This window comes from Bombyx mori, chromosome 9 (assembly GCF_030269925.1).
Source record: "Bombyx mori chromosome 9, ASM3026992v2".
Lineage (NCBI taxonomy): Eukaryota > Metazoa > Arthropoda > Insecta > Lepidoptera > Bombycidae > Bombyx > Bombyx mori.
The window spans coordinates 7,427,200-7,499,288 of record NC_085115.1 but is presented as its reverse complement, the minus strand read 5'-3'; the positions used below and the strand labels follow the sequence as shown (position 1 = coordinate 7,499,288).

At 35.8% G+C, this 72,089-nt stretch overlaps 1 protein-coding gene across 5 annotated transcripts; it reads left to right on the top strand.

Moving 5' to 3' along the window:
* The first annotated feature begins 12,646 nt into the window (after positions 1 to 12,646).
* LOC101738295 (zinc finger and BTB domain-containing protein 17) lies at positions 12,647 to 70,465 on the top strand. 5 transcript variants are annotated; one of them, XM_021346602.3, is made up of 8 exons: positions 32,250 to 32,465; positions 44,586 to 44,746; positions 51,313 to 51,504; positions 51,605 to 52,229; positions 56,722 to 56,915; positions 57,734 to 57,823; positions 58,911 to 59,340; positions 59,510 to 64,057. In XM_021346602.3, exons 1-8 carry the CDS (start codon positions 32,435 to 32,437, stop codon positions 59,659 to 59,661), a joined length of 1,875 nt encoding a protein of 624 aa, XP_021202277.3. In that variant the 5' UTR covers positions 32,250 to 32,434; the 3' UTR covers positions 59,662 to 64,057. The 5 variants fall into 5 exon arrangements, with proteins under 5 accessions (XP_021202276.3, XP_062526065.1, XP_021202275.3 ...); XM_021346601.3 differs by lacking the exons at positions 32,250 to 32,465; positions 58,911 to 59,340; positions 59,510 to 64,057 and adding exons at positions 12,647 to 13,481; positions 64,208 to 70,465; XM_021346600.3 differs by lacking the exons at positions 58,911 to 59,340; positions 59,510 to 64,057 and adding an exon at positions 64,208 to 70,465 and having other exon boundaries at positions 32,244 to 32,465.
* Positions 70,466 to 72,089: the final 1,624 nt, after the last annotated feature.

Below are 72,089 nucleotides of genomic sequence, written 5' to 3'. Positions count from 1 at the left end.
AGTAAGAGCCTCGCCCTTACTCTCCAAGGCTTCAGCCCATCTGTGCGTAAGGTATACAAATACACAAAAATAGTTAATTTTCAGATTTATTTTTGAATCATTTTGTCGACAGGAGTTTTGAGGCATAAAGTTTATTTATTAGACGTTGATATGAAGACTTCAGGCTGAAAAAGTAACATTTAGTGTGAATTCTCTAAATGCTAATGCGCCACATGCAGATTTACAGAGATATTGCTAATTATATCTTTCGAGTTTATCGCATGTTGCATGTGTGCGCTAGGCGTAAAATATTTTTAATGTCAGTCGAGGTCACGACGCGACTGGCTTGTAGAAAAAAGGATGCCTAACGTACTTTTTGTGCTATAAAAAGTAGACACGACGCAAAAAAGTGATTCAGACGTCGGCGACGGCGATGCAGCGATGGTCTGGAGACCGCATACGGCCGGCCATACGTATACATTTGAGAATTAAGATCTTTATTATTTATCGTTAGGCATTTTATTTTAAGCAATCGCTTAGAAATATCAATTTAGATTCGGATTTTGAATATGGTAAAAAGAGAAAGGACAATATTTTCGCGTCGCAAAGTAATTATTATAGTACAAACGATTTCTTCAACAATGAATTTAAATTCAATGTGGGTGTATTCTTGCTCCTTAAATATTAACACGAGGTCGTTAAGCCAATAGAACTGACAAACTCCTTTTTCACTAGGATTGCAGATTTTATTTTATTTTGGTAGCATAATTTTCATTATGTTAGAGTAATATGTCGTACTACAATTCAATCTGTTGAATTGCAATAAAGCATCATTGGTGGGCACTGACCCGACTTTGTCTCTTGCACTGCTGACGGGTATGAGCGACTGTAATCACTCATTACTAGGTGGACTGTATGCTTGTTTGCCTACAAACGCAATAAAAAAATAAACTTATCGCACAGTTCTTGTTTTTACACTGTGTATGGGCCCCGTAAATTATTTTCAGAACTTAGGTACCTTAGGAACCTTAGGTATTCTTTTGAGGACCTATCGTCCAAAAATTAGGAGAGCTCTTGTCGTTACTCTTAATTCATTTTATAATTTTAACGATTTTTTTAAAAATACGTATTTGAATATATATTTTTTCAAAATCTGTTATATTTATCTTTATATTCTTAGTCTGGCTATAAATACTGTTACAATTAAAAATAAACAAAATATTACATTTGAATTTGGAATCTGTCATTTTTATATGATTGCTCATTGATTTTCTCATTTTGGCGCCAATACCTACATTGTACAATATTTTGCGATATTAAAATGGAGTGGGGTGATAAAGAGAACGGAATCGCTGGGATTGCATTACACAAAGTAGGTATGGAGCCAAATGCAATTTTTAAAACTCTCCACACGCTTGTTAGTAGTAAAATGTTTGTGTACCGGGCTATTAATAGGTGCAATGGGACTCTGTTTGTGACAGAAAAAGATCTGGCCGTCCACGTAGTGTTCGTACGAAAAAGGTGGTCAAAGCAGTAAGGGAAAGAATTCGAAGAAATCCTGTCCGAAAGCAAAAGGTTATCTCGGGAGATGAAGATAGCACCTAGAACCATGTCGCGTATTTTAAAAGATGACTTAGGACTTGCAGCATATAAGAGACGTACTGGTAATTTCTTAACAGATAATTTAAAAGAGAATAGGGTGGTAAAATCGAAACAAGTAAGCTTCAGTAAGCGGTACGCAAAGGGAGGTCATAGAAATTTTTTGTTTACGGATGAGAATTTTTTTACAATTGAGCAACATTTTAACAAACAAAATGACCGTATTTATGCTCAAAGCTCTAAGAAAGCTTCCCAATTACTCGATAGAGTGCAACGTGGGCACTATCCGACTTCAGTGATGGTTTGGTGGGGTATTAGCTATGAAGGAGTGACTGAGCCATACTTTTGTGAAAAAGGTATCAAAACATCGGCACAAGTGTATCAAGATACCATTGTTGAGAAGGTAGTGAAGCCCCTTAACAACACCATGTTCAATAATCAAGAATGGTCCTTCCAGCAAGACTCGGCGCCAGGTCATAAAGCTCGGTCTACGCAGTCTTGGTTGGAAACAAGCTGAAAACTGGCCTTCGTCTAGTCCCGATCTTAATCCGCTGGATTATGATTTATGGTAGTATTATATTTAGAGTACGGCTTGCTCTAAACGCTATGATAATTTGGAGTCCCTAAAACAATCCGTACGATTGGCAGTGAAAAATTTTCCCATGGAGTCGTAAATATCAAATAAATATGATAGATACTTCATGAGAAGTAGGGCTATTTTATCACAATTTCATCACGTGTCAGTCATATGTTAGTTGCTTGTTGTGAATATACTATAATTATCTTACATCTTAAAAGATGTTTCTCCAAAAGAATGGTTTAACAAAACGCTTCTTGAATACTTACAAATGATTTTTTCATTTAAATAAACATAAACGTAGAAACGACCTCATCGTGGCCTCAAAACATTGTACATTTTTGATTTCTCTGAAGCTTAGTTCATCGCCTCACTTTCAAGGACGTTTAATCGGATAGCAGCGGCCTCTCGCCATTTCTATTTATTTTAAATATCGACAATTTACATGGGACTTCATTTGCACAATTCATTGTTTTAACAGACTTTAAATATAATTCTTTGAATAAATATAAACTCTGGTTGAATTTCTCTAATGATTTACATACAATAACCTAAAAATTTTGTTATACGGCTTAATCAGATTTATTCTTGTCAATCAATAATTTTTACATAAAAATTATGATTTGTCATGGTTTGTTAAACATTCACCAAAGATTTTTTCTACATAGTAACAAGTTTACTCGGTATAATTAAATAATATGAACTTAAAGTTGAGCCCAACTACTCTAACAAATATTAATATTTAATATTTTTATAAATTCGAAACTCGAATGAATGGAATTAATTTTAAATTTTATGAACTCGGAATGAAAATAAATCAAATTTTAATTAAACCTCTTTAATAAGCGACTCCGTATTATTGGAGTGATTTTAGATTGTATTTTAATGTTAAAGTTCTAATTTTATAATTGTAATACCCATTGGGGTTATATTTTGATGTTAAATTTTTTTTCAGTCCTGACCAACCTATATACTTAATCTGTTTACTTAGTATAGATGTCATCCTTCAAAATGAGTTGTAGCCAAAATTATTTTTCGGCTATTAATTCGCTGTTAACTCTATTTGATTTATAGCAAAAAAAAATATATAACCGATCCATTTAACGATGTGAATGTACCGTTAAACTTTAATAGAAAAAGTCAAAATTGAACCTAACGATGCAAAAATTAAAAACGGTGCTAAAATATAATTTATTTCATTTATACAAGACAAAAATGATTTCGTATTTATAGCTATGAATATCTTAAAGCAGTGATTATCAAACTTATTTCTTTTACCGCCCCCTTTGAAAATCAATTATTTTTCAGCGCCCCCCATTTTTTATACACCCCTAAAACTTTAAAACCACAATTTTATTAATTTAATTAATAAATGTTGTATTAATTTTAGTAAATGTAGTACCACGTAGTACATATATATTTGTAGATGCTATTATTGTTTCTTCATATTATTATATGTCCGTACATTGCTACAGAGCCTGTATTTACAAATTTGCAAAGTAAAAATGAATTCTTCTCATCAATATGTTTGTTTAAATTCAGAATTACCAAAATAAATTGCTAGTTCACTGTACTATTACTATGCTAATTTATTAGAACGAAACTATTTTTGTTGATTATCTTTCTCATTAATATAAGATTCTCATCATAAGATAATTAAAAATTTATATTTCGACTAGTAAATAATACTACTAACAATAATAACTTATTAAACTACGAATAAGCTAAACCTGGAAGTCGTAGAGGATTTCATTTATCTGGGCTCCGTCATAGCTAGTAATGGATCCTCCGAAAAGGACCTCAGAAGGCGAATCAGTATGGCAAAGAGAGCTATGGTCCCAAATGGACAGTGTTTGGGTGGAATTTTTCTCTACAGCGCAGAGACTTGGACCCTCAAGAAAGCCGACCGCCAACGCATCGACGCGTTCGAGATGTGGTGCTGGAGGAAAATACTCGGGATTCGTTGGACAGAACACAGAACGAATCCATTCTTGCCGAGCTCAAGAATCCAATGCACCTCCGCACTACATGCGCGCGGAGGAGTTTCGAGATCTTTGGACATATCGCCAGAAAGAGAGGTGACAATCTGGAAAAGCTGCTGGTAACAGGCAAGGTATGCGGGAGAAGGCACAGAGGCAGAAATCCAATGCGCTGGTCGGACCAAATACGCTCCATTCTCAATACCTCAGTCCACGTTGTTATCCACACAGCCGAGGACAGGCAGGAATGGCGCAAGATGATGCAGGAGAAAGTTATTAGAGGAGGCCACGACCCTCAGCACTGAGGATTATCGACGCAAGAAGGAAGAAAACTACTAAAAATAAATTAATATCATTTCGTATTATAGATAAATATGGGTAATTTTTCATAGAATTTTAGTTTATAATTTAGAACTGATTCAAATTAAAACCGCCGCCTAAGTCAGCGTTTTTATTATTTGTAATAATTAATATCTATACTAATATTATAAAGAGGAAAGATTTGTTTGTTTGTATTCAATAGGCTCCGAAACTACTAAACCGATTTGAAAAATTCTTTCACTATTTGGAAGCTTCACTATTCCCGAGTGACATAGGCTATATTCTTTTTTAAAAAAAATTAGGTATCCTTACTTAAACTCCAATAACCTAAGGTGTACAAAAAATTTACCTAAAATATTATTTACGTCGCGTGCCCTACGAAAACTATTGATGATAGAATAAAATAATGTACTACGACTTTGTAAAAAACATTCATTATTTACAAAAAGTGTCGCGACAGCATATGTCTAACTATTATGCCGCAATAAGTGTTCTTTTATTTAAAAAATGTTCCTGGTAAGACATAGAGTGCCCCACTACCTTCGCCGACTGGTGGCTTCCTACTTGGAGGACAGATCGGTCACGTGTACTGAGCACGGTGGGATCGTGCACAGGTTCCCGGTCGTGCGCGGTGTTCCACAGGGGTTGGTGCTCGGCCCCCTTTTGTGGAATATCGAGTATGACTGGGTACTGAGAGGTGCCCTCCTCCTGGGCCTAAGCGTAATCTGTTACGCAGACGACACGCTGGTCATGTCCCGGGAGGGAGTTTTGCTGAGTTTGCTCGTCTTGCCACCGCTGGGGTGGCGCATGTCATCGGCAAAATCAGGAGATTAGGCCTCGACGTGACACTCAGTAAAACCGAGGCCATGTGGTTCCACAGGCCGCGGAGAGTGCCACCTGTCGATGCCCATATCGTGGTTGGAGGCGTCCGTATCGGGTCGGGGTGCAGTTGAAGTACCTCGGCCTCATTCTGGACAGTCGTTAGACCTTCCGTGTTCACTTTCAGAACCTGGTCCCTCGTTTGTTGGGGGTGGCCGGCGTGTTAAGCCGTCTTCTTCCCAACATCGGAGGGCCTGACCAGGTGATGCGCCTTGTACGAGGCGCCCGCGTGGGGCCAGTCACTGGCTGTGGGGGTAGCGAAGTTGCTGCAACGGCCGCAACGCACCATCGCGGTCAGGATCATCTGTGGTTATCGCACCATCTCTTTCGAGGCGGCGTGTGTACTGGCTGGGACGCCGCCTTGGGTCCTGGAGGCGGAGGCGCCCGCCGCTGACTATCAGTGGCGGGCTAACCTTCGTGCCCGGGGCGTGGCGCGTCCCAGCCCCAGTGTGGTCAGAGCGCGGAGGGCCCAATCTCGGCGGTCCGTGCTAGAGTCATGGTCCAGGCGGCTGGTCGATCCTTCGGCTGGTCGTAGGACCGTCGAGGCGATTCGCCCAGTTCTTGTGAATTGGGTGAATCGTGACAGAAGACGCCTCACTTTCCGGCTCACGCAGGTACTCACTGGGCATGGTTGCTTCGGTGAGTTCCTGCACCGGATCGGAGCCGAGCCGACGGCAGAGTGTCACCATTGTGGTTGCGACTTGGACACGGCAGAGCATACGCTCGTCGCCTGCCCCGCATGGGAGGGGTGGCGGCGTGTCCTCGTCGCAAAAATAGGAAACGACTTGTCGTTGCCGAGTGTTCTGACATCGATGCTCGGTAACGACGAGTCGTGAAAGGCGATGCTCGACTTCTGCGAGTGCACCATCTCGGCGGCGGCGGGGCGCGTGAGAGATGCACAGGCCCGCCGCCATCGAGCGGGGTCCAGGGAGGCGAATCTCGCCCAAGCCCTGGCCCTCTAAGTGCTTCGGACCTCACTCACATGTCGGCTTGGGAACCGGCAAAGGGGGCCTAAGAAGACGACGTGCAAGCTGATCTGCACACGTTTTACGCATGAGCATCCGGGTGATGGAAGGCCGGCTATCCTCAACCCACGCTGGTTCTGACCCGCGGGGTATTCCGTAGGATAGACCATTCTAACCGGCGCCATCTAGGCAGGCTTCGGACAGCCTGCCGACCGAGAGGGCTGGTGGTCGTGGCGCCGACGACCACCAGTCCGGCGTCCCGAGGGGGAGGGTGATGGGAGAGATGTGCTCCGCACTAAACGCTTCACTTTCCCCCCTTTGCCTTTTCATGAGCTCTGTCTCATGCGAGGTTTGGATGCTGGTTGTTGAGCGACAAGAGGTTTTAGTCAGTTCGACTCCGACATGCCCCGCCCTCCATCGCCAGTGAAGGGCGGAGTCCGGCGATTTCCTCTTGACAAAAAAAAAACGTGTGGCACTCGGGAACTGCGGCGGTAAAGCTATTGCATAGCATTTTTAATCAACTTATGACATTATAATTAGACAATGATAATTTAATATTAAAACAATAATAAAACAAGACCACGCTATATTAAACCTTAATAAAGGCAAAACCTTAACTGTCCCCTTCATACTCATAAGCTAAACCGCGCGAGAGAGAGATGGGCAGACTTTTTATGATGCGCATGCAGTGTGACGTCACGCCACGCGCTTATTCACAAACACTACACAAGCGTAACGTGTGAATGTGTTGAACGCGAGCTACATGGTAGACGGAGTGAGGTATGTTAGGTTTTTTTCGTTACGGAATTTCATGATTCGGTCGCCGCGCTCAAGGCCCGCGATAAAAGCTATGCAATAGCTTAAAAATATATGAACTTGTAATAAAATCTCCTTGGCTATACTATTTGTATCTGGCTGGTTTTGGTATCATTAAAAGTTTAAGTTCGAAAGAAGATAATTCCAAATTAAAATTAGGAAGATGTGTGATTTTATTTATTTTTCGTACTATCAAGATGAGTGAATCTCATGAAGATATTCGATACATTTTAAAATTTTACTACAAAAAGGGTAAAAAAGCAACGCCAGCTGTGAAAAAATATTGCGATGTTTATGGACCTAGTGCAGTGTCTGTGAGAGTAGCACAAATTTGGTTTAAGCGTTCTCAATCCGAAAATTTTGATGTCAAAAATGCACGTCGCTCTGGTCGCCCTATTACGGATAAAATCGATGCCATTTTTGAAAAAGTGGGGCAAGATCGGCATATCAGTAGTTACGACGTAACTGAAGAACTGGGAATTGACCACAAAATAGTTATGGCGCATTTGAAAAAAACTGGGTACACAAAAAAGCTCACTGAAAGAAACCTAATGAACCGTGTACTCATTTGTGATTCTTTATTACGACGTAATGAAACCGAACCATTTTTGGAGAAGCTGATAACTGGTGATGAAAAGTGGATCACGTACGATAAGAACGTACGAAAAAGGTTGTGGTCAAAGGCCGGTCAGGCTTCACTGACTCTGGCAAAACCCGGGTTAACTTGCAACAAGGTGATGCTGTGTGTGTGGTGGGATTGGAAGGGCATTATACATTATGAGCTGTTACCACCAGGCAGGACCATCGATTCTGAACTCTACTGCGAACAACTGATGAGATTAAAGCAAGAGGTTGAGAGAAAGCGGCCGGAATTAATCAACAGAAGGGGTGTGGTTTTTCATCACGATAACGCTAGACCTCACACATCTTTAGCCACTCAGCAAAAATTAAGAGAGCTTGGCTGGGAGGTGTTAATGCATCCGCCGTATAGTCCTGACCTTGCACCTTCAGATTTCTACCTGTTTCGGTCTCTTCAGAATTCTTTAGGCAGTGTCAGGTTAACATCACGAGAGGACTGCCAAAACCAATTGTCGCGGTATTTTGATCAGAAGCCCCAAATTTTCTATAGCAATGGAATCATGTCCCTACCTACAAGATGGCAAAAAGTTATCGAACAAAATGGTACCGACATACTTTAGTTAAATGCGAATAAACTATATTAAAAAATGTTGTGAATGTTCTTAAAAAATGCGAAGTAACTTTTTCCCCAACCTATTATTATGTAGAAATAAAATAGTAAACAATGTTTACAATAAGTGAGCTGTTTAGGCTTACTATACTATTTGACATTGGACGGTAATGGGTAAATTAAGTAAATGAAATTACAAATTTGACAGCGCCCCCCTAACCCACATCAACGCCCCCCATTTTTTCCTGGGCCCCTTAGCGCCCCCCTCTAGGTTTCAAACGCCCCCCAGGGGGCGTTATCGCCCACTTTGAGAAAGACTGTCTTAAAGGAATCGTGACTTTGAATATCTGGTTAATATTTTGGGGATCCAAATCTAATAAACATGATATTATATTTGTTTTTTATTTTATTGCATTGTTATAAAGTGGTTTTAAATTTTTCTGGTGCTTTTCCGTAAATGTGTTGAAGCATGTTTCACATTTGATCTGTAGAAGCTACGCAATGCGTGAATAGATGCTACGAAACTTTTTTAGCAATGATTTTGTTTGTATTTATATTTTTGTATTCGTATCGATTTGTAAATCAAATATCCAAAATCGAGCAAGTAGTAGACATCTTGACATCAAACCCTGTATCTATTTAGCACATTAATAACCTTCTCTACGTTCTTATGATATATGGAAAATCACAGAAACTGTTTCAAAGATTCGAGCCCTTTTTTAATGTAAAGGAATCGTAAGAATAAGCTTAGTCTGCGATAGTTAACAGTTGAGGAAAACACGGAAGCATTAGCACTGTGTCTAATGTTCAAGGCACCTTTTAATGGTAATGGTTTAAGAAGTCGTCGTGGCCTAAATGATAAGACGCCCAGTTCATTTGTGTTGAGAGATGCACCGGTGTTCGAATCTGTACTTAACAAATGTTCACGATTGACTTCCACGATGAAGGAATAGCATCGTGTAATAAAAATCAAACTCGCAAAATTATAATTTGCATAATTACTGGTGGTAGGACTTCTTGTGAGTCCGTACGGCTAGGTACCACTACTTTGCCTATTTCTGCCGTGAAGCAGTAATGCGTTTCTGTTTGACCGCTGGAGCAGCCGTTGTAACTATACTGAGACCTTAGAACTCGTATCTCATGGTGGGTGGTGGCATTTATGTTGTAGATGTCTATGGCCTCTGGTAGCCACTTAACACCAGGTAGGGCTGTGACCTCATCCACCATCTATGCAGTACTAAAAAAAAGCAATCCCCCTACAAAATACGACGTTCGAAGAAGAAAGAAGTTTCAAAGTATGTAAGTAGATATCTAGTTTATCATTAGTTTGGAGTATCTCTGTGAAATTATATTTGTCAAAGCCTTTGATTCTATTGTTGTCAGTTCTATTGTACTAAAAGTCTTAACGCCTAAAGCATTCCAATTACAATTTCTTTATTAATATTACGGTAAAAAATATTACGGCACAAAATTAAGCACCGTGTCGCCATCCAACTCTCACGTTTGTGGTTCGTGGAATCAAACGTGCTGAGTTTGCGTTGATTCTGGTATCCATTGGAAAGGCACGCCTCTGCCCCACTATACCCACCTATCATAATACGTAATTATGCATTATACAAAATTACCATATATGTGTTTAGAGTTGATAAACAGTATATTTATTGACAAAAAACTGGTAATCTTAAGCAACGATGTAAGTATTTAATGAAAGAAATCAATCATTTATCAATATTTCATATAATTTCATATTTAGACTATTTAATTAATACTAAATTTATTGAAGTCAAAAAAAAGTGTTTTTCATTTGAACTAAATAAACACATTCCATTGTAACACATTTCATATCTAATTTACTTATATTGAGCTGTGTTTCATTTGCATTAGTTCATTTATAGATTTTTGTTATTTAAACAAAAACGAGTTCCAATGATTAATTCCAATAAATTGTGGAATAATTCCATTAACATAGAATTCCAAAATATTGTTAAAAATGCTGATATTCTATTAATAGTAAGGTTTCTGCTCATCACTAAATCTTTGAGCTTACAGCCAATAGATACACGTTTAGCTTTGTATGTATAATAATACTACATTGGTGAAAAGTAGCGAAACCTATATTAATTTTGATCGATTTCAAATAGATTAAAAATTAAAATAAAGCTTTGATAGCAAACCGAAATTATATACTTTTGTTTTGTTTGGGGTATTAGGTAAAAAAAGTAATATAATGTGTGCAAATTTTCAAGCTAATTGGACGACCTGAACTTTTTGAAAATTACATTGAAAGACTTCATTAGATAAATAAGTGGGTACATGTCATGCTAATAATAGAACTGCAACTGGTGGTAGGACCACTTGTGAGTCCGCGCGGGTAGGTACCACCGCCCTGCCTATTTCTGCCGTGAAGCAGTAATGCGTTTCAGTTTGAAGGGTAGGGCAGCCGTTGTAACTATACTGAGATCTTAGAACTTATATCTCAAGGTAGGTGACGCAGAAATAGGCAGGGTGGTGGTACCTACCCGCGCGGACTCACAAGAGGTCCTACCACCAGTAAAGTAGTTTGTAGTTAGTATAAAACTATCACTATCTTCAAGAAACTTGTGACATATCTAATTGTCGATATAAGCATACAGTGTGTCGATTTTAGTTATCAAAATAAAATAACGTACGTGATTGACCATTGTCCTAGTTTAAATGTAATTTGTAAAATCACTATCAGTAAACAAGAAATAATACACCGATGAACTGTTGTAATTTTCCCAGAATTTAATTACTGCTTGCCTTATAAACTTACCAATAAGTACCTAAATTTTTTCAACGTCATCCGTTATTTAAAACGAAAAATTACTTACAATTCAATTAATGCTACTGAATTTAATGCATTATAGTCTATAGTTTAAGTTTATTGTATTATCAATTTAAGGTAACCTACCTATAAATATGAGTTGAGTATATTTTTTTAAAATAAAAAATAGTGGGTTTCATACTTTTTTGACTACACAATCGGTACAGAATACTGTTATTTTAAATCCTCACGTCTACTACGTATATCATAAAAGTTTCACTATTTTAATTGCACAACTAATTACATTAATTCGTATTCAAAATTCATTATGTCAAATCAACTCTCTGTTTATAGTCTTCTCAAAAAACTATGAGGTAGTAAATTTGATCGTAAAATACATAGCTATGTTTTCGATACAATTATGTTTTCATGCTATAACTATATTATGTTAATTAAATACTTCATTAGTGTATTTCAAATTACAGATCTTTATAGACGTTCCTATTTCCAAGTGCTCGATATTAAAAGTAGACATGTTAGTGTTATACATATAAATGAGATGATAATTTTATCTACGGTTGGGTCATAAAATAAAACAAAAACTACGATTAAACTATTATTTGATTTAAATTTCGGGTTAATCTGGCATTTATTCGTGTTACAATAAAACAATAAACGATGTTTCTAATACGTATATAGTTATAGTATTCGTAGAATTTAAAGTTATGAAAGTGAGTTCAGTTGTGGCTTTGCGGCCATTAATGTGCTAATGCTCATACAGTATGTTTCGTCTTTAACGAACAACACTAGACATACATCTATAAAATTAATATCAACACAAAAAACTAAACAATCAATTGTAATGTATTTGTGCAAGGTCCTAGCAGCTACAAGCGTGAACCCTGACTGTGACTTTTAAACGTGGAAACAAAGTAAGAGAAATGAGGTAAGTAAGGTATAGACGTACCTTTATGGCTTAGATATCACGTCTATATTTTTGTTTTAGTTTTTGATACCTATAGTAGGTGTTGAGGCATAGATATATGTATTTATTTGTGTGTAATTAAGAAGCAAACGGCAGGTAGTGATTATCAGGGTATACAGTTATACAATATTTTTTTAAATATTCTATTGATATACTGATCTTGTAACTTTGTTAAAGTGTGATGAAGTTAAGAAAAGAGATGCTGATCAGACATTTCAATGCAAAACAAAAACGAAATACAAGTTCAAGTTCCAAAAGAGTTAAAAAAGTAATGAAAATCCTGGCAAAATTTTAGTCAGTAACAGTTACATTAGGTATAATCTATCTTATTTATGCTTGAACTAAAATATAATTAAAAAATAACGTATTTCAATTCACATTTTGTGGTTATTTATCGAAAAGCTTTTTAGCTTAAGTAATAAAATATGTAAAGTGAAATAATTTGGTTTTATTATTGTTTTATTTTCCTTTCGCAAAAAACCTGCCTATAAAAATATTTATCGACAATTTCTTTACGAAATATTTTGCTTTTAGTCACTTTTTTACTTAAGATTATTTTTGAGCCCGGAAACTAAATAAATTACTTCTTTTTTTAAATTATGATACTAAGAGTATTAAAAAGTAAGGTACATACTCTTCTTGAGTATCTAAAGAGTTCCTTAACATTACGTGTCAAGTAGACTTCCGCGGTAAAGTGAAAGATAATGCGCTTGACCATCTTGGTTTTCGCTGGTTAGTGTCCGCTCGGTAGCGGCGCCGTAGACGTCGAGAACGCAAGGGCGCCGTGCGTCTTGCCGAAATTATTCGGGGCTCGCTGCACAATCGATTTTTCCCGCCCGATGCGGAAAATTCTTCGGGGCGGGGCGGGTGTAGATCGGTGGGAGAAGGGGGAGCGAGCCCCCCTACATTCGCATCGCCAGGGGGGCAGGTGGAGTGCAGCGGGGCGGTGCAACGCGCGCCGCCGTCCGGGCCGTCGGGCAGACAGTAGGACGGCGACGCCACTGAGAGTCGGTGACCACGGCGCGAAGAGCGCGTTCGCCGCACAGTGACATGTAGCGCGGCCGCCGCGCCGCAGCCCTGCGAAATACAGCCGGTGGCGGCGCGCCGATGCGCCTGCCGTCCGGCTTGACGCCGACGCCCGCGCCGAGATACCTTCACGCGCAATTTCCACATTTAACCCATCATCGGTGTCACTCATACCGTGACGCCTGAAGCAAGCCCTTCAGCCCGTCTGTGTCGACGACAGTCGTCGGATGGAACCCGGAGTGCGCCGATTCGCATCAAGGTTAGACGAAATTTGAATGTGAGTGTTAGTGCGCCGCCCGCCGAACAATCAGTGCGGAGTTCGCCCTAGCGCAACCCTGTACAACAGCCGTACCTACGCACTTTAGGCAACGATTGCTATAGGTAGGTCTAAAACACGTGAGAAGGTACTCGACAATGACTCATGTAAAATTCCACGACTTCAACACGCAAGTTTATGTAATTTCCCTATAAGAAAATCTTAAGGTAGCTCTAGAGATGATCATAGTATGAATTGTTGTGGTGGGCTTAATTTCCCGCCCTACATGAATCACAACGTCATCAAGCCTTGTTTGACTTTTTCTTTGTGAATTCTAGTGTTTTGTCTTTTTAAAACAGGGAAACATAATATAAAAGCCAGTTGTATAATTGTACTAATGTGCTAATACAAGAAATAACTCTATTGAAACCGTTGTGCTGTTGTCGTTCTTGACGAGGTACGTTAAAAATGTTCACGTGTTTAAAATTTTTAACGTAACTTAGCAATTCACAGAACTCTATATAAACATTTTGAACAAATTGCTATGTCGTAGACTGTACATCGAATTTTATATAATTTATAGTTTTGACGTTATTTAAGATGTAATAAATAGTTTGCACTAAATATCGCAGCTAGTAAAATTCATATTTTTCTTTTACTAAATCTATAATGCGTAATTATTACATAAATTGATATATTCTTGTTAAAAGTATTGAAAACCCCTTTTTTCAATAAAAAAGGGATCACGACCTATTTAAGTAAATTACTTAAGTTCTACTAATGTAATTCTAGCTAAGAATAAATTCTTAGAGTTAACTGTTATCCCTACTATTGATAAGAATAAAGTTATGATTGATAATTTTTTCTCAGATGACTAGAAAAAATCCTAAGTTATAATTCAATATCATTCTATTGTAATAAACTACTTAGGTTCCGTGGTTTCAGTATCGCTAATTCTGGAAAAAACGATAAATTAGCTTGAAGTGGGATGAAATATATAGTAATTGTGAAAATATTTATTTTATACCAGACGCACGCTATCTTTCTTTGAGAAATATATTAGTTGAACCAAATTAGTTCTGTAGTTAAAGCGCGTTGCTATAACGAACAAACAATACAAGAAACAGACAAAAGTATCTACAGTTCATTTTTTAACTTCAGTTACTAAGCCCCTATTATTTTGTAATTATATATTTTTATTTTGTTTTTGTGTTTCATATAATTATTATTAGGTAGACTTTGGTAGAATAAAATCATGCCGTAGGTTTTCATATTACAGTCATACAGAAGGTAGTTTCATAAAAACATTTGACATACACGCTAGTTACATTTTTTACAATTTATTGTATGCCTACAAAAAATTGCAAAAATTGATAAAAACACATACAGAGGCGAACTTATAATAATACTATAGAATATATTTAAATTGAAGTTTATGATTTTTTTATTATTATTTTAAAGTACGGGATAGCATTTTGATAAATATTTCAATAAGTTATAACTCAAAATAATCAAGCTCATAATATTTATCAAATGCACGCTTAAATCATACAGTTAAGCGTAATTGTGTAAATTGTTCGCCATTACTTTGTAGAATTAACTCATGCGGAACATTGCATTGCTGACTTTTTTTCCCATTCTCATACGTACTCATTATAATATTTCTTTTTATTGCTAACATGCAATTTTATTAAGGCTTCGACCTCACATCTCAAATGGTACCTGCGTGCGGGATTCGAACTGCGCAGCGAAGAAGCTGCACAGCTGCATGCTCTATTTAATATAACGGCCATTATTTTTTCTTTTTTGCTTATTTGGGTGGACGAGCTCACAGCCCACCTGGTGTTAAGTGGTTACTGGAGCCCATAGACATCCACAACGTAAATGCGCCATCCACCTTGAGATTTAAGTTCTAAGGTCTCAACTTTCAAGTATAGTTACAACGGCTGCCCCACCCTTTAAACTGAAACGCATTACTACTTCACGGCAGAAAAAGGCAGGGTGGTGGTACCTACCGCCAGTAATTACGTAAATTAAAATTTGCGGGTTTGATTTTTATTACACGATGTTATTCCTTCACCGTGGAAGTCAATCGTGAACGTTTGTTGAGTATGTATTTCATTAGAAAAATTGGTACCCGCCTGGGATTCAAACACCGGTGCATCGCTCAACACGAATGCACCGCACGTCTTATCCTTTAGGCCACGCTTCTAATCCGTTGTTGTCCGTTATCCGTTGTTGTTGTCGACTTGTTATCCGTTGAGCCTCGATTATTTAAATACCATTTAAAGTTTAATAGTAAACTCTTTACTGATTTAACGTACCTACTGTTTAAAACACGATGAATTGTTATTTCTAAAAATTAAATTAAAACGGGTCATGATCGTTACACATAAAATAAAAAATTTAAATAGCCATATTTTTTTTTTAAGTTGACGCTAAAGTTATTAATATTTCACGTTTATTACTACGGTTATTATATATGAGCTAGTTTGCGTTATAAAAAACAAGTTATAGCTTTAGTACGCATAATATATTTTCATTAAAACGCGACGAAGACACTCTCTTGGAGAAAAACGAATATTTGGTACATAGGTAGTTCGTAAATAAATAACAAAGACACAGAAACAAGTGTAGCATATAGTGGCTCAAGATTAAGATTCCAAAAGAAAAAATAATCTTAATGTTATCATGTTTGATTTTTCCTACTGGGTCTTTATTTTATTTAATACTATTTAATGATAGTGATCTTAATAATTGCGCAGAGTACAAAAAATTTATATTATATTTTTTTCCGGTTATATATGTACATATATCTATCAGCATTGTTGTTTCACCAGTCGTTTCAGCATTTAATAAATAATAAAAATTCAATCTTTATTAGTATAAATTAAAGCCTGTTGACAGATTTCAAATATCAATTATCTGTCGGTGTGTAATAAAGCATACTCTATTTTTGTCTCCTATCGAGAATTAATGTTTCCTGAAACATTACTTTATTAAATTAACTAAAGTGTATGTAATAATAGTTTTACTTTACTACTGCGCCGAGCAAACATAGGTAATGCTTTGTTAATGCAAAAACTATGAGCACGTTACCAAGGTTTCTTAAAACGCATAGTGGACTTTAGTCATACCTTCCAAATGACGCTAATACTGAACACCCTCGAAATATGGACTCCAAGATTCTCAGTACCCTTGGACGGTTGCAGAGAGACACCTTAGAATTTCGGCATCAAGCCAAAGGTGTACTTAGGTTGTTTTTGGGCTAAATTCGATTAATCCAATTTTCCCTAAAGAGTTTTCCAATTGAAACACTAATTTCTAATATCTTTCTTGAATCGTGCATCCGAACCTTGAGAAAAAACAGCATTAATGCAGTTGTTAAAAGTCATCGTTGACGGCATAAATAATATTAAATGGTTAGGATTTTAAGGATAGGATTTTTACACAAACCTGTATAAGATGTACTTAAGTGAAGTGTTGCATCAAATTATGTCGACAGGAATCAATTTTTACGTAAAGACGTACTCACTACGTACTCACAAATTACTTCTACGATGAAGGAATAGCATCGTCTGATAAAAATTACATACAGTGGCGGTTGTATAATTAGAAACACTACCAACGGTCCTGGACATTATGTAAGATACTTTACCGCAAACGTTTTTATTTTGAAATTAAACAATAAATAGGACAACAATATGATCAACAATTTATAATTTATTAGAAAAAACAGTATAAATCCCACTACACAAGTGCAGTTTCAATATTACATTATGGACAAACATTTAAATCCGTTTTAAGATATGAACAATAATGGTCAACTAATTAGAAACAACAACAATATTTTTTAGAGTATTATTAATTAGTATTGTTATTTGCGAAAAAGCTACTATCCACAGCCTACCAATAGTTATAATTAATATTTAGTGGCGTATCCTTTATTTTCAATAACGGCGCTGCAACGACGTGGCATTGATTCAATCAATTTCATAATTTTTCTAGGGGGATTGAATTCCATGCTTCAACAAATGCTTCATATAGTTCGTCTTGACTGGTGTAACGTTTGTTTGAGACTTTCTTTTTAACAATATATCAGAGATTTTCTATCGGGATTAAATCAAGACTATTTGCTGGTCAGTCTAAAACGAATATACGATGTTCGCTAAGAAAATCTAGGATCCAGGTTACAGGCAAATTATCGTCCGAGTAGGGAATCATTGTGTGCTCTAAGATGTTTTTGTATTGCCATTGATCCATTGTACCTTTAATCTTCCGAACGGCTCCAACTCCACATCCGGAAAAATACCCCCAAACTTTAATGTTACCGCCACCATACTTGAGCTGACTCCTTGTGTATTTATAATTAAAAACATTGCTTACAGGACGTCTAACATAGCGCTTTCCATCGCAATTTATCATATTTATTTTTGTTTCATCTGAAAATAACACTTTTTTCCATTCTCGTACGGTCCAATTAACATATTTTTTAGCGAATAATAATCGCTTTTCTCGGTGTTTTGTTTGGTAAAAAGCGGTACCTTTCGAGAAGTTATACCATACAATATAGCTTCCACAAATTTTCGGCGTATCAGTCTTGACGAGGTGTTTCTCGGGTCATCAGGCGAAAAAACTTCATTTTTAATATGGTTGGAGCCTGTAATTGGGTCTTTTTTAGCAACACGAATAATTAGCGTATCTTTTATTCTTTTGGGAGAGGTTTTTGTTGGTCGAGCCTTTCTAAGAATATTTTCAGCAGTTGCATGTGTTTTATAATGATCAATTGCATTAAAAACTTTCTTAACAGAACAATTAAAATGCTCAGCTATTCTTCTGTATGCTCACTTATGATCAATATGTAACTTAACAATTATTTGCCTAGTTGACATGTCCCAGATATTATTTTTCACCATTTTGAACAAAATAAAATTCAAATTAAATTTTGAATTGCCGCCAAAATAATATAAAAAGCCAAGAAATAAATTATTCTCCAATTTAAAAAAAAAAAGGACTATGAATGCTTTTTTAAAATGTTTCCAATTACTAATTAGGCGTCCAAGCGGCCAGTAACAGAAAATAAACTCCTACATGTGTAAGACTCATTTTGTAATTAAAAGTAAGATATGTTTTTTATTTAATGCATAAGAAGTGTTTCTAGTTATATGACCACCACTATATATCGCACACACACACACATATATATATATATATATATATATATCTCTCATTACTGGTGATAGGGCGTATTGTCAGTCACCTAAAGTACAGGTATGCCTATTTCTCCCGTGAAAGAGATATGCATTCCGGTTTGAAGAGTGGGGCAGCCATTATACGATATAATCGAGATTTCGACCTCATCACGGGGTGATATTTATAGGCTCCAGTAATCATTTCACTTCAGGTGGAACGAAACCTACCCATCAAAGCTATAAAATAAAAACTCATCTACTTAGCTCGAATTTTAAAAGTAATTAAATTTTTGAAAACTAAATTGTAGTAATTACAAAAGTATTCAAAAATTTTATATGTTCAAATGCTGTGGGAAACTTGCTGGGCAAACAAATGAAAACAAACATACTTGTCGAAGTGAACAACGTCCGCCTTTAGAAATAAACCACTAATAAACACAGTTATTCATACACATTAAGGAAGGTAGATTTACGCTACTGGTTTCAAGATTATTAAGTGAAACTATTAATGCTATCGAAAAAAATATGTTATTACAACTAATATACATAAAAAATGCATCTAATTTCTAAAGCGACATTTCAGTATCTAATGGCGAGTCAGGTTATAGTCATCGCTCATCAATTTCTATTAATTCGCTTAAAAGCTTGTTCACTAGTATAATTAATAATGCCCATGTTAGGTACATGAGAATATAAAATAAATTATGTCGAGTTCTTCACAGAAATAAAATTTAAAGTGTGTACTAATGTGGGTTCGATTATTAAAAAAATCAATACGGTTAAATCAAAAGAGTTTAATTTTATTCTGTTATCAATGATTTTAAAACTGACTTAAATTTAACTTTAGTAACGAATGTGGTTTCTTATATTTTTTTATTTAATAAACTACTAAGCAATATCCGCCACCCTTTACTGTGTCTATCGCTAAATAAATATATAAGGTGACTCGTGCTTTATCTGATTGATAATAATGGGATGATGCCTGAAATGCCATCACTGACTAGAAAATTGAAACTCATCCTGAAAAAGCAAAGAAACCTACAAATGTTTACTTTCATATATCAGATTAGTTTAATAGAAATAAATTGAAATAAATTGAAAATCAACATCTAATAGGTCAGAATATTGAATATGTTAATTTTAATCAATAATTATTGTTATTTATTGTGTAATTACAATAGAACAAATTACATTTGGTATGCGTCATGATTTTCCTGTATTTTCAGGTATTTTTATTTTTTATACATATATGATTTGAACACGTATTTTACGTAATACTTAATTATACTCTATCACCTACCTAAATAAAACAAGCGCACATCGCGTATTGGTACCTCCGCTGTATAGTATAATGCCTAGCAATTAGCATTGACGCGAAATTCATCCGCGTTATATTTCGGGCATGGCAACGTATCTGCAATCTAAAAGTCAGCTGCCGTCGCCATCGCACTCATACATCTGCACAGTGCACACGAACACACATGTACACGCTGCGCTTACAATAGGCCTAGGTGTGTATCGTATTCGAGTCTATACACATACACGGAATGATTATATTAGTGTGCTTCGGACACAGAGTTTACCCTTGAACGTACATAATAATACACGAAACTCTAGATAATTCTGCGCGCCGAATTGTGCATTGATAAAAAATTGATAACCAGAATTATCGTTGTGCAGATTTTAGTAAAAATTTTAATTCCATTAAAATTGAGTTTCAACAGTTTGCCATTTCTTGGAACATTTTTTTTATCTCATGGAGGCTAATGAGGCTAATTAATATAATTTATGCAACTAAACGATTTGGATCACTTATTTCAATTGGTAAAGTAATAAGATTTACACTGTTTTAATACAATTTTGTTTTATTATGGATCATATAGTGGAATAAAGTGTATAAAAAAAACACAGAGTTCTTAAACATTTTCTGTTAGAAGACGGTGACATAGGTCAAGGAATTATATTATCCAAATAAGAAATTTTTATCTAAATTAAATCTCTACAAAGATAAGTAGATGGATTGGAGATTAAAAACGGGATATTTTTATGTGATTATCTGATAGATATGCTAACTTTGTTGAAACAGTAAAACTAATAAATAGTGTGATGCTATCAAGATATACAACTATTGGTTTGACAGCCTGTATCTCTTTTCGATCGGGAATTTAAATAATTTATTACCATGCTTACTTTTCTGCGATCTTGTTTGTGTTGAAATACGAATTAATGAGATAAATTACAAGAATTCAAAGTAATTTAAAAAAAAATGATGTTGGGGAGAATTTACTATTTGGTAAGGTTAACTAGTATTTTGCTAAACGAAGCGCCTTGAGGAGTATATCTGTTACGGTAAAAGTAGATATTGCGGAAAACTTACACATTTGAATTTTGAATTTTGAATTATATTCAGTGCACATATACCTAACTTTTTGGCAAATGTGCACATTTACCGGTAAAAGTGTACATTTCCCAAGAGTGTACATTTACCGTAACATATTGATTGGGCGAGAGGCGTGGAATATTTCCTGCTTTATATGTGTATATTATTTAAACGAGTATAAAGTATATAATGTAATCATACTGTATATAAATGACTTCTCTATTTTAAATTACATGCAAATGCAAGAATTATATATATAGGGAGATTATTTTATAAAATTAACTAAGTCATTTTTGTACTGCATAAGAACGTCATAGATAACAAGTTGATAAGATATTGAAAAGATAGCAAAAAGATAAATTTTACTACAAAAGTTGGGCCACAATGCAACCATTTTTTTATTTAATAAATGTAAAACAGAATGTACTAAATATTATATAATAATTATTTAATTGTACAGAGGTTTTGTGCTCAAAAGTTTTTTTCTATTACAATATCATACTGTTCAGCAGTACACTTTAAATCTTGTGAATAAATTAATCTAAAAGTGTTCATTCCAACATTTTATAGACATTTTTATTCAAAATATGTTTATGTGATTATATTTATTTAGCTTGTTATCTGTCCATCTGATCAATTTATCTGTGACAGAAAATCTGTAAAGATAACGATCGTATGTTTTTCCCTGACTTATAAATAAATATTTTAATTATTATTTTACTTTGTTTCAGCAAAGATATGAGTTCAAAACTGTTAATTTGAAACTATAAATCATAAAACTTAAACTTTTAAACAAATCGTAAATCATGCTCTACTCAAAATTCAATTTATCCAGACTTGTAAAAGATATACATACGAGTACATACAGTTATGGTCGTATAAATAGTAACACTGCCAACGGTCCTTGACATTATGTAAGATACTTCACCGCAATCTTTTTTTTTTTGAAATTAAACAATAAATAAGACAACAATATGTTCAACAATTTATCATTTCTTAAAAAAACAATATAATCCCACTACACGAGTGCAGTTTCATTATTACATTACGGACAAACATTTAAATCAGTTTTAAGATATGAACAATAACGGTCAACTAATTAGAAACAACAACAGAAAAGTATAAAAAACAATATTTTTTAAAGTATTATTACTTAGTATTGTTATTTAAGAAATAGCTACTATCCACAGCCTACCAATAGTTATGATTAATATTTAGTGGCGTATCCCTTATTTTCAATAACAGCATTGCAACGACGTGGCATTGATTCAATCAATTTCATACATTTTTCTAGGGGGATTGAATTCCATGCTTCAACAAATCTATACTAATATATAAATCTACAGTGGTTTTTACTTTGTATCCATGCAGAAAATACATGTACTTAATGGATAGGCTAATAGTTATATGAGTGTTGGACTTCCTACACCAGTTGCGGGGGCGTTAATGTTGAAAATCTTTGTGGAGGTGAGAAATAATAATGTTAATTTTAAATGCCCAGCGAAACGGACGGGTACAGCTAGTTATTCATATAATTCATCTTGACTGGTGTTACGTTTGTTTAAGACTTTCTTTTTAACAATATACCAGAGATTTTCTATCGGGTTTCAATTCGGACTATTTGCTGGCCAGTCTAACACGGATATACGCTGTTCGCTAAGGAAACATTTGACGCTATTGGCCGTGTGTTTAGGGTCATTGTCATGCTGAAAGATTCAGGTTACAGGCTAATGATCGTGCGAGTAGGGAATCATTGTGTACTCTAAGATGTTTTTGTATTGCCATTGATCCATTGTACCTTCAATCTTCCGAACGGGTCCAACTAAACATTCGGAAAAACATCCCCAAGCTTTAATGCTACCGTCACCGTACTTGACCTTAGTCCTTGTGTATTTATAATTAAAAGCATTGTTTACAGGACGTCTAAATAGCGCTTTCCATTGGAATTTACCATATTTATTTTTGTTTCATCTGAAAATAACAGTTTTTTCCATTCTCGTACCGTCCAGTTAACATATTTTTTAGTAAATAATAATCCCCTTCTCTCGGTGTTGCTTGGTAAGAAGCGGTACCTTTCGAGAGGTTCTTTCAAACAATTTAGCTTCCACTAATTTTCGGCATGTCAGTGACTTCAAGAGATGTTTCTCGGGTCACAGGCGAAAAACTTCATTTTTAATCTGGCTGGAGCTTTTAATTGGGTCTTTTTTAGCGATTGAACGACCAACGATTAGCGTATCTTTTCTGGGAAAAGTTTTGTCTTGGCCCAAATTTCCTTTGGCCTTTTTAAAAACATTTTCAGCAGTTCCATGTGTTTTATAATGATCAATTGCATTAAAAACTTTCTTAACAATTTAAATGCTCAGCTATTCTTCTGTACGCCCACTTATAATCAATATGTAAATTAACAATTATTTGCCTAGTTGACGTGTCCCAACTTTTATTTTTGCGCATTTTGAACAAAATAAAATTCAAATTATATTTTGAATTGCTGTCAAAATAATAATAAAAGGCAAGAAAGAAATGTTATTCTCCAATTTCAAAAAAGAACGAGCTATGGATGCTTTTTTAAATTGTTTTTAATTAGGCGTCCAGTATAGTTGTTGCAAAGTACGAGCGCGCGTGGATTTTATTTGTATTTGTAATCGTAAATACACATTTTCGTTAGTGTGTGTACCCGACGGAACGGTCAGTAGCGACCGGACCAAGCACTGATCCCTGGGGTCCGGAGGAGTTAATACTAAAGAGCTTCGAACAGTTTGACTTGGAATTTTCAGTGTTTTAAGTAGGAGTTCAGGAGCATGAAAAAAGAATTCGGTAGGAGGGTTTTCAATTTATATAGTAATCCCTTATGCCAGACTTTATCGAAAGCTTGTTTTATGTCAATAAATGCCGCAGAACAGTATTCCTTCTTTTCTACGGATTGTCGAATCTTGTGAACTACTCTGTGTACTTGTTCGACAGTAGAATGCTTTGCCCGAAATCCAAACTGATGATCCGGTATAATCTTTTCCTAATCAAGAAGCGTCTTCAGTCTTTTTAGAAATACCATTTCTGCACGGTTAGGTACCACCACCTTGCCTATTTCTAGCGTGAAGCAGTAATGCGTTTCGGGTTTGAATGGTAGGGCAGCCGTTGTATTGTTAAAACTGAGACTTAGAACATATATCTCGAGGTAGGTGGCATTTACATCGTAGGTGTATATGGGCTCCGGTAACCACTTAACACCAGGTGTGCCATGAGCTCGCCCAACCGCCTAAGCAATCAAAAAAAAACTTTCCTTTTTTTCATACTGCTCTATAAGAATGTGGGTGATCTTAGCAGCCCCAGAATGGGGAGAATGTTAATGGAGTGAAGGGGACGGTGTTAGTTTGTAGAACCGATCGGTACCTCGATGCCGTGAAGTTCATGCTTCGGTCCTAATAACCGCAAGGTTGGTGGGACCATGGGAGGTGGTGGGAATGCTCCATAAGTCATCACTCACTTTGATAATGAACTAATCACTCCTATTAAAAGTGGGTCGTCAGTTTACATAGCAACTGAGTCCCCGACCTAGCTAGACATAATTATCTCAAAGATCCTAGCGGCATTAGCATTGTGATATCTAAGGGGCTACAGCAAATATTTCATATCGGGTGGATTGTAAGCTCGTCTGCCCATTAATAGCAAAAACCGATCTTGAGGCAGGTAGTTATTTTTCTTATTTGTGTACAACATCAGGCTGCGGCTATTGTTTAGTGATAGGGGCATTAACCGCTTAACAAAAGGTGGGGTGGGAGCCCATCTACGACAGTAAATTGAAAACCTATTAATTCTTTAACATAAAATTTGAAATGAGGTCTTACATTATTATATTGAAGTGCGATAATTACACTTGTTAGCCTTCAATCAGCTCAGTATTCGTGTTGCTTGTAATGTTTATTCTAAGAACTAGTGTACATTTAAAATTATAAATATGGACACAACTATCTAGGTGTAAATGATTTTGGGACTTTTTACTTTACTTGCTTGTTTAATGTGTATCATAAATATTAATGACTTGATAAAATCGGTATTGATTTTTTAGAAAAAAACTAAAGACAATCAACTTGTAATAAAAAGTCAAGTATAATAATTAAGACCATCACTTAGTTTTAAAAGGAACAGAACACACCTACTAAAAATTAGAAGTTTAGAAATTGTAAAAATTATACAGAATCTTCTCTGGTTTAAATATAAATAGAGTTGAGTACATTTAACTCAATTTTTCAATGAAATTACGTTCGGCATAAATCCCAGCTGGATGATGGTATCACCAGACCGATGTAGCGCTACTCCAGTGAGCCAAGTGACATCGATCCGCGACTTTTGTAGGCATAGATGAAGAAACGATCTCGCGATTCAATTCACGGTAGAAGCTGTTATAAGCGCGTGCTGGTTCCATGTTTGGCTTTTTGAATTTGGTCGTCTAATTTTGACTACGTAGTCTTTATAATAGACTTTGATAACGCTTCGCTAGGTTCAAAGAACGACGTGTGATCGCTGTTTCTTGTTACAGCGAAAGTTGTATCAAATTGATGAGGTTCTTTTTAATTGGGAGATTTTTATTATTCTCGAGAAACGTCAAACCATTATATTAATTACATAAAGTGCTTATTTATACAGATCTTTTTCAATCTTAAATAGTGTAAGCGTCAAACGAAATACTGCATTGATAGCCTAATGTTAATAATTTAATGTCATAATTTCGAAAAACTTGTATTATGTAACGATTGTAAAATATATTATTAACCAACTGTGCTAACGAATATTCTGAACATAAATTAGTTTTGGTTAAACTTTCGAACTTACAGAATATATTATTATGTTATACATTATTTACACTAGTCAATACGACTTAAAAAGCTTAGGAGCTTTATTGCCCTTTTAGGTTACTACGTGACATAGATGACGAATCTGCGCTACGCAGATGACACAACTCTGCTTGCCATAACAGAAGCAGAGATGACAGAGCTTTTGAACACATTGATGGAGCACATAGGGTTGGAGATGGGACTCCGTCATCAACAGATTCAAAACTAAAATCATGGTCGTTGATCGCACAAAAAAGTTGGAGCTTAGTGGAGCACTAAATCATGAGCTTGTTGACAACTTTATTTACCTAGGCTCCGACATTAACAATACCGGATCCAGCGAACCTGAAATACGACGGCGTATCGGAAAGACAAAGGGAGCCATGACCCAGCTCGGTAAATCTGGAAGGACCGTAACATTACCCAGAAAACAAAGATAAAACTGGTACTCACTCTGGTCTTTTCCATTTTTCTATACGGAGCGGAGACCTGGACCCTTAAGGCGGCTGATCGCAAACGCGTGGATGCTTTTGAGATGTGGTGCTGGAGAAGAATGCTCCGGACACCTTCGACAGCGTAGAGAAGCAATCTATCTATTTTTGACCAACTACAGATCAAGACAAGACTGTCCACACTCTGCCTTCGCCGTGCACTCGAGTACTTCAGTCATATTGCTCGGAAAACACCGGATAGCTTAGAGAGACTATTCGTGACAGGGAAGACCGAAAGAAAGAGCCCGCGCGAGCGCAGTCCGACAAGGTGGTTCGACCAAATCCGCACCACACTAGAGATACCATTTCACGACGCCCTTTATGCGGTCAATGATCGGAGGTGCTGGCGGGACATTACAAGGAGTAAAATCCTGTCGAAATATAACGTCACGACCCTCAGCAGTGAGGAAACGACGCGAGGAGGAGGTCACTACGTACTAATTTATTGTTGCAAAAAAGTGAACGTTTCTCTATAATGGTTTGATTTTGAGATGATTAATTGTGTATTTTACCTATTTGTCTGTATATTTCACGACCTCACAATAACTACACACTTGATATTTGCAAATGTGAACATTTTTATTATTATTGACTCACCAGTGCCTACATGAAACGGGTTTTCCCCTACTTCTTAAGTTAAACTTAATCTGCTCGACCATATATTTAGGAAGGACCACTTAGATTAGAAATTTCGGGGATCACACTCGGGTAGAGTTGACGTCAGAATTAAGCGATTAGTCTTTACGGACGACTGTCGCTCAAAAAGGTTTTCAATAAATTGGGATGGATACGGGATAACAATCAGAAATCAGACAAGGACATGTGACTCGAAACAAGTCCAGCCGCGCGACCATCTCATTTAAACAACAGGTGTTGTTGCTACCACTTCAGTCAGACTAGTGGAAGTTTAGTTGAGCTGATAGGACGATCACCACTATAAACAGCATTTCGGAATACAGCTTATGTTTACCAAAACGGTTTTCTCATAACTCGTTCATAACACGACTGCTGTATTGCAAATTCGGCGCTCAAGGTTATCCGACTCAAACTAACTTTTCGACGTTCCCAATCAACTAGTAACTAGCGCGCTAGCTGTCTTAACCGTAAGAAGTTTAAATAGACAATATTCTTCCCTTTCATGTAAATTATTACGAGTTTCCTTAATTTTATATGAATAGTAAATAGAAAAAACTATATAATAATAATAATAATAAATAATATAATATTTTACATACGCTGTATAGACGAAAGAAGCTTAGAGAACACTCCACGCTCGGTAGGCGCGTCGACCTCGATGCTCTCCGCCATCATAGTTTTTTGCACGTCTTGCGATTTGGGATTCCCGATGAGCGCGATCTATGATAACCCCAAAATAATAACTAAAAGTACGTTTATCTATTCCATATTGAGATTCTTTTTACTGAGATCACTGAACTATAATGTCGATTTACAATCTTCAAAATTTCTAATACGTAATCTGAGTCATAGCACTGCACTATTTTAGTATGTTGTGCATTCGCTGAAGTTTCTAAATATTATCTATACATTATTAAATTATTATCTATACATATGTTAGCTTAAATATTGTTTAAGATTAATGGACTTCATCGTTAGCCTTTGCGCGTTTGTTAGACGGATTTAACTCGTAGTGTACATATCTACATAAAAAACTCAGACTAGAGTGATTAAGATTCCTTTTATTTATAATATTATACACTTAACTGGCATGCGCTACTTATTATGCAAAATTATTGATAAAATAATATATGTAACATTTCCAGTCATTCAAGATTATTTTAGTTACTCAAATCTTGGAAACTTGTAATTGGACTTTTTTTTTCATTGTGTAACTAGTAAAAATAAAATAAAAGGAGAAACTGAAAAGCAAACAAATTAAATACAGCTACGATAGTATTTTATATTTTCGTGATTTTATAACGAGTTAATAAATTAGCAATAATTTATCCTTGGTCTTCTGTGACCGCGAAAATTAAAGTAGCCGGAAATTATAAAATAAAAAATAAACACTACATTAAGCCGAAATACTTTCTTAAAAAGTTTTTTTTAATTAAATAAACATATGTTAATTAACGGTTCACTGAGTTATAAACACGCCGACGTTAAATGGGATAATATTTTATTTCGTATTAAATAAAAATAAATATTGAATAGAAATTTAGTAAACAGGGTCACCAGATTATCTGAAAAATCTTGTGAGTGTATATTGGCAGAAGGGAATCTTTTACCGGGCGCCAGCTTTTGAAATGAATAGTAGTAAGATGTAGTTAGGCTTTCGTCAGATTTGCATAACATTAAACTTCCTAATTAATGCTGTTTACGTGAATGGGTCCTTATATTTAAGCGTATTAATTTGATTTTCGTAACTACTTGACATTTGTTAGAAGTTGATGAAGAATGCGTTTTATTATTATATAAATTAAATTATTATCAATGTAAAATAGCCCTGGTCGTCTATATTGAATCCATAAAGTTTGGATCTTCAAATTTATATTATTGACTTGTTTTAGATTTTCGTGATCTGCACGCATAGTTAAAATTTATCTAACACCTGGGCTCCTCCTAATATGAAGTTGAAAATTCAAGTCATTTGGCAGACAGCGGCTTGGCTGTCTCCTAGCTTTGCAGTCCATGCGCAACGAACAAAACTCCTCAGTGTAAAAAAGTCGAATAACCAAACAAAAAGTGGAACAAACTGCTATACCTAAAGATAAATTAAACTTTAGAGTTATTCTGTGCGAAAGCATTGTAACTGTCAATATTTTTTATAAAATTAGACCCTAAATATATATGCCCTGTAATAATATCAATTATATTCACATTTTGACGATTTATTGATCACGAAAACTGTAAAGTATTTGAAACGTCTGACTTTATAAAACAATAATAATAATTTCCTTAAAATAATTTCGATATTTGGACTAATTATAATAATATATAGTTTTTGTTAACCTATTTATTGCCCACCTGATAGAAACTGGTTACTGTCAAACATCGATAGAGGATATATTTTGTTAGATACACAAGACCGTCCGTTATCTAAATAAGTTTGAAAATAGTTTTTAGTGATTTACAATAATTTAGCTGTCTTTTGCCGATGTTTATGAAGAACGGTAGTCAATTGAAATCATACCGAGACATGTACAAGTAATTGAGATTGTCTTTTATATAAAACAATAATTTATGATCACTAATTGACTATTATGTTTACACATATATTACAAACAGTGTACGATAAATTGCGTTGTTTTTAGTTGTATTTTGAACATAAAATAAAACAATTACCGTCCTTAAATTAATTTCAAGTCCTCTGAAATTAGGCTTTGTTTTTCTAGTTTTTAAATAACGCAGACGTGCTCACGAATCACTTCCACGATTAAGGAATAACGTTGTGTAAGAAAAACCAATTTGGTAAAAATTATAATTTGCGTAAATCTTAGTGGTAGGGCGTATGTAAGCACTCAGGGATTCCAGTTTGACGGGAATAGTCGATTCAACAACACAATACAATTCTACAAAGACTACGACCTCATGTCTTGTGAGTCCACGCGGGTAGGTACCACCACCCTGCCTATTTCTGCCGTGAAGCAGTAATGCGTTTCAGTTTGAAGGGTGAGACAGCCGTTGTACTGTAAAAACTGAGACCTTAGAACTCATATCTCAAAGTAGGTGGAGGCATTGGTTGTAGATGTCTATGGGCTCCGGTAACTACTAAATACCAGGCGGGCCGTAAGCTCGTCCACCCATCTAAGCAATAAATAAATAAGAAATGTTCCAAGGTGGGTAGCGGCATTCACGGTGTGATCAATGGGTTTCGGTAACAACCAATATGGTGAATACCAAGTGGGCCGTGAACTTGTTCACCCACACCTAGACAAAAATTAAAGTAAAATATGATATAGCTTCACACGGGTCTACTTACCAGCAGCGTGTTCTGATGATAGTCTATACACTGAGATAGAATCTTATGCTGATTATCTAATTTTTTTTGTGAAAAGATAAACTTATGAACTCTTCATTTAATATAAAAATACAGATCAGCTATTCTTTGAAGCTGTTCCAACTATTAAAATGATGTGAGTTAAATCTAGGATGTTTCCTATATGGGGGGGTAGATTTCTAATATCTTATTTAATATTTGGTATTATTGAAGTGTTATATTGCTTTGAAATATATGATATTTGAAAATATTGTAGAAATATTCAAGACATCAGCCTCGATATTAACGTATCTCACGTGTCCACACAGCCCTCTGTAAGGGCTTTTCTACGGATGAATTTGGATGATTTTTGTGTTTTTGTTAATTATTTGTAATATGTACAAAGGAAAAAAGAAATGTGCACTTATAGAAAAAGTATAAATTGATATAAAATTCATCGTAATCATTATCATCAGCGCACAATCGTTCACTGCTATAGGATATAGGCCTCTCCCAATCCACACCACCGATATAAAATTACGTATTGATTATTTTTTGTCCTTATTTGAAGATAAATATAGAACATAAATCAACGAATCATCTAGCTGTTAAATATAACGTATGAATATCCTGCAAGCAGGTACTATTGAACCCAGCATATATATTCACTTTTTTTCCCCTAACTATGCTGATAGCCTTGAGTTGAGAGGCCATTTCAGCTTCTTCTTGATGTGTTGGTGAGCTCACGGAGCTCAAACCGGAGTGTGCTAATACTGGCCCTAACAAGAATAGTGCTTCGCAGAATCTACCACCGAATCGGAAACGTGACCCACTGAGAAGATCCGGCAAGAAACTCAATGGTTTGTGCTTATGAGTTAATTTACTCGTCGCAAGCGACGGGCTCGACGGGGACGGTAACCGGGTATATTCACTATTAATTGACGAATTAAACGAATAATATACTGAGGCCTAACCTCCACTAACTGATATGAAAGGAATACAATACCGTTGACTTCGACTCTCATGACCTAGAGTGGATGATTATGTCTACGGACTAAGGCTAAGATTTAAAGCTTAGCGGACTGCGAGCTCACCTGCAAATATACGGAAAAAATAAACTCACTGGGTTTATTCGGGTACCAAATATTGACATACATACGTGCTAACAGGTACACACAGATACTACTATGCTTATGACAAACATACAAGGTGTGTGGCGCATTTACGTTGTAGATATCTATGGGTTCCAGTAACCACTTAACACCAGGTGGGCTGTGAGCTCGTCCACACTATCAAGGCAATAAAAAAAATATATATATTGAGGGTGGATACTAAGTATGACTGAGAATCAAACCCAGACCCGGTGTATCTACAGTAGTCACTTTCCATTAAAATAAGCAGGCGATTAAAACCGTTTGTGAAAAAATAGATTAGAACTACGACCTGATATATCACTCGATAAAGGTACACTAGGCTATTTACCTACAAAGCTATAGAGACTATTAAAATGTTGAGATACACTATGTTATATTTCGCATCCCATAAATAAATGCGCGTAGTGTTGGTCTGCAGATACCGTTGGTTCTTCAAGATAACTGTATATGTACATAAGTGCACCGCAATTAACAAAATATCGAAGGCCAAGTAGCATTCATGATATCTAACAAGATCATATTGTGAATAACAAAATAGGTGGCAAAATATATGTAAAATGAGTGTGCGTTGACCTTTATATCTGGTTAGACTGTTTATTCTAGCTTCTTTCAGTTTTACTTCAAGACCATGTAGTTATTGAAATATTGAAGTATTAGTTACACACTCAATTATCGCTGGTATGCTAGACAGTGCTGCTGGGTTTGTTAAGGAAAAATGTGCATTGATATTGCTACTTGAATACACATATCTGTACCGCTTCTATTTTATGGGATTAAAATAAACTTTTACGTTTTAATCCCCTATCTATACCTTTATTTTTAAATTTTTGACGCATTGCTATTGTCGTTGAATTGAAAATTCAAATTTTTGAAAATTGCATCCACTGCCATTTTCGTTGTCAAGGTGACAAATCTGTTAGTCGTCAAAATTCTAATACAACGCAAAAACTGACGAATAAATACTAAAGAAAACACATTTACGACTGTCTCCATTTCATTGAACACGGTAAAAAATAGTACATAAGTTTCTTAAGTTTCATGATCAAGGATCGAGCAATTCTCTTAATACTTTAACTATCCCCTATTAAAACCTGGATGTTAGAAAAGTGTCAGACATCTGTGGAAGGTTGGTCATTTTTTATATCTTAGCGTACTTACTATGTGAAGAATTGAATTTGTTTTGAATATTTAAATTTTGTCAAATTGTCTAGATTAAATAGTTTATGTTGTCCAAAAATATTGAAAAACAGCCAAGATAGAGCAAGAATGCATAAGCTCACAATTCTAATAACACAACAAACATATAATATTTCATACTAGGTACATATTCTGCTGTATAAATCGGTTTAATATAAATAAAATAAAATAATAATTAATTAATAACATTTTGGTGATGGTTTTCTTCTATGCTAAAATTCAATTGTAGTTTCACATAAAAGCTATCTATATATTAATATGTGAAGCAAAAACTTTGTATCCCTTTTTACGAAAATTGCGCGGACGGGGGAGTATGAAATTTTCCACACTTATAGAGAATATAGAGAAGAAGTGCACAATGCTAATTTTTTTTAAAAATAATGCATAAACTATACATTAAATCAATAAAGAAAACATTACACACACTACATACCATGTATTTGACGCACACACGTATGCATACTATTTATTGTCAAACTTTTGTTCTTGACGTCTGTGGTCAAATTGAGAATAGAAATATTGTTTGTCTTTATTAATATTTTTTTATAGTGTAGCCTTGGCGAAATTTGTGATTATAGAAGTATAAAATACAATCATAATAGTGTACAAACTTATTATACTGCTGAATTTCGACTACTGCTGGACCTCTAGTGGTATATAAAACTGTAACTACTAAAACTTCATTATGCTGAAATTCCACAAACGTAGCTATCAACGACGGTTAATTATTAGTTAAAAACTTAGTTCGGTGCGTTACGGACCCATGACTCAAACCCTAGTACCGACAAAACACGTTAATCTAACAAGTTAGGCACATTAGATTTAGGCGCGACCGGATATTTGGTAGACGCGACTGTTCACACGTTGCCAGGCCGTTAACATCTAGGGAAATAAACGTTAATGCTATCAGCCGTTGTTAACATTTTATTAATGCGAATAATGAAATCAATAATAGATTGAATGCATTTTTACAACATTAAATATATGATTTGTGTACGAAAAATATATTCTACCTTTCAAAGAGTATGTTGGTTCTGTAGCGATATAAAATTCGTTTTTAGAGTGTTTCTAAAAATGAAGTTCAAGATTTTGAAGAAAGAAAGAAATGACCTTTAATTCAAATGCCTATTCTTCGTTATCGTGATTTCTCAGTAATTTATGAATAATGTGTCGATCAAATGTATATTATTCAGTATACTAGTTGTGTTTGAGACGACAAAAGCACACGCATGTAGATATCGCGAGCATGCAGCGGGGCGTTTGCGTTGTTCCGCACGACCTTGATCCCCACGCAGCGCACTGTTGATCTACGCGTGTAACATAAAGCCAACTTCACATGATGCACTTTCAGGACGCGTCACCGCCTATCTACATACACATATTACTTCACAAGTCAGTCAAAATCAAAAAGCATGGCTTAATAAACCTTCATACGGTGAAGATTAATTAGCGCAGCTTTCGAAAAATATGTAAGTCATTTTGAAGCGAGGCTTTATTTATCGCTAAGATACTGTGCATGTCGGAGTTCAAATCCAGGAGCAAATTACAATTATTATCAAATTTATTTGTATCCAAGCCTGTTCACAAAACGACTTTGCCATGAAGGAATAACGTTGTCCAATGAAAATTTCATTCACACAATTCATAAACTTTCGCGGTAGGCCGTACTTTGAGACTGCACAGTAGATGTTTAGCGTCGTTCCTACAGTCATGCTTTCTAGCTGGACGGGTAGAGGACTGCCGTTTTATTGAGCCATCGAAACTTCAACTTTATATCCAACACTGAGCATTTAGATTGTCATGTCTATTGACCCTAAAATGCTTTGTTGCCGTGCAAATACCAGTTACGTCAATTTTCCCTTAATAAAAAAGAAAAATAAATTTGATTGAGGCTCAAAAGAAAATATGGGATTCTATCATTTGTAAAAACATGGCATACATATGTACATAGGTATTAAAGTATATTTATGCATTCCTATTGGCTTGGTATAAGCAATATCGTGTAGAATTTATGATGTTTCGTATGGGTTATGTTTGCTAGTGTAATATATTTTGTTCGTTGATTTTCGGTAAATAGCAAAAACCACTGCAAGATGAACATCGTTTTATCGAGGAATAAACTCTCATATTCACTATAGCAGCCATCTTTGAGCTTGCCGTTGCATTTATTGTACTTATAATTAGATGTAAATAGCCCGGAAAATAAATAAAAAAATGTTTTATAATTCCTCTACGTAAACAAGATGATGGGAGGAAATTAGAAGCGAATGCATAAATAGCACTATATTTCTAATGTCCAATATCCTTTAAAAAAAATACTGAGACTAACTTTGACCGAGATCGTAGCCCGAGCCAGTTGTATAGTTGTCAGAGTCAACAACGTGGCTATTAGGCGTTGGTGTCGTTAAATTAATGGTTCACATGAAATATCTTATGCAACCAAATTGGTTCATAATTGATATTTTTATTTAAGACTTTATTGAAAACTATTGCATTCTTTTGGCTTTTTACGGTAGGTAGAGCGACTAGAAAACTTGTATTGAGCATCAAATATATTTGCACAACAAAAACAAATAAAACATTGAAAACATATTAGGTAATTGTGCCATGGGTAGTTTTACCGTTGGCTATTTGCTCCAGGTAAACTTAGAGAAAATACAAGAATTATAAAAAAACATAGATAGATTATAATTTGTGTTTTATTTGTTTAGAAATAATGTATGAGTCAATATGAGGAGATAGTTACCATCGAGAAATCCGTTTTATCTCGTTTACACCAAATTTCCTCATATTTCTTAAAAATAAAAAAAAATAAAGAGACATTTACCTAAGAAACCTCGTTTATTTAATGTATGTATATTAAATGAATATGAATCAAAATGTTTAATTGTAAAAAATAAAAATAGAAAATATGATGTTCTGCACCTGCTAATAGTATGAACATATTATATATTTGTAGGCAGCGGCTTGGCTCTGCCCCTGGCATAGCTGACGTCCATGAACGATGGTAACATCAGGTGGACCGTGTGCTCGTATGCTTACGAGGACCATAAAATAAAAGTACATAATAGTGAGCGAACATCTGATTCTCATCTGAAGTCTTAATTCCTCATATTGACCTATGCGACTATGCCGGTTTTCAAATCCCGCGGGTATAATATATTTTTTCTAATAAAATACATACTTAATTCATATTAGCGAATGAATATTACGGTTAATGAATTATATCGTGTAAGAATAATTATAATCAATTCCGCAAGAATAATACGAATAATTCTTACTGATAGAGCGTATGTAAGTACGCCTAGCTCTGTAACCACTTAATACCAAGTGAGCCGTGAGCTCGTGAACAGGAATAAGGAGGGTCTCATCGCGTATTATTATTCCTAATAGCTACTAATTACATAATTGACTTGTTTATTGAACCAAAAATACTAAACTTAAAAATGCGATCTTTAACTATTCAATGTAACAATACTTATATTTTTGTTGCGGTACAAAGATCATTTCTTGTCATTAAACGTCCCGTTTACGGTCAAAAGTTATCTGAAATGTTTTAAAAAATATTTTGTTTCATTTACTGACTTAAATGTGCACATATCAACTGTTTATACAGGTAAATCACATGACGTAGGCATGTGCAACAATTTTAATATTGTGCCTTGAGTTTTAGCATTGCCTAAAACGATAACATTGATAACGCTTATCTGTTGCAACTTTATCGAGTGCAAGCAAAAACCAATTGTAAATTTAAATTTATTTGCAATAAGAACGATGTCATAATATCACCATGCAGAATAATCCGCGTATACATGTTATAATCTACGTGAATTAGACCTAATAAGCTAAAAATTAAAATTGTGCGCGCAGGACCTACCTAAATAAAAATTGATAGAGTGAAGCAGCAGACATAATAGGCACATAAAATTTGTACGGTCCTAAATTATAAATAGAATGTTCCGCGTCCGCGGCCTTTAGAACGGGCGTGTGATGCGAGAGCTAGAGTGGGGAGACATAGACGGCTCGATGACATCACTGTTGAGTTGCAGTGCGGTGCGACCGCCAACTCTTGCGCAATCGCACGCGCCCTTGATCTTGACTGCGCTGCGGCCGCAACGCACGCGTGTTCGCACCTACGTCTACGTATAAATACTAGGTAGGTACTACCGCAACTATATTTATCAATGCGCATGTAGGCGCGAAACTGTAATTGTACTAGTAAAACAACGTTATTGCGCTGCTATGTACTTCTAAGAGAATCGGACAGTTCCGGCTCTCCGCTGTACCATAGGTAAATGCTGCAATTAATATTTTAAAAGCACCGAACATATAATAAATAGTATTGAGTTAAAAAAAAACATTTAACCGTAACTATTTGCGAATCCGAATTTTTAATATTATGTTAAATTATTAATGAATCCCAACTTTAACTGGTAAATTCTTGAGTAATCGAAATTAACTTATCCCCTATTACTTTCACATAGTGAAGACTATTTAATCTGATCATTCGTAGCCTTGGAAATAGACTTCGATGTTCAACGTGGCCAAATACTTTTTTAGATTACGTCTAAGACGCCATCAACTGCCGATAAATGAGATCCTCATGCTAGCACACGATTATCTTACTTGGCTTTTGAAAAATAGATAACATCCATACTATTAATTTCGTTAAGCTTGTAGAAAATTCTATTACTTACTCGCAACAGCACAAGTATCTATCTATTGGTAAAAGTTAAAAGCGATCGAATCAATTAACATGCGTTAAGATAATTTAATCCATAATGATTAATTTAATCCCACGACAGGTGTTTTATCTGGGTTGCTTTTCATCTCGTAACCATGTTACATTTGGACTCGCTTAGTTCTATTTCATTAATATTAATTAGTTATATATATGACATGAAATCACAGTAACGTCTACTACTAACAAAATAAGTGCTCAAGAGGAGGAACATTACATCTGGTTAAGCCTGACCTAATGAATATAACAATAATAATGTATGAAGAACCATATCACGTCAATTCCATATTACAGAAAAGAAATAGAAGTGCTTTCAATATTCAAGAAATGACCCACAATTAGTTCAAGCTTCAAGCCTTAAGTCAACTCACTCACATATTATTATGGAATGAATTGAAATGTTGTCAATACTAAAATGTTAAAATATGTTAATAAGATGATAATAGAAATGAAATAAAATGCTCTAAATTAATTCGTATCACATAAAAAGTTACATTCTAGATGGATATATTTTGTCCAGGATACCTGTACTTTAACATAATCTGTGGATAAAATAAAATTGATAATTTAATCCTAAAGGTTCAAACCAAGCAAAACAAAGAAATATAATAATAGTATACCGAAGAATTAAAGTTCTGAAACATAAGCAATCAAAGCTTTTGATGAAAAGATTCAGAGAGAACGAATAACTGGACATAACGGGACAACTCTTAGTTTTAAAATGACCAAGAATTTTTATAAATACTATATTGGGCAGAACACAAGTTCATTCTTGTAATGAACTTAATCCATGGAATAACCGACACACCTAATCTCTTAACCCAGATTTAAAAAAAATCAGCCCCTAAGTACACTACCATGAACGATGAAATATAAACCGTTTATAAGAAAGCCCGCTCGTTCGAATTTAGGTCCGTACTCTCCCTTAAACAGAATCCTTTGGGACTACTATAATGTCCACGGTAGCGCGGTCTCCGTCAATGTTCGTTCGGAGTTGTCCGATTGCGCTGAACTAATTTTAAGTGAACTTGATGTTTTTTCTAACTGTCTCACAACTTACAGGAAAAATCTGTCGCGGATCATTTCCCAATTAAATATTAATTAATCTTAAGCAATCAATTAAATGTAATCAAATCTTAGTTATATAATCTTTTTATTTTTGTTGTTAATGCACTGTCGATTGCACCTATAATTGAGGTGACATCTGCCATAAACTTTTGTCAGTTTGTCAATGTTTTGTATTGATGATCACTTTGTTGGTGCAACTTAATATATAAATACATAAATAAAATAAAACTTGTGTTCAGACGTCATCTGAGCCCAAAATATATCTTTATCATCATTATTTTCTGATCCAGAATTCTTAGGTTAATCTTTGATTACATAAATTGACTATGCCGATGTTGTTGCTACCGTTCTAAAAGTTGTTTATAACAAATTATGAATAAATTCAAAATTTTAAATTCATTTAAAATGTATGTAATACTATAGACAACTTAATAACGGGGGAAACAAGTGGAAATTATCTGGCTTAAAATGTATATGTGTTTGTATTGTAGGATATACCTTCGACTATATCAATTTATTAAAGTACGATAGGTAACCCAGGTAGCCCACTAGCATTCCGATAGAGGCACCCGTCACGTGCGGACGTGCTCATCGTCCACTCGATCGCCCGGTCTTTGTTCGCCCGGCTTTTGTTAGCCCGGCCATTGTTCGCGCGGCCTGTGTTCGTGATACATCTGCCGACCAAGTGTGTTTCCTGGAAGCTTTTATTTGTTTTGTTTTAGTTATTTTTGTGTTCGTGGAACATTTGCCGACAAAGAGATTTCCTGCAAGTATTTATTTGTTTTGTTTCTTTTTGTAATTTCTGTTTTGTTGTGCTCTTTCTTTGTCCTGTAGTAATCGCGCCGCATTGCCACCTGTGTTCAATAGAACCGCTCTAGGTCCGAGAAGTTGGGGCCTCGCCGCAAGGCGAGTGTTTTCAAGACCCGGGGCCGCCCCACCTGGGTACTCAGCGATCATGGACGCTGTATTCGCGGAATTCCTCCGACTTCGCCACCCACAGCTCGCCTCAGAGTTTCTGGCCTTCAAGGCCAATCACACTGCGAGCCCTCTCGAGAACTCCGCCGCGCTCGCTGCTCCTGCGTCGCCTATACCTGCGTGCAGAGCTTCTGCATTGAGCACCGCAGCCTCTGTCGTGCCTGCCGCTCCCGTGTCGCCTATACTGGCGAGAAAAGCTGCTGCGTCGTCCGCCGTGACCATCGTTTCAGCTGAGCGATCATCCGCGGCCTCCGTCGCGCCCTCTAAAACACCTACACTTGCTCGTAGGTCGCCTGCACCCGCCTCCTCGTGCTCCGACTCTGACTCGGACATGGAGGTCGACCTCGCCCCCGCCTCATCGACGGATGGATTCACCCTGGTACAAAAGGGTAAGAAGCGTGCCGCGGAGTCTCGAGCTCCCGCGGCCGCTAAAATTAGCAAAGCTGTGAACGCGTCGCGCCCCCGCCCTCAGACTCCCGTTGCGCCCCCAGCCCGTGCCACTCCGTCGCCGCGTCCGGTGGCACAAAATAAAACCCAGACCCCTCCCCCGGTTATCCTTCAGGAGAAGGCAGCTTGGGATCGAGTTTGCCTGGCCCTTAAGGCCAAAAATATAAATTTCACGAATGCCCGTAACCTCGCGAACGGCATTCAAATTAAGGTTCAAACACCCGACGACCATAGGGCCCTCTCTTCTTACCTCCGTAAGGAACGTATAAGTTTCCATACTTATACGCTCCAGGAGGAGCGCGAACTCCGCGTTGTAATACGCGGAATCCCTAAGGAGTTAGATGTAGAGCTCGTCAAGGCCGATCTGTTAGAACAGGGCTTTCCAGTGAATTCTGTGCACCGTATGCACACCGGTCGCGGTAGGGAGCCATATAATATGGTTCTAGTCACCCTCCAGCCTACCCCCGAGGGTAAGAAAATCTTCAACACACAGACCGTCTGTAGGCTCTCCGGTATCGCCATCGAAGCCCCCCATAAAAAAGGCACTCCTAGCCAGTGCCATAACTGTCAATTGTACGGGCACTCTTCCCGTAACTGTCACGCGCGCCCCCGATGTGTTAAGTGTTTGGGCGATCACGCCACGGCCCTCTGCGCTCGCGACCAAAAAACCGCGACGGAACCGCCTAGTTGCGTCCTGTGTCGAACACAGGGTCACCCCGCGAATTACCGTGGTTGCCCCCGAGCCCCTAAAATAAATCGCCGCGTCGCCCGCCAAAACCGCCTCCGAGCTTCCGGCCCAGACATCAAAGCCTCGGCACCCTCTGCGTCGCAGGCTAAGCCAGCGTTCGTTCCGGCGGCGGTGCCCAGTGTCTCGGCCTGGGCAAAACCGCTGCCGTACACGAACACGGCTACAACTCCCTCCTCCGCAAATCGTCCCGCCCCCGCGACTCGTCCCTCTCCCGCGACTTGCCCTCCGACCGCGTCCGAAAATCTCGCTTTAGCGATCGACTTCTTTCAGTCGATCAACTTTGAGCGCGTTAACGCTTTGGGCGACGCCATTCGCGCTGCCTCCACTGCACAACACTTTATCGCCGTTGTGCAGGAATACGCCGACGTATACGCGTCATTAAATACGTACGTCCTCCCCTCACTCCGCCGGTAATCAATGGCGTATATAAGTAGAATAAAGCCCCTATCCGTAACGATAGGATTTTTTAACGCTTACGGTCTCGCAAATCAACGTGATCAGGTTTCTGACTTTTTGCGTGACCATCAAATTGATATCTTTTTAGTGCAGGAGACCCTACTTAAGCCCGCGCGCCGTGACCCTAAAATCGCGAACTATAACATGGTCAGGAACGACAGGCTCTCTGCCCGTGGTGGTGGTACCGTCATTTACTATAGAAGAGCCCTGCATTGCGTCCCGCTCGATCCTCCCGCGCTCGCTAATATCGAAGCATCAGTGTGCCGAATCTCACTGACGGGACACGCGCCGATCGTTATCGCGTCCGTTTATCTTCCACCGGATAAGATCGTTCTAAGCAGTGATATCGAGGCGCTGCTCGGTATGGGGAGCTCTGTCATTTTGGCGGGCGACCTAAACTGTAAACACATCAGGTGGAACTCACACACCACAACCCCGAATGGCAGGCGGCTTGACGCGTTAGTCGATGATCTCGCCTTCGATATCGTCGCTCCGCTAACCCCGACTCACTACCCGCTAAATATCGCGCATCGCCCGGATATACTCGACATAGCGTTATTAAAAAACGTAACTCTGCGCTTACACTCGATCGAAGTAGTTTCAGAGTTAGATTCAGACCACCGTCCCGTCGTTATGAAGCTCGGTCGCGCTCCCGATTCCGTTCCCGTCACGAGGACTGTGGTGGATTGGCACACGCTGGGCATCGGCCTGGCTGAATCTGATCCACCATCGCTCCCGTTTAACCCGGACTCTATCCCGTCTCCTCGGATACCGCTGAAGCCATAGACATCTTAACGTCACACATCACCTCGACATTAGATAGGTCATCGAAACAAGTTGTAGCGGAGGACTTCCTTCACCGCTTCAAATTGTCCGACGATATTAGGGAACTCCTTAGAGCTAAAAACGCCTCGATACGCGCCTACGACAGGTATCCTACCGCGGCAAATCGTATTCGAATGCGTGCCCTACAACGCGATGTAAAGTCTCGCATCGCCGAAGTCCGAGATGTCAGATGGTCTGATTTCTTAGAAGGACTCGCGCCCTCCCAAAGGTCTTACTACCGCTTAGCTCGTACTCTCAAATCGGATACGGTAGTAACTATGCCCCCCCTCGTAGGCCCCTCAGGCCGACTCGCGGCGTTCGATGATGACGAAAAAGCAGAGCTGCTGGCCGATACATTGCAAACCCAGTGCACGCCCAGCACTCAATCCGTGGACCCTGTTCATGTAGAATTAGTAGACAGTGAGGTAGAACGCAGAGCCTCCTTGCCACCCTTGGATGCGTTACCACCCGTCACCCCGATGGAAGTTAAAGACTTGATCAAAGACCTACGTCCTCGCAAAGCTCCCGGTTCCGACGGTATATCTAACCGTGTTATTAAACTTTTACCCGTCCAACTCATCGTGATGTTGGCATCTATTTTTAATGCCGCTATGGCTAACTGTATCTTTCCCGCGGTGTGGAAAGAAGCGGACGTTATCGGCATACATAAACCCGGTAAACCAAAAAATCATCCGACGAGCTACCGCCCGATTAGCCTCCTCATGTCTCTAGGCAAACTGTATGAGCGTCTGCTCTACAAACGCCTCAGAGACTTCGTCTCATCCAAGGGCATTCTCATCGATGAACAATTCGGATTCCGTACAAATCACTCATGCGTTCAACAGGTGCACCGCCTCACGGAGCACATTCTTGTGGGGCTTAATCGACCAAAACCGTTATACACGGGAGCTCTCTTCTTCGACGTCGCCAAAGCGTTCGACAAAGTCTGGCACAATGGTTTGATTTTCAAACTATTCAACATGGGCGTGCCGGATAGTCTCGTGCTCATCATACGGGACTTCTTGTCGAACCGCTCTTTTCGATATCGAGTCGAGGGAACCCGCTCCTCCCCACGATCTCTCACAGCTGGAGTCCCGCAAGGCTCTGTCCTCTCACCCCTCCTATTTAGCTTATTCGTCAACGATATTCCCCGGTCGCCGCCGACCCATTTAGCTTTATTCGCCGACGACACGACTGTTTACTATTCTAGTAGAAATAAGTCCCTAATCGCGAAGAAGCTTCAGAGCGCAGCCCTAGCCCTAGGACAGTGGTTCCGAAAATGGCGCATAGACATCAACCCAGCGAAAAGTACTGCGGTGCTATTTCAGAGGGGAAGCTCCACACGGATTTCCTCCCGGATTAGGAGGAGGAATCTCACACCCCCGATTACTCTCTTTAGACAACCCATACCCTGGGCCAGGAAGGTCAAGTACCTGGGCGTTACCCTGGATGCATCGATGACATTCCGCCCGCATATAAAATCAGTCCGTGACCGTGCCGCGTTTATTCTCGGTAGACTCTACCCCATGATCTGTAAGCGGAGTAAAATGTCCCTTCGGAACAAGGTGACACTTTACAAAACTTGCATAAGGCCCGTCATGACTTACGCGAGTGTGGTGTTCGCTCACGCGGCCCGCACACACATAGACACCCTCCAATCCCTACAATCCCGCTTTTGCAGGTTAGCTGTCGGGGCTCCGTGGTTCGTGAGGAACGTTGACCTACACGACGACCTGGGCCTCGAATCAATTCGGAAATACATGAAGTCAGCGTCGGAACGATACTTCGATAAGGCTATGCGTCATGATAATCGCCTTATCGTTGCCGCCGTTGACTACTCCCCGAATCCTGATCATGCAGGAGCCAGTCACCGTCGACGCCCTAGACACGTCCTTACGGATCCATCAGATCCAATAACCTTTGCATTAGATGCCTTCAGCTCTAATACTAGAGGCAGGCTTAGGGACCCCGGTAACCGTACTCGTCGAACTCGACAAAGAGGTCGACGTGCAACCTAACCCATGCATCAGCCCGCTGAGTTTCTCGCCGGATCTTCTCAGCGGGTCGCGATTCCGATCCGGTAGTAGATTCATTCGCGAAACAATTGCTCTTGAGTTGTTAGGTCTCCTTCGGAGGCGCTCGGGCAGTTGTTAGCAAATCCCACCCCTCTTGGCTGAGCCTTTGCTCGCCCACCTGTCCTGGTGAAACTGGAAAGGCCTTCGGGCCACCAGTAAACTTTCAATCATAAAAAAAAAAAAAAAAAAAAAAAAAGCCCACTAGCGCCATGCAACTATTTCGGAATTGAAATCCCGCAAGCAGCTACCAGTTTTTTCTGACTGACTTTCATAGCAATAATATCGTATGATAAAAATTAACACCACAAAAAGTATAATTAGTGGAATTACTGGTAGTATGACGTGAGATGATCGCACCGGTAAGTACCACCACTTCAACCACCCATACCATACAGCAACGTTATATTTTCTACTAAGACTTCAATTTCATGTCCTAAGGAGGGTGGCATTTATGTTTGAGATCTATGGTTTCCGGTAATCATTAAGTAGGTCGTGTACTCATTAATTTCTCCATTTTATGTTTTCGTGATAGTCATACAAAGCATAATCGGATTTCATTGGTTTTTAATCATCCTCAATGACTTTGTTGGTGATATACATATTTCTAGACCCGTCAGACTATCTAAAGCTTTCAATAACCGCTCTATTACTAGAATATGATATTAATACAGGTCTACAGAACTATATTTATGCCTCTTTGTTACTGATTCACAGCGGCGGGAGCTAGCTCAGACATGGGAAGTGAGCACTATTGCCTAAGGTGGAACAATCATCAGAGCAACCTGCTGGGAGTATTCAGCCAGTTGCTGCACGACGAAAGTTTGGTAGACGTCACACTTGCTTGTGCCGAAGGTGCATCCATCAGAGCGCACAAGGTAATTTATTTCAAGTCATTTAATAAGTAACCTTATATTTAAAAAAAGGAAAATGTATTTTGTTCGGTGAATATGCCTACTATTCGATATTGCATAAAACGAATTCCAAAACGTACAAGAGCACGAGTATCAAGAGATTCTCTGTTAACATTCACATATGAACCCATATAACAACTTTACAGAGGTAGATAATTAATTCCAATATGCGTTTCGCTATGTCTGCAAGGTTTTTATAAAAACTGAATTTTAAGTACCCAATGTAACATTGTTTCTCAGAAAACAAATTTCCTTGAGCACCACTGAGGGATGTAAATTTTATTTACATTAATATTTATGATCTGTAATTTCATCGAATGACTACTAATATTTTTATAAGAGAAATTATATTTTTGTTACTTTGTTAACAAGTTCTACCCTCCATGCTTATTAAGTTTATTCATTAGAAACGCACTGAACTCGCTGTTTTATAATAAAATTTTGTGATACGTTACTGCAAACACTCGTATATGTACGTATGGTACTAGACCATATCTACATTAATCAAAGAATAGTTAATAAATAAAATTAAGTCGCCGTAGCCTAAATGATAAGACCCCGGTAGTACTCGAATCGAGCGATGTGACCGTGCCATTGTTGAAACTCCGCATGCAGATGCTAATTTTATAACGAAATGCATACGTAAAATTAGGTTCAAGTACGACTTTCACTTTACTGGTGGTAAGACGTCTTGTGAGTTCGCACGAGTAGGTACCTCCGTCCTGCCTATTTCTGCCTTAAAGCAGTAATGCGTTTCGGTTTGAAGGGCAGGGCAGCCGTTGTACTGTAAAAACTTCAGACTGTTAGAACTGTACTCTTAGAGCTCATGCCTCACGGAGAATTATAAGCTAGTTGGGGATTTTGTTATGTTGTAAACGTTAATGCTATTTACCCATCTTTTGGTTTAATGGCAACTGGTTTAATTCCCGAATTACCCTTTTTTTGTTAACTACGATTTCAATCATATAAATATAAAACAGTTGGATCTAACTTGATGTTTACTCGAATCGTCATTAATTGTCACCAAAACATGTCAATGAACATCAAAATTATATTTTTTTGTTTCCTTTATATCTTAAACCTCTTAATAGTGAAAAATTGTATGGTTCAAATTAATTTATTCTTTACAAATTTACTAGATGATGACCGGTTTTTTTTGATAAGGCCATCTTGGTTAGTTGCCCTCAATTAAGAAAAATAGTATTATTAAACGCCAATAGATGTCGGGAAGAGTTGATTATTGAAAACACGAATAAAACAACATTTTCTGAAAATAAATCGTAGCTAGATCGATTTATCGCCCCCGAAATCCCCTGTATACTAAATTTTATGAAAATTGTTGGAGCCGTTTCCGAGATTCAGATTATATATTATTATCGACCAGAAGTGAGGTAGTTAACAAAAAGAAATAAATAACACAGAACTGGCCTAATTATATTTCACTGAATTAACAAACTTCTAACAAAATGATTTCAATTTACTACTAACGAAAACTGTTAAAATTACACAAGTCCCAAACATGTTTCAACAAGAACCGCACACACGAACGCCACGCACAAAAAAGAGGCAAAGGCGCAGCAAGGGATCGCTTTTATAGTTTTAGCGCTGGCTCTCGGTCGGTGGTTGCCTGGATTCGGTAACAATATATATACAAGAATTGCTCGTTTAAAGGTATAAGATAAGATTATATAGTAGTTCAACTTTCGTTTGTTATTACATATTACAATATTAGGCATTATTATTATTGTTTTGAAAAACTCGATAATTTTTGCTGATGTGTCTTTGCGTGTGTTTCAGAGGTTTAATTCAGAAGGCATTTCGATTTCGTTAGGAGATATCATAACTTTTTCTGGAAGCTCATCTCACGCAGTCATAACTAGAGTAGGCAAAAACAGTTTTTGTCGTTATTATATTTTCTTCGTTTTAGTGACAAAGAGCTGTGAGTGCGTTCGTTCGTTTTTCATCGTTTTAGTAACAATAAGGGTCCGTAAACTCCTGATTTTCTTAAATGCTATTACAATGCTAGTAAATGCTTTTACAATTCAGGTACATCATAATAACCTATGAATTTATTTTATGTTTTAATTAAGCTTCCTCTCTCTTACGTTATTCAAGTGTAGTCAGACCAAGATCTCTAAATCGATGTTCCTACGGCTTGTGATGAACAGATTAGCGGAGAAAGGGTATTTTGTTTTTCTCTGCTGGACTGGATCTAATATGCATGAATTTGAAGTAAGAATAATTATGGGGATTTTAAGATGGATAATAATATTAGCATATTCCAAATGTATATCTTTAATGTACCTATATGCTACCATTACATAAATGCATACTTTTTTTTATGAATGAGGGATTAATGGTGGCCCAGAGGTTTTTCCAATTTCACCAGAACATACGCAAAAGAGCAAAGGCTTAGGTAGGAGGGGTAGGATGTGCTAATGTGCTGCCCGAGCGCCTCCAAAGGAGACATAACAACTCAAGAGCAGCTGTTTCGCGAATGAATCTACTACCGGATCGAAATCGCAATCCGCTGAGAAGTTCCGGCGAGAAACTCAGCGGGCTGATGCATTGGTTAGGTTGCACGGCGAACTTTTTGCCGAGTTCCACAAGTAGGGTTACTGGAGTCCCTAAGCCTGCTCCCAGCGTTAGAGCTGAAAGCGTCTAATACAAGGGTTATTGGATCTGATGGATCCGTGAGGAATGCATACTATTCGAATTAATACATTTATATATATATGTACTCGTATATATGTATTAGGTTTGTTGATTTGTTTCGGCTCTAATATCCTATTTTTATAATAGCGCTCAGTAAAGAAACCAATTTGCCCTATAAAGGTCAAATGAACTTGGTTGGGTTTTATTAAAGAAGTTGAGCGGTAGAAGCGTAACTATAATTTTATTATGAAGTTTATAGTATCTTTATACTTATATTAGGGATTAATAAAGTATGAAATTGCCGATTTGTACTGAAAAATTGAAATTCGTTTTTTATTTTATTTAACATATTTATTTAATCAAAATATCTACCATTATTATCTATACATTGCTGCCATCTAATAAGAAGGTCATTTATGCCTTTGAGATAGAACCTTGGTGATCTAGATTCTACAAACTGTGTGAAAGCATTTTGTACTACCTCCTGGGAAGAAAATTTTTTATCACGTAGATAATTATCCAAATCACGAAAAAATTATAGTCCGTTGGAGCAAGGTCTGGCGAATACGGAGGGTGACGAATGGTTTCTAATTGCAGTTCCTGTAGAGTTAAAACAGTTTCTTGTGCTGTGTGAGGTCTCGCGTTATCATGGAGCAATAATGGTGAAAAACGATTCATGAGTCGGGGCTGTTTTACTGCAAGTTTTGCTATCATTGTTTGGAGTTCCGCACAGTACCTAAATATCTACCGTAATTGCTTGACCAGATCGGAGAGAGCTATAGTGAATAACACCATGCTGAGACCACCAAACAGTTACCATCACCTTTTTATTAGACACTGTTGCGGCGTTTGACCTGGGGTCAGCCATTGCATTTTTCGCTTACGGTTATCGTAAAGAATCGACTTTTCATCACCTGTTCGATGCAATATTCCTTCATTTCTGCATCGATTCAACAGGGCAACACATCTTTTAACACGCGTTCCTTTCTGCAGATCAGTCAAATCATGAGGCACCCATTTTTCATATTTTTTTATTTTATTGATTTGACGCAAATGAGTCCATATTGTTGGTAAGGAATCGTGAAGCCATGCCGCTAATTCCTGGGTAGTTTCGCTTCAGGTGATCCTTCGCTGTTTCGCTTCGAGTAGTTCCGATTACTGACTGACTGCGTGCCATCCCTACAACGCATTTATACCTCATCCCTAGAATGATCGAGAATATTCTACACATCTCTAGTAGTAGTTTCCGCTATCTGTCAATAGATGCCGTTACTCGTACCGGCGTAACATTATGAAATGAAGTTGATTATTATGAAAAATGGCATGAAAAAAAAAGAAATAAAATGAAATGATATGGGATGAAATATAATCTTAGTAATATGGTAGTCATTTACTGAGACTTCTACAGTGGACTTTTTGGAGGATCCCGAAAAGTTACGTTCAGCGGCTTTGTTTCATTATGCCACATTTGTGCACTTTCACAGATACTAAACAGTTAATAAACTACCGCTATTACACATTTAAATGTGAAGAAACAATAAATAGACAGAATAAAACAAATCACACAACTTCACTCCTCGCGTTCCCGCCAAAGAGTCCACGCAAGTTTGATATTGCGAGTAGTTTCTGCAGCGTTAGTTCCGCATCGAAACTCGTATTAAAAAATCACTCGAATTTTCGAAGTATCCGTCTTATTTGTCTAAGATGAATAAAAAAAAAAAACTGAAATTCGATAATCGAATGTTGTACATTTTTTAAAAGAAGAACCTCATAGGTACCATTTGAAAGTTTCATTTCATTCATTAAAAAATCTCAAGCCATGAAGGTTATAATATGTCAATTTGTAGTACCTATTACAATAAAACGGCAATTTCATACTTTAATCCATCCCCTATTAATATACATACCAAAATATTACGACAATATTGTTTTAATTAATACGTGAAGCAAAAACTTGGTATCCCTTTTTACGAAAATTGCGCGGACGGAGGAGTATGAAATTTTTCACACTTATAGAGAATATAGAGAAGAAGTGCACAATGCTTTTTTTTTTTTAAAATAATGCATAAACGATACATTACATCAATAAAGAAAACATTACACACACTACATAACACTATGTATTTGACACACACACGCATGCATAGGTACTATTTATTGGCAAACTTTTGTTCTCGACGTCTGTTGTCAAATTGAGAATAGATTAAATATTGTTTGTCTTTGTTAATATTTTTATAGTGTAGTTTTGGCGAAATTTGTGATTATCGAAGTATAAAATACAATCATAATAGTGTACAAACTTACAATCTCAATTAATTATAGTCGAATTTCGACTACTGCGGGACCTCTAGTTTTTTTTATTTGTCTAACGTCAAATTGTAATGTTTACGTCTGTTTATTATTATGTTATTTTTTAATCAAGTCACAATTAGTACTCAAAGAACTACGTGTACAATAAATACCTAATACCCGCAAATTAAGCATGTGTTAGTAACATACATAAAACAAATGACAAATATATTTAATTTGAATGCTAATTTAAATCTGTGTATATCTTTATACATAAGAGAAAACTTAGACTCTGACTTTAGAATGATTGAAAATAAGGCTTTTCAGAGATACATGAAGTCATAACGAAAATTAAATGAATTAATTTTGGAATGCACTCAATTTTTATCTTGACAAAATATGACTAAATATTTTCATTTGAAGATGAAAGATAAAGTAGTTATAGTGGCCCAAAGCATAAGTTGCCTAGTCTATTTTCGTCAAGCGATGCGACTATATCGGTGTTGAAATCATACAAGCACATCCCAATATTTCTAAAGAAAATACGTACTTCACACGTGACTACAAAACTACTTCACGATGAAGTTATAATATCAGGTACTAATAACTAAGCCCACAAAATTTACGAAGTTGGTTCGTGCTAGGGTGACGTATTCTAAGCCTACATTGATAGGTCCCATTATGCTATCTATTTCTGCTGCGCAACAGTAAAGTATTTTGTTTTGAAGGGTGAAAAATCCATTATGTAATAGAACTAGTATGTACTTATGATCGGATGTCTCAAGGTGGATGGCGGCATTCATGTTGTATTATCTGGAAGTGTTTTGCTACGATTACTTTCCACTGACAAGTCCCAGCCATGTTTTGGTATTAGTAACATAGGCTCATTTTCAATGTCATGACCTTTTCTGCATTTATAAGTCATCAATCAAACTAGTCAAACGATAAGATATACATTTTACATTTTAGATAAGGATGCACCGAAAAGTTTGCATGTTTCTCAAGGTAGCTGTAGACCTTTCATTTTATCTTATCTGATACTGTAATATATTTATGCTATAAATTGGTATGAAAACTTTCCAAGGGTGTAAACTTGTTAAATGATATGATCGTTAGCTAAACTAAACTAACCTAAAAGTAAATGTAAACTATGAACATCAGAGTTAAGTTACCATGTTGCTTTTCTTTCTGTACTGTTATTTAAGTTACGTACAGTTAAAAGTTTTTATCTAGATTTCCTAGGTCTTGTCCATGTCAATTCAGAAAGTCATATAGAACTCGTTACTACATTGAAAGTCTTAGTGGACGTTTGTCAGTGGACGATACTTGGACAGTAACTACTCGCTAGCATTCTACCCATAACAAAATTTTTCAACTAGGTACTGTTAAATGACTCATAGCTCGAAGTTATGTTGTATTGGAAATTGAAACTAATTAATAAAATATAAACAAATATACAGTGCTGTGTTATGGTCAAAAGGCTATTAGTAGCTATTATATTTTATATTCCAGAACCAGGTACAGAATGTCTTTTATAATAGTATGCAATAATTTTAATGTTAACTCTAAGGTAAATAACATTCCAGGTAGTTCTATCTGCGTGTTCTTCGTACTTCCGTTCGCTGTTCGTGGATCATCCTTCACGTCACCCTATCGTGATTCTAAAAGACGTCGGCTTAGAAGAGCTACGTACTCTCGTCGACTTCATGTACAAAGGCGAGGTCAACGTCCAGTACTGTCAGCTGCCTGCACTCCTCAGAACTGCTGAAAGCCTTCAGGTAAATAAATGACTATTTTAAATATCAAAGAAGATAATTTCATCCCACCTAAGCTCTAAGGGGAATTCATTTTGCTACATATCATATTATTGTATCGCAGGTCAAAGGATTAGCTGAAATGACGACTTTAAACGCAGCCGGTATCGAAACAAGAAGTGTTTCGGAGCAAAGAGAGCAGGGCCAAAGCCAAGACGCTAGAGAAGGCCCAGAAAATCACGAACGTCTTGAAGGCAAAGAGGTTCGTGATAATGACAGACGAGATCCAAAAGATTTACGAGATAGAGATAACAAAGATCTCCGAGATAGTCATTTACGAGACTGTCGAGAATCCCGAGAGCAACGAGAACATAGGGAACAAAGGGAATCTCGCGATCTTAGGGAAATACGGGACTTACGCGAAATGCGCGAGTTAAGGGACTCTCGAGAACACAGAGATCTTAGAGAATCTAGAGATATTCGAGACCCTCGAGATCTTCGAGACGTTAGAGATTCCAGAGAGATAAGAGATGTTCGTGATCAAAGAGATACGACAGAGTCGTCACCATCACGAATATCCCCTTTATTGACTGTACGTCGATTTAGAACAGAAACTTCGACAGAGACACAATCGTTAGTGCACCCGCCGTTGCCTAAAGATGAACCACCTGACGAGCCAATGCCATCTTCATCTCCAGAGGATGATTCAGCATCTTTAAGGTCAAATGGAGCCCAGAATGAAAGTATGGGTACGTATCGTTTAACGAATATTGTTTAAATTAATCTTGAAATTTAAATAGATAATCTTAGTTTTTTTTTTTTTTTAATAAATATTTACTAACATCACGCCACGTTAACTGGTCCCGTGCTAAGTTCGTAAAGAACTTGTGTTACAAGTACCAGATAACGGAAATAAATATAATATTTTTATTAAACACATACATATATTTAATATACACCCATAACCCTGGAAAGACATATTTATCATACAAATATCTTCCCTTGGCGGGATTCGAACCCGCGACCCCCTTGTGTAGTGACCATGTCACTTACCACTACACCAGACACTACACAGACCTTACTTCAACTTTATCACTTCCCTTGAACTAAGCAATAATTTTCCAACGTATTACCGGTGAAACAGTAAAACTGAATAGTATGGAAGAAAACAGCTATTTCTAATTAAATCAAAACGGTTTCTTAGAATTATTCTATAGTCAGCCCGCGGCACGAATACAAGTTCAATATTCGTATGAAAGATTGTTGCTACGTAGTCCCAGTTACATATTTTGCGTAGCGTAAGTCTTTTTGTATAGTCCGCTCTATTTGCGATAATTTTAAAATTTTCATAACGTTCGTTTCATAACATTTCGTTTGCTAAAATGCAGAAATAAACTCTTGATCTTGGTCTATTCACAAATCACAGGCAGGATTAAAATCATCGATCACGTTCAAGCATTCCTGCTTCGGGGCAAAGATTGGCAAGACGGTAGTACCAATACATGCCTGCAGAATTATTACTCTACAACTAATATTTGATACAGTTATTAGTAGTTTAGGAATTACGGAACATAGTAGGAAAATAGGTGAGGATATTACTACCAACGACCGGGCGATAAGGAAGTAATGGCTCGAAAATGACAACATTGCTCATCTGTAATATCATACATTTATAAAGTACACAATTACTTATCCTGACTGACTGATAACTCAATACAAATATATCACGTAGATCAGTTTTAAAAAAAGACCTATGAGAGTGAATTAAGGATTGAAACTTTAAATTAAAAGTTCTCTCCCTTGCGAGTTCACGTTCTCTTGGTACCCATTCAATGATTATCGATGCCTGTAATAGAGTATTTTAGAAAACGCGGGGAAAGTCTCAATTGTTTTATAATAATTAATAAATATTCGAAAACACACGGTCACCTTGCCCCAATCTAGCATTCCTTCTTACACTATGGGAATCAGATAAATTATGTATATAGCTATAGGCGTCTAAAATATACATATATTGGACTGGTGGTAGGACCTCTTATGAGTCCGCGCGGGTGGGTACCACCACCCTGCCTAATTCTACCGTGAAGCAGTAATGCGTTTCGGATTGAAGGGGGGGGGGGGGGGGGGGTAGCCGTTGTAACTATACTTGAGACTTTAGAACTTATATCTCAAGGTGGGTGGCGCATTTACGTTATGGATGTCTATGGGCTCCAGTAACCACTTAACACCAGGTGGGCTGTGAGCTCGTCCACCCATCTAAGCAATAAAAAATAAAAAAAACACAAGTTGTTCTTTCCAGATTTTATTTAAACCTAATAGGTGTGGAGGATCACAATTATTTAAGTTTATCAGTTTGTACTATTGCTTAGTTTGTAGGCTTGGTATACTAGGTACACAATTTAACCCAGCGAGTAAATATTATTCTATCCAAAAAGCTAAAATATGATGCAGAGACTGCATGGTTAGAAATGATCCTATGGCGAACATTTCCGAGAGAAAAATCTGTTATCTATTAAATTATTTAACATGAATGTTCCTTCGATGTTTAGTGTTGTGTTCATATTTATTTCAATCGATAGGTAGGTAAGTATACCGCGTGTAGTTTGTTTTTAAATAATTCTTGTCCACCTGATGGAAGAGATCGATCTTAGCGATAACATCACCAAATGCACTTTTTTTGTACGTATTGTTAGGCACATATTGTTACTCCACAATCCTTTGCAATATTTTGGTTAGGCTTAGAACTATAACTACAACGCTAAGGCCTATACTGTACTATCTAGGCCTGTATTATCTATATATGTAGACACATAAAACTCACCTATGTAGTATCTCTACAGCTCGTCACACACACGGGTTTTTTGTGATGTTATTTAAGCGAAATGGAAAAACACTACACAGAACAAAACAGAAAACTTAAATAGGTTTTGAATTTATTTGTTAGATATTGGAAGAGAAACAACAGCGTACATTTTTTTTTTTTCCCTACCTATGCTGATAGCCTTGAGAGGCTATTTCAGCTTCACCCTAACGTTAGTAGGTGAGCTCGCGGGGCTCAACCGGAGAGTTGCTAACACTGACCCTAGCAAGAGCAGTGCTTCGCAGAATCTACCACCGGATCGGAAACGCGACCCACTGAGAAGATCCGGCGAGAAACTCAGTGGGCTGTGTCTATGGGTTAGTTCGCTCGTCGAGCCCTTCGTCGCAAGCGACGGGTTCGACGAGGACGGTGACCGGACAGCGTACAGAAAAATTATTTCGACTTATTAAGACAATTCTTTAATGTAAAAAAAGGAAAAAAAATATATATTTTTTTAGCGTTTTTATTGGATTACAAAGAAGGAACAACAAGGATATAGACTTGAAACTCAAATTGTATTAAGAAATTATTAATTTAAAGTTAGTAAATACCCAGAAAATGTCAATAAGTTTTTTAAGTATGACTTCGCTATTTCATAAATATGTGGTATGAATAGATGCTATTGAAAATTTCAGTATTATTTGGGGTAATAACAAAGTCCAAAATTTTTAATTAAGAAATTAGTACGTTAATATTCAGCTTTTCATCACAATGCAAAAAAAAAAAAAAAAAAAAAAAAAAAAAAAAAAAAAAAAAAAAAAAAAAAAAAAAAAAAAAAAAAAAAAAAAAAAAAAAAAACATGTGCGCCCCCGTTAGCAACGACGTCCCTTGCGTTCAATACCTACCATAAATTAAAGACATAATATTTGAGACCTACTCTATTTGACACTTATACAATGTGTTACCTAAGCCCATAGACATTATGCATTATGCCGTCGTATATTCATAAAGTATGTACCTACACAAAGAGCTCTGTTGTCCATTCTCTGGTTCTCTTGTCCCTTAGAGTTTACACAACACCCAGGAGAAGATATAACGCTATGCTGTTAGATTAAATATATATAGCTATAGAATATGTTTGGTCTCTAAGGCAAGAAATATCCAAATTTATAAATACCATATTAATCTAATAAGTAGTTCATCTCAGTTTCGTTTTTGTACGCTCGTAAGATCACATTCATTTATAGTTAAACTAGTAGTTCTAATTATTTTAATTAGATGACAATTTCTATTATTCAATCTTAGTCGAGAGCCGCGTTAAGGAATTTTGTTTAATATATGTATAAAACCCGAAAAAAATATTCAGCTGATTCCAAATTAAAAAAAAACCCAAAACTTAAAACGCATCTTCTCGAACACGACACCGAGACGTAAATCAATGCTTAAATTATATACATATATTGAGTAGACGCTGTATCCCTACTATACATAGTATATAGTTAATGTCTTCTCAGGCTTTTAGCAGCACGGCTTTCACAGAACACAGATAGGTAGCTATTAAAATTTACCATTACTACATGCTCATTTAAGCTTAGACTGACGTTGGCTAATATACAAACCGTGCCAGAGTCAAAAAATAAAGAAGAAGAAGCTTAGACTGTCAGTGTCAGTGTCAAGTATGAACTACTGCCATCTGTCACATTTGCATTAATAGTGCAAATTGCCAAAAATAAACAAAAAATGTCACAAGAGTGCTGTTTTAACTTCAATTAAGTTTAGAATTAATATTTTTTCTCGACATTGTGTGTTACTGTGATATTTTAAGTTAATTTGTATTATAATAAAAATATAGTCTAAGAAACTGCTAAGTTTCTTAGATCCTTAAAGAAGTAGTAAGAAGGAATTAAAGAATATATTGTAATTTGTTATTAATGTCATGGATGAAGACAATAAACAATGTACAGTTTTCACAAGAGCTTTCGGCTGTCATTGTTAACATACTTTAAAATAATTATACAATATAATAAAATATGTTCTTGGTCATTTTTAATCGAACGGAGTGACTGGATTGTATCAAATAACATAAGAATACTTTCGTATTATACAGGATGAAAGAATTTAAGATAGCGAATAAAAAAAGGACAAGTTTTACAAATAAAATGAAAAAGAAAAGTAAAACGATATATATTGAATTGCATCTTAATTTTAGATCTCTAACTCTTTAGAACATAGGTAAGACAAAAATTATGTGCTTAATTTAAGATAACAAAGCTAATTTAAACTTTACTTTGTGTAAAACTTTTTCTTCAAGTAATACTGTATAAAATTAAAACAATTTTACAACCTCTGATATATTTACTCTAAGAAACTACAGGAAAAAAACACAAAAATTTCATAAATACAAATTCAGGTCTTTAATGGAATTAATGCATTGTTTTCAGGTATTAATATGACAATAAATAGTCACAATACTGGTGTGCTGAGTACTCGCTATTCTCCAGTTGAGCGAATGAGTGTACTCAATGCTATACCCCATCCTGGACTGCCACATCCCTCTCTTCCATCACTTTCAAGCCCTAGAAGTGAGCCTATTCCGGGACCTTCTGGACTACCTCCAGTTCAACAAGCTCCTTTGGTAAGTCTATTTTTATTGGTCTAAATTTGTTGGTCATAGAAATTAATTCTGTAAGTCAGTTACAAACACAAAAAAAAATACTTCATTGATTGTGTTCTTTTATGCATTACCTTAGAAAGGTTAATGTATAAGAAATTTTAAAATCATTGAATCACCAGTTTGTATCTGCTATAGTTAAGGATGGATTGTAATAAATCTTCATAGCTATTATTGGTAGTAAACAAAAATAAAGAAACTCTTAAGGTCTTTCAGCGAATCAAGTTCTTTTTTTTTTTTTTTTCTTATTTTTTTTTTTTTTTTTTTTTTTATTGCTTAGATGGTTGGACGAGCTCACAGCCCACCTGGTGTTAAGTGGTTACTGGAGCCCATAGACGTCCACAACGTAAATGCGCCACCCACCTTGAGATACAAGTTCTAAGGTCTCAAGTATAGTTACAACGGCTGCCCCACCCTTCAAACCGAAACGCATTACTGTTTATTAATTGAACTCTTATGGTTGTGGATTATTGTTTTATTGCTTATTGGTCAGTAAGCTGCTGAGCTGGTCCACCAGCTCATACACTTTATGATTTTTATGTCACCTACTACTCAGCGTGAGACATTAGCTACGAGTCTCAATTAATTGTAAAATGGTTGTTCCACGATTCAAATCGGAGTGCAGGACTGCTTCATGGTAGAAATAGACAAATTTTTGGTCTTTTCCTGTGTGGCCTAGCTACATTATATATAGCTTATCACCAATATAAACTATATATAAATAAATACGCCATACAAATTCACAACAACTTTTATTAAATGATTATATCAAATTCTTGCAGTCCTTGAAGAAAGAATTGGTTGATTGGGATAGAAATAATGAAGACAGAGGTGGCGAAACTTCAGCAGACTACAGGCTTCAACATGAACCGGTATGTAGTAATTTATTTCTAAATAATTTATTTATTATATGTACATATCAAAAATTTTAGTAATTGGAAATGTTCTTGCCATAACTTACATATTTTTGTAATCTTAAAGAAACTTGTTCTAAACGAATAAGAAATTTTATTAAAAAAAAAAACAATTAACATACCTTAAGTAGCATCTTTTGTTAAGGTTTTAGGTCAGGTGCATACTTTATGAATTCATGTCTGTCCAGCATGCTAACAGATAGACATCCCTCTTGCTCTAAAGTTTGCTACCAATAGACAGGCATGTTGTGAAAAATACATCTGGGATCATAAATTGATTTTAAATGTGCATGCATGTATCAAAATTATTCATAAACACGTAACTAAATATTTTTAATCTTCCAAACTTAATTTCGTTAAAAATTTTTCAAATATGTGGCCTATGTTTCCAAATTAATTGCAAGTATCTTTTGGGATACATATTTCAGACAGAATAAGCAGTACTAAATAAAAATCGAAACTATGTTGAAAATCCTCATTTTCATTATCTGTGACAAGATCTCATAAGATTTTAAAACATTATGTAATTTAGCTTTGTCTACGTCAGATATCCGCTGTAGTTGTAGAGTTGAATTGAATTTTCCTGTCATATTGAAGTTGATTTTTACATGCATGCTTGTTTATACGCTACGCTGTTTAATAGATCGAGTATCTATGCCTTGCTGTCAAGAAGTTGACCTTCATTTTGTTGGCCATCATTTTTAAACCATTCATTTTGTTTGAGGTATATTTTGGGCAGTATTTTTTTTATTTTAAATTTGGCCATTCACTCGTACATGCATACCGTTACAGTACGAAACACGAGTTAGTGTGCGCGCGCGCGTTGCTAAACAACAAGGCATTACGCGTAGCCGGCTCCCGGGTCACTCCTGCACATTTCTTGGGCAAAATGAGCGTCAACTTCTTATTTAGATAGTGAAGATTGAAAAATTACCAAGACTGCATCTAAAATTAGAAACGTAGTGGTAGAGACAATGCACAGAGTTTGATCGTGCCAAAAATGGAACTGAAGAAAAAGAAGTTGATGTTCTTTTTGTGGTTGCAGGAGTACGATGGGTCCGGTAGGGGGCGTGTTGATGAAGGGGACCGGGGTTACGTTTGTATTCACTGCGGTGCGGCCTTCCCTCATCAGAGCAAACTTACCAGGCACATATTGACGACTCACACACTTGACACTCTCAAGTATCGAGATGCAATGCTGGGAAGACCCTTAGGCATACCTATGATAGGACAATATAGCGAACCCACTTATATGAACATACACCCGGAAGAAGCTCCGATAGATTTGGACATCGGCCCAGTAGAGCCTGGAAATGTGGTGCTGTGCAAATTTTGCGGGAAAAGCTTTCCAGACGTGTCGTCTTTGATAGCACATTTACCAGTACACACTGGCGATCGGCCATTTAAGTGTGAATTTTGCGGCAAAGCCTTTAAACTTAGGCACCATATGAAGGATCACTGTAGAGTCCATACAGGTAAGCTTAACTAACTAAAATATTATTTTTACATTAATATTTATAACTAATAAATAACCTCACACTTAATACGCGACTAAGCCAATTTGGCTCCATTCCCAAATACATAAACACTTGTATGAGTAATACATTTAACAAGAATATTTTCAGATTAATATTTATATTTCAGGAGAACGACCATTTCGTTGTGGATTATGTGGAAAAACATTTTCACGTTCAACCATACTGAAGGCACATGAAAAGACACATTATCCTAAATACGCACGTAAATTTTTATCACCCAGCCCCGTAGATACGGAAGAGGAGAGTCCACATCAATGAGCACGCGACCGAAATAGTGCACAATTAGCCTTCGATCACATTTTAGTCAATAAAACGTTCATCAATTGAGAATGGTGGGCGAAGTTTTATAGTCGAGTGAACAAACAGAGGACAATGTGTTTTAATTAGTTAAGAATAAAAATGAACGCCGCAACTGTGATCTGAATGATATGAATAATATTTGATATTTCACTAGTAGATAAATAGCGCAAGTTGTTAATTTTTAGGTATATTTTTTAAATCACTGTTTCAGTTCGATTATTTTATCGATAATATGTTTTCAATTATATAGGTGCTGTCTTTGTTTATGCTTGTGAGGAATCATTTATGGTGAGGTCATTAGACGGCATAGCCAAAGCTAGTTAGAGAAGTGAAACTTCGTTAATTTTTATATTGGGAAAGGAATAAATCGCCCATTTTTGTCATGTTTTTTCAGTTGTTCTGTTTACTTTTTAAAATAATTTGCTATTTCAAATTAAAAATAAAATAAAAAAATATTAATACGAATGGACCCGAAAATATCAAATTAATTTGAAATTATGACCATTAGAGTAACGAGACTTTTTTTAGATTTCGTTCTTTGTAAAATAAGGAAGGATTGTTTTAAACGTGATTCGACAACTTTATAAAAAAAAATGGCATACATACATATATACGTGCACTTCGTAGTATGCAATTATAAAAATATAGGGATTTGAGGTTTTTTATTTATAATTTTATGTCTAATGAAAGTACTGACGCACGCTCCCCTGACGTAACTCAAAAGCAATATTACGACATATAATAAAATATGTAAATAAAATATAGTTTGATAATATTGAATTTTTAGAAAATTAATTAGAGTAAAATAAATGCTTCAGTAGCTCTATATTTGGTAAATATGGGGAGATTTCTGGATGTGATCATGGGAATCAAAGCTTTAAACCCTTCATTTCTGTCCGTTTGTTACGTCTCGGCCCTCCTATACGAACATAAAAACTATAACACATAAATAAAAAATAATTATTGTGACACAATTAATCTATCGGGAGAGGCGTAGCATTATAAAGCATACATATATATATATATATTGAATTTTTCCATATACTATTTTCATACTACAAATCCACATTTTATTGTTAATAGAGAATAATAAAAACAGTGCCTATTTTAATTTCTAATAATATTTTATGTGGGATTTTTTATTCATTTTAACTATAAGACACTGGATGTTTAAAATAATAATAATACATAAATACAGAAACTATTTAAATTTCAGATTTTATCATAATTTCAACAAAGGAATAGAATGTGCATTGTTTTTAAAATTCTCACAATAATACTGTGTTCAGTAAATTCAACAGAGTCGTATACAGGGATATTTTATGGATGTTAAAGTTATTATTTTACAGTAAATTCTTTCAATTTAAACTGCCTTCTATGAACATGATTGTTGTTAATTTAATGTTCACAAAATGTTATCGATCATATTGTCTATATAGCTACGCGAAAAACTAAAGCTTTGATTTGGTGTTGATTGAATTGTCAGTTTACCTTAGTCTCTAAGATTGAATAATAATAAAAATTTGATGTCTTCTCGGTACTCACAAGCTGATTCATTCTTATCTCATTAAAAATAATAAAATTCGTTTCGTATATTTTGATCTTTAACATATCATATTATGAAATATCATTGAAATTTAGAAGTGCTCTTACCTACGTCTTAAATTTTTTCTTACTTAATCTGTTCAATTCAAATGTAGGCGTTTTAATAAAATTTTAATAATATTTAGGAATTAAGTGATAGATCATTGAGATCTTACCAAAAGAAAGTATTATAAATTTAGGAAAAGATCTGTGATATTTAAAAAGTAATGACGCAACATCTGGGAGTGTAAAGTATCGATCTCAGATAGATTTTACTATTAGGCATTTTGAACTATTTTCGAAATCAAAAATATATGTTGGTTTTAGAAACAGACGCCGTAAACGGTTAGGTTGTCACAGCGTTACTCTTTAGATCTCACTATTTTAAGTTTAGTGATTAGGGTCTTTTGTGTATGAAGTAAAATTGTTTGGCTGTTTTTTTTTTCTTTTTCTTTGTATCAAACGCCTTACATTCCAAAATTATTCCAATTTCATTTTGAATATGTAGGTTATCAACTCCACCGATAGATACTTTTTTAGTGATAATTATTTATGGATGTCCTATTTTTTTAAATAATTCTGTCGGCCGTGAGTACCATTAGGCGTCAAAATATATCATTGAATTTGTTTATTGATTTCCGCTGGAATGTTGTGAGGGAATTAAGGGACAGAAATAATAAAATAAAAACTCTGTTTAATAGTTAATTATTTATGTAACGCGATTATTCCATCATCGTTTAAAAGTATGGAATACATTAAAACTGGGCGTAATGTAAACCTCAAACATTAGTTTTTATTTGTGCATAAAATTGTAATTTTCAATATCACCGTAAGTTTGATAATTTATCATTTTACCTTATTATAACTTTTATCCTATAATTGATTAATCGGTTCATGGGGATTTCAAACAGCAGCAGCAGTCTTATTAAAATATTTAAATGCAACTGACAACATTCCACGAATTTGGTATTGAAATTCACCGTAATATTGATGAATTGGAGATTACATTTCCATGTCCTAGGAACAGCGTGAAGTAACTTTGAATACCTACCAGAGCTATTGTTTTATTATAAGAAAGAAATAATGTTTGTATGCTTATAGTATATATATATAAAGGAAAAAGTAAACACAAAGAAATTTAAATACGTCGGTCTATAGTGTAAAATCACGCAAAATGAAACTGCAAGTTAGGTGATAGATTCGTAGAAGCGTTAATTCCCGGAGCTAGTATTTGAATTTGAGGAAAAACGGAAAAAAAAGTAAAAAAAAAAATGTTTCTATTTGAAAAGCTGCACTGTCTTTAAGTTTTCTTTACCGAACATTACCAAACGTTAAGCAATACAGATACTTTATTAATGTTCCTCTTCTTGTTTTAAGAAAGATAAAGTATTTACAATAACCATTAGCAATAAATAAATTTTATAGTGAAGCGAATTAACATTTTTATAAAGTTTAATTAAAAGTAGTTTTTTATAATAGTACAGAATGTTGATTGTAATGCTATTTTATTTTCCGATTTTCTCAGAGATACTATTTATTGATGATAATGATATTGATATAGGATAATATACATATAGTTCTTAGGTAGAGCGCATTATTAGTGCCGGTGTACAACATATCCCTAAGTGCAGTTATTCAAATTTTAACATCAACAGGCTGTTCACGTCCCTGCAGATTACACAAGCAGTTAGAATAAAATATATGTAGACACATAGATTAATAATTATTAATTATCTAAGTTTCGATTTTGAGTAAGTATTTTTTTTAGAAATACATACTAAACATCGCAACATGGAACACTAGCACGAAATATTTCATGTTTGAAATAGTTTAAATACGTAGATTCATTTTTATATATATAAAATTGTGACCACGGTTTTATATTTAGAGTGCCTCTTGCCTATATAAGACTTACGTAAAGGCTGCAATTCACGGAATATAGAGTACATAGTGGATAGATAGGTGGTCCCGTATTTTATGGTTAAAATTGTAAGTTTGGTTATGGTATGTGATTGGCGTAATTTATTCTATTCAAATTTAATTATCAAGAATATATTATATCATCCATACGTCGTATTTGAAGAATTTCTAAATGAGATTAATTTAACCGTCAATTATGAACCTATATTTTTTTTCCGAATATCGACTTCCCATTCGTCGTTTATCATTAAAGTTGTTTTAAGTGGCATAACTAAATATAGAACTTAAATTGCAATTTTTTCTAAGTTCCTGTAGGTATATTAATTACTTTAAAATGGTACAATTTGTTTTATATTAATAAGTTATTTAGGTTAAACTTTTCGTGACGGATTTTGTACTGGTATATAGTACGCAATGGAGTTTGAGTAGATCTCAAACATTGTGTTTCTGTGGCTTCGTAAATAAAAATACAAGCTCAGTATACATTGTGCTCGTACAAAATACTTTTAGCACAAGTGCAAATAATGTAGGTCCACTTTTATTTATGGAGCTCTTCGTAACTTGAAAATGATTATTAATTCCCATAAGCTGTTTTATTTAACATTCATTGTTGATATTTTAGTGTAATGTAATATGTTTGCCTTAAGGTAATTAGTAGATCATCAAATAACAGTGAGTGTTTTTTTGTTAAATGTCATGAGAGAAATGAGATTTAGACGGTGTATAGTCAATTGTACAACATTCATGAAACCCTTTTGCTGTTGATCATTGTAACTTTTGAAACAAATATAAGCATATCATAGCTGTAATAATACAATTTTGACAAATAAAAGCTCTACAATCATTACAATATCGTTATTTTACTATATTTTATATTTAGTTTTCATTTCCTTGATTACAAAGGTATGTATGTTATAGTTTCGTTCTAAATTTTATTTTCATTTAAAATTAATTCAAGTGTTGATACACACAATAATAAAATATTATTTGTTGTTTAAAGGTTTGCCTGGATATGTCGTGTCCGCCTGGTATCCCGAGCCCGTTATCGGCACGCAGTTCTACAGTTCTGCCGCTATGGTCACCGCTGTTTGCGCTCCAAGCATGTCGCCTGCGTCGGTACTTGTCTGACGACTGCATGGGCTACCCCACAACTAGACACTTGATACCATCAGAGCGCCGTAGATGTGGTGTTTGTCTCGCATCATTCCCCTCAGCGTGGTTGCTTGAGAGGCACGCGGCTCTACAGCATGCTTCCCAATCTGCCTGCGACGACAAACCATTCGTGTGCGAACAGTGCGGTCAAAGCTATAGATATCGATCGGCTTACGTCAAGCATCGAGAACAAAACCATCGAGCCAGGCTGCCTGCTGATAAACTTTTTACTTGCGACGTTTGCGGCATGCAATTCAGATATTTAAAATCGTTCAAAAAACATCGTTTGAACCACACGTTAGAGAGACTTCACACCAAAAACACCGATGTCCCTGAAGGAGACGTTTCCAGTACAAACGAAGCTTTGATTGGTAAATGTGGCGAGATGGACCTTTCTATGAAAAAGAAAAATAGAGTCGATGAGATCCGGTCTCCTACCATTGACGTCTTACGAGAAGCTGAACAAGATAGTACCGTCGACTCGAACGATCCTGCCGATTCAATTGTAACAGTAGACGATTCGACTGAATGTCGCAACTCCAGTGCTGAGAGCGAAAGTAGGCGCGATGAGGACACAACTTCGGAGAGCAGAAGACGCATACCCGTTTCCTTTGCCAGCGTCAGTTCGATGGCTGATAGTTCAGAAAATGAGTCACGTACTGACAGCAAAAACGAGAGTTCAAGCTCTCATTCTGCCATCCTCGGGTTTATGCAGAACGATGAAAGACAGAGAGATAGGGAGAGGAGATTCGCTTGTCCATTCTGTGGTAAGTGCGTGCGCTCTAAGGAGAATTTAAAGTTACACGTAAGAAAACACACTGGAGAGCGTCCGTTCGTTTGTCTATTTTGTGGCAGAGCTTTTGGGGGTAAGAGCGATCTAACCCGTCATCTCAGAATCCATACAGGCGAGCGTCCGTATCATTGTGAGGCATGTGGTAAGTGTTTCGCTCGCGCCGATTATCTGTCAAAGCATCTAACTACACACGTACATAACACTCGATGAGCAGACACATCGCCGTCCTGTTTCAATTCTTCACATACCTCTATATTAAACCAACGGTAATAATTGGGAATATTTTTTTACAGTTTTTAAACTTTACAAGTCATGATAATCAATATATTGACTGTTTTAATTAAAAATTTACAAAATATTCGTTTTTGAAGTTGTTTTACGCATATTGTTATTTAAATGAATTATCAATAACGTGATCCACATACAAAGCCTAATTGTCGATAATGTCAACATTTATATTTTTATTATTTAAGTACTCTTTGTAATTACAATAAGAGACTTCATGGCAAATTAATATAGTTCGAATTCCACCCACGAAATGCAAGCTAACGTATCCACATAAAGTTGAGGGCATACGTACGTACATGTTAGCTACGTAGCATAAATAAATATAATAAAAGAGTTTTAAGTTATTTTTTAAAAGACACCATTAGGAGCAATATATTAATATTTTCTACGTTTTGAATATAGGATACCAGTCTCTCATCATGTGTTACATTTTTATACTACCAAAAATATCTCGTTTCGTTTAAAGATGAGGGACCAAAAAACCGAAAGCAATAGTGGAGTGGTAATTATATTTTGTTAAAAACGCTACGTTTTAAGGGGATGCTGGTTTTCATTATATTTTCATTTTGCCATATTTTTATATGTGTACGTATTTAAGATTAATAAAACTCATTCCAATGAAAATTGATAGTGGTGACGATAGATAATAGACGAATGAGATAAACTGTGATTTGTACGATAAGATCAGTCAAACGAGTTTTAGAACATCGAAAAAAGTTTTTAGTAATTTTAAAATAATTTTACCTAAACTAAGATATATACATATTTATATATATACGTATAAATTATTGATTATAGTTTTAAGTAATCTCTCTGTGCCAAAATAATTACCTCGTATAGTAAACATTGATGTAGATAAATTGACTATCTATACAATACATTATAACGGTTTGTTTTCATCTTGTTTTTGATTAAGAAGTGAAATACATTGGCAGATTTTTGTAGAATATCGGTGTAACGTAATATTCTTTAAGATACTTTTCACTATCGTTAAAACCTTAAATAATAACATTAATCTATTTTCCATACAACGAAATCATAAAACAAGAAATGTCCTGCGAAAACGAGGCAAATTCTATAAATGACGTTACCAAAACATTGTTATTTCGGTCTTAAAAAATACAAGCTCGCAATTCAATGTATATGTATTATTAAAATATTAAAAGGTTTTGTTATCATACTAATACTAACTGCAGATCTTGTGATATTATTTCTATAAGAGATATTATACTACACATAGAAAAATAGTACATATATTTTTTTTAAATATCCAAGTTTTATACAAGTCATATTTTTATTTTTAAATCGTCTTACAGTCAATTAAATAGGTTAAGTAAATAAAAATAAGATTTTTGAAATTAAATGGATTGCGAGCTGTATTTCTCGTAAGTGTATAATAATTTTATGTGTTCACAGAACATTACCATTGTCTATTTAAAGTAAGTAGCCAATACAACGAAACAACGCCAAACAGGTACAGTAAAGATAAATCGAAAACTTTGTTAGATTATTAGTTCTGTGTATTTTGTTAGTACGTATTTTTGTAAAGGGCGGAAATGTTTTTTTTACACATTTTATTTTTATTCATTCTTTGTTAAAATTAAGGATAATTTTGTAATATTTTACATAAAAACTGCCAGAGGGATAATTATAAGCTAGTGAAGTAATTGAAAATTACTACTACTGTAAACAAAAATAGTACTCTCTGACTATTTGCATATGGAAATATTCAAGTTTATGTACGTTGGAGTGAAAACTGGTAATTAGTAACAATTGTTCAATAAAACTCAACATGCTGCAGTTATTGTTTCCAAATTAATCAACTATTACACAAAATTTATACAAAACTTTCAAGCAGTTTTCTTATTAATCAATACACCAGATATTTTGATTCTGTTTATTCATTATCTGGCGTATGATGATCTTTTTTGTAAAGCTCATGAAATCAGCAGCTGATGATTCGCTGGAACACTTATTACAGATTAAGGGTAAATTAGTAATGAAAACCGTGTTTAGATAAATGGATTTTATAAATAAATAACTATTAGGACATTACAATGAGAAGTTCATTGTGTGTACATTGTAGATATTTTGCCATTACGTCAAATTAAAAAATATATAGAAATATTCAAAATTGGTGTTGATTGTTTTATAATTTTAATACATTATTGGCTGTAGTTACTTGATGTTGTGGTGTAATTTAGTGTCTTATAGTAAATAAGGTTGTAAATCACTCAAAGTTTATTACCGCGTGAACATTGAACCTAAGAAAACGTCGAAACGAAATTTTTAGAGGAAGCTGTAAACTTTGAGTGGTTTTATTTATATTGAATTCTCGTAGTGTTTTAATATTGGTGTGGTAATGTTTATATCTGTTCATGTCGCATACATTTGAACTCTTATAGGAAAATTAATTTTTAAATTAAAAACTTATTGAGTTTATTGACCACGACGCGACGACTGTGCGAGTACGCATTAGCCGAAACCGATCGATTGTGATAAATTATTAGTTACGTTGAATTTCTGAGACTAAAAAATAGAAATTCGTAAATGGTTACCATTTCGCCTTCTACAGTTTTGTTATTGAGACGTGGACACTATTTACATTCTATATTGTTTTATTCAGATTTTTTGTTTACTGTCGACTGTTAATTAACGGGCATTATTAATTGTACACTTAATTTACGTATTTTATGCTTTGGAGGACTTCTAGGAAAACATAAATCATTCGGACAAGATTATATCGATTTGAAATAATAAGTTAAAAAAACGCAAACAAATAATATTTATTCAAAACTTATATATGAGTATTGTATCCGTCCAGATCGTTAATTTTGTTTTTGATTGGCAGAGATCGTATTTTGACTTTCATACGACATTATTTTAGACTCTTACTTATTAATATGATATTAAGTACAATTCATAGCAGTCATTTTTTTAGCCACTATTTTAATCAATATCTACGATAGTCAAAGTCACTTGGTATTAAAATGGAAAAATATTTAAAGAGCGATAATTTAATGGTGTGGTGGTTTTTAAATGTTCGAATAATGTATCGGAATGAAGAGGTCTGTAATATTTTAAATATGCTATCCAAAGAACGTAGATAGTAAGTGAACTGAACACTAGGCGTGTGAAAGTTTATGAATAGAAACGTTTTGCTTTGGTTAGATATTGAATGTGATATTATTCTAAGTGAACCACCTCAATCAACCTCAATGCTGAAGTCTCTCCAAAACAGATTTAACGAAGAATGAATCCAGACTGATTTTCGGGTAGAAATAAAGTAGGCCAGAAATATTACAGTCAAATAATGTTAAAGTATAAGTATTGATTTTATAATGTTTAAAGAAAGCCAAAACGCAGTCGCAATAGTTAACTACATAAAACAATAAGAGAATTATTTATTTAATTTTAAATGTATATTATACAAAACTTAAATGTTATCTGTGTGAATTTTAAATTATTTTTCAGATGTATTCATTTTTATACATCTCCATATACAACAATGAATAGAGGTAAGTGTAGACGTAGATGGGTCTATTAACCGCGTGGTGCTACAATGTGTAATGATATGTGATAGAAACTGTTCTTCAGAGACATTTTATTTATTGAAGCTTCCATAGGTTATTAATATAGATAGTCACATACATTTTAACATACCAATATCAGCAATAATTTTGGCGTAGATGATTATATGGGGTTTTATTTAATACAGTATTTTTATTTCATATTGTTGGTCGAATGTGTCTCAGGAACCAAAGCTATCAAATGTTTAATGTAAGAAGCCGTACGCATACTATGTCTATTATACTGTAATCGTTTCGCGAAACATCGTGTTATTTGTTACTGCTTGAATCAACTTGACCGCGAACGTAATAATATGTAACACAGTGCACATTAAAAGGACAGTTTCCAATAAGAGTTTATGATAATATACACAGACGTCCGAACTTCTAAGGCCAAACAGATATATGTTTTATGTTAAATTATGAATGTTAATATTAATAGCTAGTGAAATTCAAAAGCGTCTATTCGGTTTGTCAAAGGTATTGAATATTAAGTGTGTTATTGTAATTTGTTTTAGGTCCTTATTATTTTATGGGTAAAAGGTAAAGAAAATTTTAATCATTAAAGTTTGAAATCAGTCGATACGTAATATTTTTCCTTTAATTCGTTTCATTATTTTTATTGAAATAAAATTAGTATTAGTGGTTTTTTTTTTAATTATCATTATCACTAAAGTGTATTTTGTCTCTAAATGAAATAGTTCACCGTTGGCAATAATGAAATATTCTATGTTACACAAATGACGTATGGTTTCGGTTTTAGTCTGAAATACCTACTAGTTCATAGTACATAACTGTTACATAATATATATTTTTTACATGTATATTTCAGATAATTATTATTGTTACAAATTGTCCTGTTTTATATTTTAATACAATTAACTATTAAGTATATTTTGATTGTCAGGTTATTATTTTACAATACTACGTATTTTTTATCGAGCAGTCCATTAATCATATATCTTGTCCATTGTCCAACTAACCTAGGTATAGTTCCATATTTTGGATGTGTATTATACCACGATCTAAATTTAATGCTATTGTGTATATTATTTCATTTAATGTCGATGTGCAAAATTATAGTAAATGTCTTGGATCTCTAAATTAAGAAAAAATTAAAAAAGACAAAAAATACTTTTTAAAATTTCTATATGTGCAATAAATATGTATGTTGTAGTGTTACCATTAGGCGTAAAAAAATTCACTGTTTGTATAGTTACTGATGGTGTCTATGAACAATATGTATATTTTATTGTTCATTTTAGTGTTGTTATTGGAATGATCTCAAGGTGCCATAGTAACTATATAAATATGAACTCTAATAATATTTGGCACTTAAAAAAAAACGGCACATTTTCCTGTCATAATTGAAAAAATGATTTGTAAACGTGTTGAAATGGATTTGTTGGTAATTGATTTCGCAATGAAATAATTATATTTGTTTCATTAATTATAATTCTTTTATTTTATAAACAACTTACTCCATGAATCCGATGTCCTTAAACAAAGATATCCTAAGTTTTAGTAGATACAATAACAAAAGTGCTCAACAATAATATAAAAAATCGTAAGGCAATCGTAATCTTCTACACATACTCATCTCTGTTAATTATTATTCTTATGCTCCTGTCACAGACCCGCTGCTAGAAGTTTATTGAAGAAATAGGAAATTTCTTATCATGACATTTAGCTTGAAGAGATTACCGTAATATACATAGGCGACTTACTTCGATAAGGCTATGCGTCATGATAATCGCCTTATCGTTGCCGCCGCTGACTACTCCCCGACTTCTGATCACGCAGGAGCCAGTCACGGTCGACGCCCTAGACAAGTCCTTACGGATCCATCAGATCCAATAACCTTTGCATTAGACGCCTTCAGCTCTAACACTAGGAGCAGGCATAGGGACCCCAGTAACCGTACTCGTCGAACTCGACAAAGAGTTCGCCGTGCAACCTAACCCATGAATCAACTCGCTGAGTTTCTCGCCGGATCTTCTCAGCGGGTCGCGATCCCGATCCGGTAGTAGATTCATTCGCGAAGCAGTTGCTCTTGAGCTGTTAGGTCTCCTTCGGAGACGCTCGGGTAGCTGTTAGCAAATCCCACCCTCCTGGCTGAGCCTTTGCTCGCCCACCTGTCCTGGTGAAACTGGAAAGGCCTCCGGGCCACCAGTAATCCTTCAATCATAAAAAAAAGATTAACCTCTAAAACTAGCTGTCGCATCAGACGTAACATACCGGCTGATGTAGCGAAAATGAAGTAGTAGTATTACAGTTAACTGTAAATGCGAATCTGGCTTATACCGCAACCGCTACATTTATATGTCACAAAAAAGTAACATTTATATTTATTTATTTCTTAAGTTGGTGGACGAGCTCACGGCCCAAATGGTGTTAAGCGGTTACCGGAGCCCATAGACATCTACAACATAAAGGCCACGATGACTGAAATCTTAGTATCCTTACTACTTACTACTCTATTTACAAGGACTTATCATATATGAAATGTCTTCATAAAACGAGGCTTGTGGAGATTATTATGCGGTAGGCAGTGCCTTGCCTCTGCCCCGACCATTGCTGACGTCCCACTCACCATCAGGTTGGCCATATGCTCGTCTACTTACAAGGGCAATAAAATTAATACACTTCGAAATTAGTTTTGATTATAACCTACAAAAAAAATTTAATGAAACTTAATCGTAAATATGGCTCGACTTAAACCGATCGATAGTCAAAATCAAGAAATTAGAGATCGGAAACTGACAGTTCGACGTCTCCGTGACAGTTTCTGTTCCGATATTTCTTGTCGGTCCGTGGCTTAGACGTGATGTTTCGCAATTCACTGTCATGAATACTAATAGGGGCAAGTGTACAACTAAAATGAGCTTGGATTTTGGGTAACGCGCTATAGCACCCTCGATATTGTGTAAACGATACGAGACTTTAACTTTAGAAGACGTTGTCTTATACTTTTTCTTTGAAAGGGTGCTAAAATATTGTAGGTTATGAAGGTCACTATTCTAATCGGAAGACATGACCGCTCTCTACCACCAGTAATTCTGCAATTATACATATTCCTC

Excerpts from the sequence above, each read along its gene's own strand:
- LOC101738295 (XM_021346600.3), top strand. The coding sequence starts at position 32,435 with ATGTTAGAAAAGTGTCAGACATCTGTGGAAG. Across the intron at positions 32,466-44,585 it reads GTGTCAGACATCTGTGGAAG|CGGCGGGAGCTAGCTCAGAC; the intron begins GTTGGTCATTTT and ends ACTGATTCACAG. Across the intron at positions 57,824-64,207 it reads ACAGGCTTCAACATGAACCG|GTTTGCCTGGATATGTCGTG; the intron begins GTATGTAGTAAT and ends TGTTGTTTAAAG.